The sequence below is a fragment of the Cnephaeus nilssonii genome, assembly GCF_951640355.1.
Source record: "Cnephaeus nilssonii genome assembly, chromosome: 17".
Lineage (NCBI taxonomy): Eukaryota > Metazoa > Chordata > Mammalia > Chiroptera > Vespertilionidae > Cnephaeus > Cnephaeus nilssonii.
This window is the reverse complement of record NC_137088.1, coordinates 17368363-17440451: the sequence shown is the minus strand read 5'-3', so window position 1 is coordinate 17440451 and position 72089 is coordinate 17368363. Positions and strand designations below refer to the sequence as shown.

Here is a 72089-nt window from a genome sequence, read left to right as displayed (position 1 = left end):
ACTCCCTCAGGACAAGCAGGAATGTGAAAATAGAACAGAACTGAAATCTATTAAGATTCATATCCATAGGACTTTTTATGAGGCTAACAAAGGACGTTAGAAGAAACTAAGACCAAATGCAGCACCATCCCCCATCTTTAAATTGCTTAGAGGTTGAATCAAAGTGCTTGAGTTAATTAGAATCTCCTTTTTGGGGAGGAGAGCACAGTTCAACAAACCTATTAGCTGTTTGGATTTTGGGAAAGAAACCCAGCCATATATTATGCTTTGGAGAAAAGTAATAAAAACCAACTCACGATGTGAATCCTGAAAACCTCCAAACCCCAATTTATTTAGTCATGGACTCTGTTATTAAAATGCTGTGAACAATGCAAAAGGAGGGGGGAAAAGTAAAACTATACTTCCTGCTCTTAAAAAAACTAAACCATCTACCCTAGACATTTGTCTGTATTTCAGCCTTGTGCTGGATGGAGCTCCTCAGAACTAAAATGCAATGTCTTTCATGTTTTGTTTTGTTTTTAACTTTTAAAAACACTTTTCAAAAACCTTTTTAAAGAAAATGATAATCATAGAATGTTGCTGAATTTTAGAAAATAAAGTACATTGACTCCTGGTGCTTTGAGAGGTACCCGACCAACAGTTTGTCAGTGGTCAACTATTATGTCATTATTAACCAAAATACCCAAATCTGAGTAATGCAGACTTTCTGAACTTTTCCACCACCACTCTGCTTCAGTGTAATAAGAAATCTCTCTAGTTCTGAGACCTTCCAGAATACATGTGCACTGGTAGGGGGGTGCTGTGGTCTGAATATTTACATCCCCCTCTCTTTCTCCAACTCCCTCCCCCCGCCCCCCCCCCCCCAAATCCATATGTTGAAACTTTAATGCCAGCTGTGGTGGTTTTAGGAGGTGGGGCCTTTGGGAGGTCCTTAACCATGAGGGTGGAGCCCTCGTGATAGGGATTAGTGCTCTTACAAATGGAAAAGTGTTTTGTTTTTAATCCTGTTCACCTTGCGTTTAAATAAGATGGGATTTCCAGGCTGCCCTACAAAAACTCATTTCCATGCGCCTGTATTAATGGTGTCATTTCTAAGTTCTGACAACTGTAGCGACATCTATTTCTAATCTATTACAGTTATTAATTAAATACTTACCTATGTCCCAAACCCTATGCTTTGCATTTTATATATATTCTCTTTAAGCTATCTAGCAACTCAGTAGGGAAGATATTATTCCTTTTCCACACAGGTAAAAAGAGGTCCTGAAGGGTTAAGGGATCCCATCCAGTTAAGAAACAACAGAACCAAGATTTGAACAGGTCTGGCTTACTTAATAGCCCTTAGTCTTTCCACTCTGTCAACAAATATACTTTGAAACTGACATAGAACACAGCCTATCAGTAAACTAGAGCCCGTGTTTATGAATAGCAGAACTGTAATTTGCTAAAAAAAAAAAAAAAAAAAAAAAAAAAGAAAGAAAAGAAAAAAAGAAACTGATAATATATAACTCTTCCAAAAATCTGTCTGCAAAACATGCCTCAAATTATTGCCTTAATGAGCTTGGTTTTCGGTACAAACAGAATCAAATCAATAATATACATTCTTTTGGCATTTTCTAATTCACGTAACAAAACAGCTTTGATAATACTAAAGTAAACTAGAAAAGGTCTCTGAAAAAGGTAATGCTCCCCGTGTAAAAATAATTCTTAAAAGATATTCAACATAATCCCCACTCTGAGGCATAGAAAGGAAGTCCCTGCACCTTTCATGTATCACATCATATGTTCCTGCTGATTTCCACTTCAGCAGGAAATGGCTTGTTCAGAGGTCGCTGTCAGGTGTTTTCAGATTCTGCTACAGGTGTTGTCTTGTACTGAAGGAGTAACTTGTAGTATTATCCCACCGGCTGGAGGCAAGGTTGTCGAGAGACATCTAGTAGCACTTGGCTTGAAGTCCTTTGAACATATAACTACTCTTTAAAGTTCCAATCTACACAATAACAATTTACAGCAGCAACATCATGCCAGCACATTGAGAGAGATGTTAAACTTAGCTTATTGGCAAGAAGAGTCTACCGCAGCTTAAAAGAGCTGTAGACTCGTTTTAAATAACTTTGAAACATAAGCGAATTTCCCACATTTCTCCCCAGTCTGCTCAGAACATGGGCAACTACAATCAGAAAGTTTAGAGCGTTCAAACAGAAGAGCTAAAAGAGCTATGACTAGGAATCAAAGACATACATGTATTCTAGTCAATTATTCAGGAGTTAATGATTCCAAATCATCCAATATTAGATCTGGCTGATCTACTTTATTTCCCTCATTTGCAGTCACTGATCAGCAAGTTATACATTTTTCAGGTCGTACTTCTAGAAATTAAGCTGAGAGAAAAAGAAAACTTTCCTATCAGTGAATATTTAGGGTTCTAAAACCTAAGTGTGGTAAAGACTAGCAATGGCTATCAGTTAGGATTGTGGAGGAGAGAGAATACATCAGAATCAGCTTAAGAACTGTTTCAAACAACTCACAGGCTTTGTTCAATTTGTGCACTTCGATTATATGTGTCATTTTGAGCTGCTCTATACAATTAATCTAAAGATCTTATTAAGCCTTGCAAACATTTAATGTTTCATGTAAAACTTCTCTTCAATATGTGATGATTAAACTCCACAAGCTCAATGTATTCAATTGATTTACAAACATATATGTGGTAGCCAAAAACCCTAACGTTACAATCTTGTTTAGGGATGGTCTTGCTCATGAGCAGCTCACAGACAGATGATTGACAGGTTGGCTGAGTCTAAATATAAAAGAATGGGAAGAAGGGTTGAGCATACACAGGGAGGTAGAAAATAATGAGGCTGTTTTGCAAGTGAGGATTATGGAAATCAGTTTCTTTACCTTAAAGACACACATTGTGAATGATTCAAGTTTTAATGAAGCACAAGCTAGATTGTGACTCCAAATTATTTCATAAGATAGAAGTGTATTTAAAGATGTAATCTCTTTAGTTGATTCCACTGTCAACAATCATTTCCCAGTGCCACCATGCATTTAATAATTGTAAGTGCAAATAACCTGAAAGAATTATAGTGCCACACTTACAAGTTCAACTTTGGTGGGTCACATGTTTAAGCTAAAACAAAAGCAAAATTTCACATTTTGGAAGCCAGTTCATAAATTAGTTCATCAGGCATTCAACATTTTTTTTTAAACCTACTATGTTCAAAGAAGTAAGCTTCTAGGGAATCAAGGGCAAGTTAGAACTGGCAATTGATCTGGGGAAATGAATATTTTAGAAAGATCACCTATCAGGCTAGCAGTGATTTCTGGAATATTTTAGAAAAGGGAGATACCAGAGGCAGAGAAACCAGTGAGGAAGGGTGAAGGCTTGGATCACGTTGTGGGATTAAAAAGGACTAGGTGGAGCCCTAACTGGTTTGGCTCAATGGATAGAGCATCGGCCTATGGGCTGAAAGGTCCCAGGTTTGATTCCAGTGTACCTTGGTTACGGGCACATCCCCAGTGGGAGGTGTGCAGGAGGCAGCTGATCGATGTTTCTGACTCTCTATCCCTCTTCCTTCCTCTCTGTAAAAAAATCAATGAAATATATATATTTTTAAAAAGGACTAGGTGGAAGTTAGAAATATTTTAAAGGAATAATCAGCAAGGACTTGATTGATAATGTTTCATGACATAAGGTGGCAGTATAGATAGAAATAGAAAAGATAGAAAAGGGAGTCACTTGGAGATGAGGAGTTAGATTTTTGGTTGGAGTGATATACCTTCCATTTAAGATGACAATAGCTAATTTAATGGTTGTTGGATCAATTAATTATCAGAATCCAAAGTGTGTGTAATTTCTTCCCGATGGTGCCGCCCATAATCTATGTAGTGATTAGTTTTGAAAGAAGCAATTGATTATAGTTATATTCTTACACATTTACCTTCTACTAATTAATAATAGGTATAACATCTACTGCAGAAAGCTGAGATTTAACTATCTTTGAAACCTTACTTTCTTATACAATAAAAATTGTCTGCATCTTACCAGTCAACAGGTTCAAACTTTGCCTATGTTGACAACTTGTCAGGGGGTTGGGAGCTACACCTGTTTTACTTAATACTGAGTTAATCACAATCTGCCATTATCTTTGAAACAGCCCACAGAGGCCAGTGTATTCAGGTTAATATTTATCTCTGAATTCTAGAATTTGGAATCTCCACATCTCTGCTTTCTGGTAACCAGACTACATGCAGCTCCAGGGCCACAGGCCTATGCTCAGCCACCAGGTTCTATTTTAATCTCATGTCCTCTTTAAAATACTGTCATCCTGATCGATGTTTCTCTGTCTCTGGATCTGTTTTTGTTCATCAGTTTATATTGTTCATTATATTCCATAAATGAGTGAGAGCATGTGATATTTATCTTTCTCTGATCAGACCGTCAAACCTCAGAGGGAAGGTAGGGGAGGGTGGGGGTCAGGGGGAGAGATCAACCAAAGGACTTGTATGCATGCATATAGGCCTAACCAATGGACACAGACAACAGGGGGGTGATGGCATGAGTCGGGGGGATGGAGGGGATAATGGGGGGATAAGGACACATATGTAATAACTTAATCAATAAAGAAATTTTAAAAATAAAATACTGTCATCCTACAATGCCAAACATATTTGCCACAGATGTCAGAAGTCCTTCCCAATTCTTATGATAGTCACTTAATCTTTATTTTACATGGGAATAAGCAATGAGATTGTGTTTTGTTTTTTAGCATATAAGTAGGAAACAAGATGAGGAAAAGATATCTTTGATTTCTATATACTTAGACTAGTTAATAAATTTGAGATTCAAATTTAGAGAATATCTCAGTACTAATTCTATATGTACCACAAAATCTGGCTGATTTTATTTATATTAGACTAAATAAAAAATGTTTTATTAAAATCTTTGCTTAAATATTTACTCCCCCAAAAAGTGTTAGTCCTATGCTGAGTAGTTAGTTCAATAGCTCTTCAAAGGCTGGGCTGGTTCCCCACTTCCCACTGTAGTACTTGGTTGGCATCTAGGAAGTATCCAGCAATGACAGAGGAGGAAGGGAGGAATCAAGTATCTCGGTAATGGTCTTAATGAATTGGTGACATCATTAAGATGTTACTAAGCAAAGTATTGGAAACTAGAATGAATCTATATCATCTCAGGACATGTTATGGGTACTTTGATTTTTTAAAAAATATTTGCTAAGAGCTGCTTTTTCTTGTCATTTACCTCTTTCTCTTAAAAAACTTGGCAAAAACCAAACCAAAATAACAAAACTAGTCAAAACACTAAAAATTCAACAAGAGATTTGTTTGTTAGCAAGAAGGTTGTGCCATTCTGGAGACTGGGCTGTGTTTGAGAATGGCAAGGGAATATTTGCATGGAAACTGACCTCACATGGCTACAGACATGGAACGCAGGCATGTCTGAAATGTCAGCACAAGGTCCAACTATGGGAGTCATCTATGTCTGCATAGGTCAGGGAAACTATGAGATATGTTCAGTTCTATAAGAGAAATTGTGAAACTGTAACCAAAATCCAGGTTTGGCTGCCTACCATGGTGAAAGCCAGTGAGACAGGAACTGGTGAAAAAGAAAAGGGGTTTATTCAAGTGTTGACCACCTGAGAAGATGGGGGACTCTTGTTGCAAAGCCCATCTCCACATTTCAGTGCAGGCAGAAGTTTTTATAAGGAGGGAGAGGGAAAGCAGAATAAAGAGATTAAGGGAAGGGCATTGAAAAGTTCTCTACATGCAGACCCAGTCCATTTCGATAAGGACCTTGAAACTGATCAAGTGATGGTTTGGTGTGCGTCATCCTGTTTTTACTGTTGAAGGTCCGCAATTCTCCTAGAGCTGGGATGACTGAAGGTCAGAGTCTGTATCTTCTGAAGTTAGTTCCTAGGATTCTGATACAAACATGCTCTTTATCTATAAGCTACATATTGGTCAGGTCAGCATTTACAGAAACAATGTCAAAATAATGGTTACAAAATTAGAAAGAAAACTCAACATGGAGCTTCAGAAAAGGAAAACTGACAGATGAGTAATAATTGGCCATGACAAAATAGTTTTATGGAAGATGTGGTATGTGCTACTAGCTGTCCAAGTGTCCCAATGATTATTTCAACCATAGGTTTGCTTTAGATATTATTATTTTTAAATATAAGGACTTATTTAACTCAATAATTAAGGTAAAGGAAAGCCAATTTGGATTATGCTGATAGATACAATCAGAAAAGGAACCAGAATGTGGGTTGAGAGAGCAAGTCCTTGTGCCTAAGGAAGAAAGAAAAGATATCCATTTATCTGAGACTAGAGGCCTGGTGCATGAATTTGTGCACCAGTGGGGTCCCTTGCCCTGGCCTGTGGGACCGGGCTGAAACCAGCTCTCCGACATCCCCGGATTGCGAGAGTGTAGGCAAGGCCGAGGGACCACTGGTGCATGATCGGGACTGGGGAGGGATGCGGGAGGTTGACCAGCCAGAGAGGGACCACGGGAGGGCTCCAGGGCATGTCCGGCCCATCTCACTCAGCCCCGATTGGCCAGACCCCAGCAGCAAGATAACCTACCAGTCAGAGCATCTGCCCCCTGGTGGTCAGTGCACATGATAGCAAGCGGTTGAGCGGCCTTAGCCTATCATTAGCATATTATGCTTTGATTGGTTGAATGGATGACCAGACACTTAGCATATTAGGCTTTTATTATATAGGATTGCTACCTAATGGGAAAGATAAAGAAGAGTTGAGAAGCAGATCTTCAATGACATTTCACAAGTTTATACAAGAATCCATGGCACAGTGGTACAAATTTTTTAAAACGTGTCCTGGAGCAAAACTGCTAAATATAACCCCAAAGAATAGCAGTTCCCTGAAGAGGCAGTGAACCCACTATGGGTTCCTTTTATCCTGCAGTTTATCCCTTTATCCTTTGTTGCCTCTTACTATATTCTTTCTGAGTGCTATGCTAGGTATAAGAGAGGCAACAAAAAGAATAAGACATAGTTCCCAGCTTGAATGGGAAGCCATTAAAATGCCATCCTGTGTCTTCAGGCAAATATATATACATATATATATATATGGTTCAAAGTGAAATAAGATGCAAAGATGGGTGCAGTTCATCTAAAACACCTTCTTTTTTTTCTCTCTCCTTTTCCACCTTCTTCCTCTGGAGGTAACCTTGGTTTGCTCTAGAAGTTGAAAGAAGAAAACCAGGAAAAAGAAGTATAGTCCTTTTGCATTGAATTAAAGAAAAAGAAGCTAGTGCATAATGATGGAAGGGTTAGAACCAAAGAACCCCATGTTAGTCAAAACTTGGTAAAAAAGGAGAATGAGACAGGTTAACAATAGTAGAGGCTTCCAAATATTAGGCACTGGGTAAGGAATTGCTAACTTGTGTGAATTTTAGCCAATGTTTTCTCCCCTCTGACCTTCAATTTCCTCATCATAAAAATGAGAGCATCAGGTTAAAACAGTTCACAAATGTTTGTCCATTTAAGAATCGGGGAACTGTGAATAAACTAAATTCTCTAATCTTAACCTCAGAATTTTGACTTAAAGATCTGCCTGGGGCCCAGGAATCTGCATTTTAGCTGAACCCTAAGATGGTCTAATACAGTCCTCCAGGGAACAATGCCTGAAAGATTCTGTGTGCTGAGGCATCACCATTATAAAAGGGAAATAGCAGCAATATTAAATACACAGCTTGCAATCTCTTCCTGTTTCTCTTTATGTAGTCCCCTTGTAATATGTTTGCAAGTGGGAATTATTTCATAAAGAGAAGTATAATTTCATCTGCATGCAATTCCTTCTGCAGTGAGTGAAATCAAAATTATACATTTACCAAAAATGGGGCTTAGACACAACACGACATTCAAACTCAGAAAAATAATTAACTTGGACTCACAAAGCAAAATGAAAAGTTTCCTCCCAAAAAATCACGATTTATGGAGTGTAGAGTCTGAGAAATCAAATGTAGGATATTTCCATTCTCCCACTGAAAAATGTTTTCGGAGTAGTGATTAGTTAATATGCATGCATATTTGTGAGCAGGCATTCTTGCGGCTCCTGCACGTATCAAGGGCCCGGCACAAAGGATTGTACAGAGACATGGTGAACACCCAGTCCTTGGAACAGGAACCTGTGACACCCCAGGGTAGACAGACATTCCCACACATCTGGAGAAGGAAAAACTGCACTCTATCTTTTGGGCAACTCCTCTGCCATCTGGCATTTTCAGGCTAATCGTATTTAATAAAAATATCATATTTTTCCTTAGTGGCCAAGATGCATGACTTGAGTGCCCGACCACTCAGTGCTTACACTCATTTGTCAGATGAGTTGAATCCAACGGAAATTATAGCTCTCATGTTTTTCAACCATGAGTTTTTTTGAAATGCAACTACTTCCGTGATTCATTTTACAAAGTTCTCCTGCCATCATTCTCCCTGAGCGTGTAATCTGTTTCAAATTTAAGTTTACAAGAAGTACCAGAGCTTTGATGGTTCCATATTTATTAAGTGAAGATCAAAGGCTCTCTTTGCTTTTTTCAGTCTTTTTACATCTGCAAGGGATGACATAACATTTCAGATGACAGTATTTCTTTCCAGCAAAGAATTCAGCATGAGAATGCCTTCATTTTCAAGCACTTATTTCTTCCTAAGTTGAAACATCTCCAAATGATAAATCACACATGGAATTTCATTCAGTTATACTTCCAGAACACCAGGAAGCTAACACACCACTCTTTATTGCCACCAGATACTGCTTTGTCCCTTTTCTTCCCACAAAGCCCTTTACCTAAGAAGACTGGCTTCCGGGATTATAAATCAAAAGTTATCTTCCTCAGTAGATCTTGCATGGGAGTTGGCTTTTTGTTGTTTTGTGTTGTTTCTGTCTGACAAAGAAAGGATCATCAAGACATTAACAAGTAGATCATATATGCAGAGAAAATATATGAAGCAAATTGCTCTTCCAAATATACGAAGACATAAAAATCAGTGAGAAAGGACAAAGAACCCAATAGAAAAGAGGGCAAACTATTGGAATGGACAATCACACAATAGGGATCCCAAATGATTAATAAATGTGAAAGGATACTCAAACTCATCAGTAATCAGGAAAATACAAAGTAAAGCAACAAAATACTATTTAACTCAGATCATAATGGCAACAAATGATAAAGGTTCAATGAAATTTCGTGTAGGCCAGGATATAGAGAAGCAGAAATTGGAGTGAGCTGCCAAATAACACTGTAAGTTGGCACTAAACCTCTTGGAGAACAATTGGCAATACCTTTGAAAAATACATAGCCCCGGACTCAGCAATTCTATTTCTAGGAATCTATCCTAGAGAATCTGCCTTTACCCACAGGGGAATACAGACAGCGTTGATTGTAAAAGTAATAATACCTGCTTGTAACAAACACTGAGAAAAAGCAAATAGCCATCAGGTTGGTAAGGGGGAAATAAATGATGGTACTGTTCAATGATGAAATCTATGCAGGAGTTAAGATAGGTAAGTCTATATTGACATAGATTAGAAAATGACTAAAAAAGCAAATTGTAGAACATTTTGTACTACTTATAATACTAGTTAGGTATATTTAAAATTATACAAGTCAATATTATTTATTATTAAATGTATGTATATACTAAAAGTTCAAAAAAATAAACTCTAAATTCCTGACTGTAGTTGTCCCTGGGGAAGATAAAGAAGGGGTAATGGGACTGAAAGAAGGTCCACAGGGGAGATATCTGTAATACTCTCAACAATAAAAATATATTACACAAATACAAAGCACCCATATCTTATCTATCGTCAAATTACAATGTTTATTTTCCACAAGAGTTTAACTATAGTTAGAAAAATCATTGGTTCTAACATCAATTTCAATACCTCCTCAGAGAGTACCTATCAAAAGACCTATATTCATGAAACACCTATTAAAACAACAACCCATAAATAGGACTATCATTCTATAACCCTGAAGCTTAGCAGAAGGGAAAGCTGAGATGTATAAGTGAATCTTGCCTATGTCACGAATCCATTGAATTGTTTGGATGGATTTGGTCATGAAACTTCTTTGGGTTTGAGTTTTCTCAGTGAAAAGTGAGGAGCCTGGGTGAAATGATCTCCAATAACCCTTCCTATCCCAAAAGTCCATGACAAGGTGTTTTCTCGCCCTCCCTTAATCCAGGGCACTTTCTCTCCTTGTAAACTGATCAAAGCATCAGATATTGTCTCTTGAGAATGTGATTTCCAGCAAAGGACTTATTTAAAAAAAACAACAACAAAAAAAAACATACCACTGTAACAAAAAACAGACTCTGTAAAATTCATCATGACGGGATCGGACCTGAATCCAAAGCATAAATTCTTTTAAAAAAATGAGCAATGGCAGCAGAAGGCTAATCAATCACAACATGTTTCAAGGGCGTGGTGCAGTTATTTCCTCAGTGCTTCACATCCACTCTTCAGTCACAACAGACCGAAAGATTGCTATAAAAAGTGAACCCTCGTATTAGTGCCTGTTTATTGAGTATGTCGGCACCAAGGGCCCTTCTTTACTAAGTTACTGTTGCTGACCAGATTACTGTCCCTTAGCTTGACACATTATTGAGAACTGTTTTGTTCCACACCTTCTGTTCTATTTCCAACCTTTTCTGTATAATAAAATATGTAATAACATGAATTGGGGTTGAAACTCTTAGTTCAACTCTATAACATATAGCACATCCTTTTCCTGCTTAAAGCCACAGTAAGGATGTATCCTTTTCACAGATGAAGTATAACCAGTTGAATACCCACATCTTTATTATTATACTAGCATTCCCGTTGCAGGAAAAATCCTGCAATAGGGTTTCTGCTGCACTCTACCCCGCCCCACCTCCGCTCCTCCCTTGTCCCCTGGCCCGCCTTCTCCGCCAGCCCGCCCTGCTCTCCTTCCTTCTCCCCGGCCCCGCCTCCGCTCCTCCCTTCTCCCACCGGCTTGCTTGCTTCTCCGCAGCTTTGCTCCCTTCAGCATCGCTTGGCTTCTTTCTACGCTGTCTTGATATGCAAATTAGCCGCCATCTTTGTTGGGGTAATTTGCATACTCGTCCTGATTGGTTGGTGTGGCTTGGGTGCAGCGAAGGTGTGGTCAATTTGCATATTTGTCTATTATAAGGTAGGACTAGAGGCTTGGTGCATGGATTCATGCACTCATGGGTCCCTCGGCCTGGCCTGTGGGGATGGAGCCAAAACCAGCTCTCCGACATCCCCCAAAGGAACCCAGATTGCGAGAGGGCAGAGGCCAGGCAGAGGGACCCCACCGGTGCATGAATCTGTGCACCAGGCCTCTAGAATGCATATAAGATCTTGAATTAGTTTCTTCTCACCCTCCTCCCTCCCCTCTGAGATTCATCAGTTTGTTCCATGTTTCCATGCCTGTGGTTTCCGCTCCTGTGTTGAGCGTCTTCCCCCTGGTGGTCAGTGCGTCATAGCTACCAGTCGGCCAGTTGGCCAGTCGCTTAGGCTTTTATATGTATAGATTTATAAAACTGCTTGTTGATCTTCCCGTTTCTCTGAAGGGGTTAAGAGGGTTTATTCACCTGATCATCAACATACTCATGTGCCAATACCAGACACCTTAAGACAGATAAGAATCAAATCTCCAATTCCATGTATTTGGCCACCATACAATGCTATAATTAACTCAGGAGTCCAAGAATTCCTGAAAACTTTCTAATATTAAACCACATTAATAACTCTAGATGCACAAACTACTTTTCTTGAAATGAAACTTTTTATCAAGAAAGTGATCTTCAACTGAGTTTGACTACAATTAAAGAGGAAATAGAAAACCTCTGTTCCAGAATGATAGTATGTATTTTATAATGCATACACAAGCTTACTGAATTGCACGGGATGAGAATCTCCGAGAAGGTACTTTTCTGGTATGAAAAGTTGAGAACTTTGCCGAACATCACAAAGGCATTTAGAGGACGGGGGCTTTTTTACACTGTCTCCTTCACAGTGCAATCACAATGCTTTTGCACACACACGCTAATAAATGTTCACTAAATTTAATTGGAGAGGTTATATGGAACACTTACAAACAACTCTTGATATAGCATATAAATACTGTATAATACAGTTACATAGTTTCAAAGTCAAGATAGTTTATTCAATGAGGTAGATAAAAATAGTCAAAAGAAAAATCAAAAGTAAAACATTTTCTGATGAGTCTACATATTATGGATTTATAATGTATATACATTTATGCAGTCAATGTTCTCATAACTCTTGTCTATTCAAGCAGTTTTCAATGGTTCGCATACTTATTAAAGATTTTATTTAGGCAAAGTAACCACTAAAAAGATATAAAGCAAAATAATTCAATTTATTTCTTAAATGCCTACGTATTTACAATCATAAAAATTTGCATGCATTATAACTTACGAGATACTACACTTTCACTGTTATTAAAAATTAAAAATCTTAGGAAACCTGATTCAATTAACTTATGAAGAAATTAATAGCTGGTCATAAAATATCAAGTTACTATTACTAGCTTAAACTTTTATCATAATCATGAACAGCATTTAATCATGAATACCTTCATTTTACTTTTAAACTATGCTTATACTTTTTAGATTAAAATCTCACATTGGGGCAATGAGACTTTACTCCAAATTACAGTCACATATGGAAGGGAGCTTTTAATTCAAGGTTTAATTATGATCCATAGTACAAAGATATATTTCCATGAGGGTTACATGATGGATAACCAGCAAAGAAATATGCTAGCAGAGTAAATTGCCCACTAAGCATGCACTGAACCAGCAGACTAATCTAAAACATGGTAAGTCCTTGATTATTGCCAGCTTTTCTATAATATTCAGGTTCTCAAAGGTCACTGAATTTTATAATTATCTCCAAACAATTTTCTTCTTGGTCCTTTAAGCTTTGTCTAAATAGTTGAGTATGTTGCCAAGCAACAACACCATCTCCTCTGCTTAATTCTGCTTCCAAAATAACTTCTGTGGCACCAGAAAAATCATGATAGGAGCGAGGAATTTTATCTGTTGGAAGAAAAAAAAATAACACTTTGCTTTGGAAACTTAAATAACATAACTAAGAGTTTTGGGATGCATTTTATACACTTGTAGGTAAAAATCAACCCTTAAAAAATAAATATAAAAACAAATTATTCTTTATGGAGGAAATGTGTCCTTTGAAACAAAGAAATGATAATTATTCTTCCATCTGTTTCAAAATAAAAAACATAAGCCCTTCTATTAGAATGAGGTTATACAGTTTTAATTAATTTTTTTCTGCAATAGTATGAATAACTCTTGGGTATAAAAAACTCAAAACTACATCTCAAGTAAGTACAATTACTCTTTAGAGTGTTAAATACACACTTCATGATTAATTCTCTGGTCAAATGCTTACCGCCGGACAGTTCTACTTGTGCTGTATCAGATCGCAGTTTCCACTGAATTGTTCCAGTCTGAAAGGTTTGACTACTTGTTCTAATGGTAATGCTATCTAGTTTTAGGCCAACTGACCCACACTCAAACTTCCAGGAAATATGAGCATGAGATGATCCTTCCTTTCGAGCTAAATACACCTACAAAGTAGGAGGGGAAAAAAGGAATTGTCAGAAAAAATTAAATAGTGTAGAAAACACATATAGTCAAAGTCTTATTTTCACAGGGTACTATGTACAAATGGTTATTAAAAAACCTAATTTTTCCCACTGAAAACATTTTTACTACTAACATTTAAAATTTTTTATTAGCAGTTTTTCCTATAGTATCTTTGAAAGATATTTGAATACAGGTAGCCCAACAAGTATAGCCCTAAAGGGCTGCATGCTAACCAAATTTTGTAAGTCATTTTTTTTTAAATTAATAAGTTCAGCTATTTAAAATAAATTTTATGATGAAACCTGCTGAAATGAAGAATCATTTTAAATGCAATTATTTCTTAAATTGTCTTCTTTTCAAAGCCTGGATTTTCAGATAAGCTTTCCTAGAGTGAGATGGGCCATATCCTATAAATAAGTAAAAATACCTCAGCCACTGCTATGTTTTTTTGTGTTTTTTTTGTTTTGTTTTGTTTTAATCACCTTTATTTATTTTTGTTTGTTTGTTTTTGTTAATCCCCACCCGAGGATATTTTTCCATTGATTTTTAGAGAGAATGGAAGAGCTAAGTAATGTTTTAACAAAAGGTAATATCCATGCTTGCCTCCTAAATAGTACGCTCCCCATTCCTTCACCATCAATGCCCCTTACCACTTTAAATCTATACTAGTTAAGGCATCCAAGATTATTGGCTGCTTCCAGCTTATCTCCTGCTATAGTTTCTAGTTTCATCCAACTCTTCAAAATGATGACATCAAAACTGACTTCCACAGCCATGGTCTTTAACAGGTAACTGCATTCACCCAGGCTCAAACCCCTAAGGATCTAACTCTTTAATCATTATGACTAAAGAGCCCCCAAAAGGATCTATGCATTTTTTTAAATGAATATTGGGGGGGGGGGGCTTCTCCATTTATACTGCATTTACCACTAGTCATGACTTTACACTCATCTTCGTGCCAGCACCCAGCTCTTGCATTATATCCAAACTCTTAGCTTTCATAGTCCTCCCAAATTTTATCTCACCTTGAGCTACCAATATTCCCTTACTCAAATGTAACTATTTTATTTTTGGTATACTTGTATGACCTAACTTAACCACATCATAGCTCTCTGGGGGCACAGGTTCTGAATTAAAAGGATTTCGTAAATAGTATTAAGTAATAAAAAAATTGTATACACAAACATATTCTTTTAGAAATGTCAAATCTACTTCTCAGGGGCCAATAGTTGAAAGTACCTTATAACACACATCTGCATGAAAATCCTACTCCATGTCTTAAGTCATCAAGTGAAAAATCACTGCTAGCATTCTATTGATATTCTATTCAATTTGGCATCTTATGGATATTTTTCTTCCAGACTAAATATGTCAGTTAATTTAATTTGAAAGTTTTTAAAATCAGTGAGCTGGAGATTATAAAACAACTAAATAATCACCCCCCAAGGAAAATGATTTGAACTCCTCAGACTATCCTATATAATAAAAGGGTAATATGCAAATAGACTGAATGGCAGAATGACCAGTCACTATGATGCACACTGATCACCAGGGGGCAGCTGCTCAATGCAGGAGCTGCCCCCAGCCCGCAGGCCCTGATCACCCGATGGGGGCCTGCAGGCCAACCTCTCAGTCCCTTCCCCTGGCCTGCAGGCTCTGATTGCCCGATGGTGAACAGGGAACCGGGGGTGGGTAGCGGCGGGGGCGGGGCCGGCTGCTGGCAGCCAGGGAAGATGGCCCTGATCGCAGGCCAGGCCTAGGGACCATACCCATGCACGAATTTGGTGCACCAGGCCTATCATATGTGTATAATCAACAATTGTTCTGGATGGCAAACCTAGATGTATATAATTGTCAACTGCTTCACTGAGGTTCAGGGCAGCCTCACTATAGCATCCTCTAATGCTCACGCGTTCCTACAGCATGCTCCTCTCATTTGTAAGGAGAACCTGGGGCTCAGGATTGCACCCATTCTTCCTGGGGGTCATTAATTTCACCTGTTGGAAACTACTGGCTATCCATAGCCTAATTACTCCTTCAAAGAAGTGGCTAGTAATGACATTATCTGGAAAAGATGAGCCAAACAACAGGGTTACAGAAAGAAAGAGGGTTCTAAAGAACTAAAAAACTGGGGGAAAGTAATATTAATATAGAAATACATTCAAATTCATTTATTGGTAAATACTTCCATGTAATAGATTTTCAGGGCTCAGTAGTTTTAAATGTTCCCTCAAAAGTGTGGCTATAAAATATGATAGGCTGAAGTCAGCTTAATTTCAAATTTCTAGCTTACCCCAACAACTGTCTTCATTATACCATGTGGCTCTGGGCCAGAATTGTGGTTTTAACTGTCACAGGAGGTTTACAATAGTTGTTGAACATATGTGAGAGGACTGCCTGTTCTAAGACTTACATTTTTTAACCCTGAGGGCATCAGCTTTTAAGAGTCTCAATAGTTAAAGGATAAAATGGATCATCATTGAATTCTTAAATGCTTAAACTGTCAAACACATTGTGAGCAAATAAAAGTCTCAGGCTAAAGAAACAGTATATGCAGATAAAACACACTATTTATACTGAAAATTCACATTATCTTTTTCACATAATGCAGTCTGTCTGGAGCATTTTAACCAATTTATTTTAACTTAGCATTTTTAGAGGTGCCAGGAAGTTATCGAGAATATGCATACTTAGTTTGGTAATTTGAAATGCACCAAAACAATAGGATTTACATAAACCTCCAAAATGGTCCTATATGTTAATACCAACAGAATGAATAATTTTAATTTATTTAGAACAATATATTATACTTTCAAATATTCTTTTTTTTTTTGGTTGAGACCCCCCAACCCCGCAAAAAAGCTTATTTTTTTTGTAACTGTTGGGTGTTCCTAACTCCTTTCAGTTATTTTAGACAACTTTTGCCTGTTGTCTTTTTAAATTCATAGGCTGTCTTTATTATGTATAGTTCTATATACTTGTTTGTGCAACTTATGGGACTACTAAGAGGTGAGTGCTGCTACCCCTATTTTAGCAGCAGTGGTATTACTGATGTCATGGAGTTTCCCCCTGCAGACTGAAATCTATCTAGCACCCCAAAGTGACCCACCCTTGCCCCTCTTTGGCATCTGTAAGGATATGCAGGCACATCACAACCTGTGGGCAGGAACAAGACTAAGTGTCTGTGACTTAAGGTCTAAGTTATACAATATACACAAATGAAACTTTGCTCTTTGGGCTGTGTCTGTAACCACTAGTTTCAAGACTGAGAGCAATTTGCATGTCAGCTTTTTTAGGTAGTTCACATTCTACAGAAGATCTCCACTTAGAGATTTTCGGATTACTACATGCCAGGCTGGTCTACCGGTTACTATGGATTCCTGGAGGCTCAGTTTGTACTACACTATTTGAAGTTGTTCTCTAGTGTGCTCTTAAAGTCATTCTTCTGCTTAGGCTGCTAGGATTAACTCTAATTAAGTTCACTGTACAGCAGACATTGCTACAGATATCCTGCAGAGCAGTTGTATTTCAAGAGATTTTAATTTAATGCTGGTAAACCTTATTTTGGGTTATTCCATTTCATCACAGAAATCAAACATGAGTCACTGCCAGTCTCCACTGTCATCTCTCTATACTACGCTTCTGATTTTTTTCCATTTGGAGCCTCTGGAATTTCCTCTGGATCACTAGTGTGATCACATCCTTTCCTTGCCTGAACTTCCATGGATTCTTATTACATCATCGCAAGGTAATCAAAGTCCCTGGGACCTGACAACTGTTTACCTCTCTCTTCTCATTTCTCACTGTTCTGCTCCATATTCCCTACTACTTATTCTTCCCTAGATATCAGGTGTTTCTCTCCTCAGCGTTTGTTTTTTAAAAAAATATATTTCTTTATTGATTTCAGAGAGGAAGGGAGGAGAGATAGATAGAAACATCAATGATGAGAGAGAATCATTGATAGGCTGCCTTCTGCACACACCCCCAGGGGGATCGAGCCCACAACCCAGGCATGTGCCCCTGGCCGGAATCGAACCTGGGACCCTTCAGTCCGCAGGCTGACGCTCTATCCACTGAGCCAACCCGACTAGGGCGACTCTCCTCAGTGCTTTTGCACATGCTCTTTCTTGTGTCCCCAACACCCTCCCCTTCCACATCCTGTCCTTACACCGAGAAACTCTCTTTCTGCCCCGGAGCCAGTTAGCGGGGGGAGAGACCACGGGAGGTTGGCTGCAGGAGGTTGGCTGTGGGAGCGCACTGACCACCAGGGGGCAGCTCCTGCGTTGAGTGTCTGCCCCCTGGTGGTCAGTGAGCATCATAGCGACCAGTCGAGTGGTCATTCAGTCGACTGGTTGTAATGGTCACTTAGGCTTTTATATATATATATAGACTGGTTTCAGGTGTACAGCACAGTGATCAGATATTTGTATCACTTACAAAAGTGACCCTCCCAATATATCTATTACCCACCTGGAACCATACTTAGTTAATACAATGTTATTGACTATATTTCCTAGGCTGTACTTTGCATCCCTGTGACTATTTTGTAACTATCAATTTGTATTTAGTACCTTCCCCTTGACTATTTCTCATGCCTATTCCTCACCACACCTTTCCTCCGTAATCTCCATCCTGGAATCTAGACAGATCACATGCAGCCTGCTCTTGTGTATTTAGAACAGATTTTTATTCTCTGAAAGAGGTAGCCTCCCAGGAGCACAGGGACTTACTGCATTGTACTACTTAGCAAGTACGTTTTTCAGTGATGTGTGAATTTGAAAGGAATATAAAAAGCTAAGTCAGGGACACTTTTTAGGATGCAAGTGATAACAAGTGTTATTAAAAGATTCCCAATCTAGTCTCCCTGCATCTGCCCTGGTCCCTTCAAAAATGTTCTCGCCCTAACCTGTTTGGCTCAGTGGATAGAGCATAGGCCTGAGGACTGAAGGGTCCCAGGTTCGATTCCGGTCAAGGGCATGTACCTTGGTTGCGGGCACATCCCCAGTAGGGAGTGTGCAGGAGGCAGCTGAATCAATGTTTTTCTCTCATCGATGTTTCTAACTCTCTATCCCTCTCCCTTCCTCTCTGTAAAAAATCAATAAAATATATTTCTTAAAAATGTTCTTTGTGTGGTTGCCATAAATACTTTTTAAAAACCCTGATCATTACTAAATGCTCTCAGGGCAAGAAACAGCTCAAGTGTCTTTCTCTCTGGCCTCGCCTTGTACTGTGCTGCACCCCTGCTTCTCTGCTTGTAGTTGCCCCGCCCTCTGCCCTCTCCACAGAACTTTCTTTACTATCCTTTCTGTTAGATTAACTTATTCTTGTCCTTAGAACTTGGCTTAAGCCTTACTCCCTCCAGTCCTAGCTAAGTGGACTCATTTCTCCCTTTATTGACTTACTGAACTGTGTACCTCTTCATGAATCTTTTCAACAAATATGTGTGAGAAGAGATTATTTGTCCTCGCCTACTGGATTATAAATTTATTACCTGGGCAGAGACCTTGTCTTTTTCTACTCACTTTTGTACTACTCTTAGTATTCATATATTTATCATAGTATCTTATATATATAAAAAAAATGTTTATAGTAAAGTTTGGTGAATGTAAGAAAGAATGATTGAGTGTATATGGCATACATTTTATATCACCTTAGGGCTGTGCAGACCACCACAATAAACCCTGTCTTCATTCAGACTTAGCTATTTTTAGATACTTTGCATTTTTGAGCAATTTTTCACTCTCTTTGTTGCTAGAGCACTTTTTGATGTACGGCATTATGTCAAGAATTAATTCATTTCATCATTTAGTAAACATGCACATTGTAAGACATTGCACTTGGCACTTGGGATATAATGTTAAGAGGCAAGTGTCAAGGAGAGCATAGACTAGTGTAGGAGAAAGACACATGGGCCGACTGTTTAGATTAGTAAGATTAGTGATACTGGTGGTCAGTGCGCTCCCACAGCCAACCTTCTGCAGCTGGCCCCGATGGGCCCTGATTGCCTACCAGGCCAAGGGACCCCACCCGTGCACGAATTTGTGCACTGGGCCTCTAGTATAAAATAATATTGAATGTCAACTATAATTGGCACATAAAATTAAAAAAAAGAAAAGAAATAGGCTTTTTCCATTTAGTGGAGCTAGAGAATTTCTAACTGGGGACATGCTAGTACAGAACTAAAAATGCTAATTTAGGGGGGAAATTCAAGTTTTAGTGGAAATATATTACTTCTGAGTTATTAGTCTCTACAATATAGTTAAGATTCTAATATTTTTCTTCATTGGGCACTAAATACTGTAACTGAGAACTGACTCATTCAACTTCTAAAAAGATGCCCTTCATAAAAGCATATCAAGGCATAAACTTTACTTGAGTAGGAGCCTGTTTTTCATGTAATGGCCTTTGCATCTCATTTACATTACTTAAATCTTTTTATACAATACAGCCTCTCTAGCCATACGCTCTTCCCTTGCCTTATGAACACCTACTCATCCTTCAGCGTCCAGCTCAAATGCTGCCTGCTCTGTGGAGCTTTGCCCAATTCCCACAGCCAGAGCTAATTACTCCCTCCTCGGTGTCTCCATGGCAATGTGTTGATATCCTTATTATAGTACTCTTCATCATGGTTAAGATGGCAATTTATGCTTCAGTTTCCCGTTAGACTGTGAAAGAAGACATTGTACCTCCCATCTTTTTTTCCCGTGTAGCTAACAATGCCTACCACAACAGGCACTCAGTAAATGTTTGCTGATGAACCAATGAGTAACTAAAGAAGAAATATGCCATACAACAGACCTGTTTCTCAGCATGTCACATCTTCTGCAACACAGCATTGTTTCCTCTACCATTACTTTCTCCATTCACACTACTGGTGAGGAAGAATGGCATGCTAGACTAGTTTAGTCCTTGAATAAAAACATATCTATTCTATCCTGCTTTCTGTTCAGAAAATATTTTTGGCTAAGGATAGTCTCCAAGAAGTTGTTCAGTGCCCTCATCAACTATATAATTGATTACAGATTCATATTCAAATACAGATTCATATCTTGAAATTTAAAATTTTATATTTCATTTTATATGCCCTTCTTTGACTAAAAAGGAAGATCCTAAATCTACAATTTTAATAATGCTACAAGCTATTCTTGGTTTAATACAAAAAGATCACCAAGGTAAGTTTTAAAATATAAACTTATGATTAGAAAAAAAGCAGGGACCTCATTTCTGCATGCCTTTTGTACTCTGATTACTGCCTAGAACAATGATAAACATATAGTAGATGCTGTTAATCTTTAATCTATCCAAGGTCTTACAAGTGAACAATTCCCTTCCCATTCAAACATTTGTCAAGTTAACTTTAAAAACTCCCTATTAAGTTCATTAACTCCTATGAAAATATATCAGCAACATGGTTAGATCTAGTGAGGTCATTTGAATAACTTTAAGTTTATTTTTGGTGCTTGTCTAAGGGGTAGGGCAGACTAAAAGCAAAGCCTCTTACTTGTTACAGATAATGGGACAACAATATACAAGTTAGCATATGGGAACTGCTATAGTCCTAGCAATCCATTTCTTTATTCTTTAAGACAGAGTAGAAATAACTAATATTACTTCTCAACCATTCATATTGTTATGCAATGAAGGTGTATTAAATGGTTAGCTCTTGGGACTTTGAACTACATGCTATATTCCATTATAGTCCACCTTAGTAGGCTATCAATACATACTTGTGAAGAAGTTAAATAACAATATACCTTGTATATTTATGCAAAAATTAGTCACATGGATTGGTCATATACTTGATTACTTTTCCCAATGAAAGCATTAAATTCAACCTCTAATGAAATCACTTCCTTGTTATAAATCCACAAATTTCTTATGATCTCTTGATTAAATGTTGGGAACACAATTTTCTTTTTCAGGTTTAAGGAATACTAAAAGTAATTTTGACATATCAGTTTTCACATCATGCACAACTGAAAAATGAAACCAATCATATGCTTAAACAACGACAAAGGTTTTAAACAGTTTCCTGCATTAAGTTACCATGTTCCAGTCTGTTTCAACTTTTCTGAATATGGATTCCATTTTCCATACACCATTTTCCCATCCAGAAGTGGTTTGATTATTATTTGAAACTCGAACATAATGATCTTTCACAATATTATAACAAAGGTGAAGCTGTTTAGAAATCTTCTCATTTTCAGAGGGGATGAACATGGCTTCCTTTTTCTTAAAAAGGAAAACGGAATTAGTTTTTCAAGGTAAAGAAAGATTATAGATTGTATATGTAAATGAGGAGTGGGAGAGAGAGGAAGGGAAAAGAGGGAGAGAGATTGCTATGTATAGTGGTAAGAGATTCCTTCAACATGAAAATGAAAAATTGGTGCCATTAGAAATTCAGAAAATATCTTATAGGTTAAACATGATCAGTATAATGTTGATATAGCACAACTGCTACAGGACAGAAAACGAGAAGTATAAATAATAGCTCTGACTTATATTTTTGTGATTTTGTAAGTTTACCTAAATTCATTTATTTTTCTTCATTTCCACCATAATCGTTTTCTAACTGGACTAGTATAACTGTCTCTTGAAATTAATTCCCAGCTTTCAAGTTTTATTTCTCCTGTTCAAGCTTCACATAGTAATGAAAGTGGTTTTTGAAAGATGTCAATTGTGATGTTATTTCCTTGCTTAACTCACTCCACTGACTTCCACTGTACTAAAACTCTTAACCTTTACCAAGGGTTACAGGACCTTGCATGATCTGTCCCCTGCCTACTTTTCCAACCAGATCTCATGTCACTCTGCCCTTTGTCTCTATGCTCTCACCATATTACTTTTCCTTTAGTTCCTCAAAAAGATCCAATTCGTTTCTGCCCCAGTGCCTTGACACATGCTGTTTCCACTGTCTGGAAAGCTGTTCTTTCTACTTCCCGTATCTTTGATTCTCTCTCATCCTTCAAGCCTAAACCTAAAGCCATTTCATCAGAGTGTCCTTTCCTGGTAACCCTAAGGTAGGAGAGGGTCTGGGGATTCTGAAACAATTAATGCAGACCACTGCTCTAGTCTGTGTTAATGTCTTGATACAATATTTACTAATCATTCAGGAGAGTAGGGAATGCTTTTTTTGTTCAGCATTGGGTATTAGGTATTAAACAATATAAAAACTTTGAATGTACAAAAATCACTAAAAATATATATCTTAGAGAAGGAAAGAAAAAGTAATTACATATGTGTATTTGTAATCACTGTCAGAATTACAAAACAGTAACATTGGATGTATAAATAAGATAATTCCATAGTAGAACCTATGACTTATTACTGTCAAAAAAGTAAAATAAAAGCAGTTTATTCTTTTTAGATATTGGTATTATAAGTTAGTGTATTTGCTTCAAAACAAGCATGTAACAACAAAGATATTTCAGAATCGACACAGCCAAATGGAAATAAAATTTAAAGTAGCAGTATCTATATTTTACAAGGATAACTAACTGCAAAAGGGAAAAGAAATATGTATGTTACTGAACATACCATGTATGCAACTGAACAATCTGGAGTAAGAATGACATTAATATTTCACGAAATCTTTTAAGTCTAAGATTAAGATGAAACTATTCTTTCCAGAAATCACAGGATATCACCAACTCATTTCGAGGTATAGTTCCATAAATTTTTAGGACTGACATTTTTCAATTTACTTTTAAAATAAACATCTATTTCTAAAGAGGAAAATGACATTTTAAATCCATGGCTCTAATATGGTCTTCAGTAATAAGAGACATTTTTTAAAAATTTCAAAAGGGGAAACAATCTGAGCATATGACCCAATTCATATTTTTAAAGTTTAATCAACTTATATGCCATACAAGAGGAAGCACACCCATCCATAAAAAGAAAAAGAAATGAAGACCTAAATAATATCAATGTTTTAAATTGAGAACAGCTGTGAATTAAATTAGCTTTTTTAAACTGGCTTCATTTACATTTATACTTATAACTTGCACTGCATCAGCAGTGATTTGAATGATTTGTTGAATTTAGATCTTGTAATTTTATGGCTGAACCAACACTTCCAACTGCCTGCTAAAGATTCTGGATAAATTAACAAGCAAACAAAGTTACTGAGGATAATTCACTCCTTTTAGACATATTTCTTTATTGGAGAAATGAGTTGCAAATTTAGAAAAAGTAGATATAAAACTTTAATTAGTTTAGAACTATCGATATTGATATCGTGATGGGTTATTTTCCTTTCAAGCACTTTTCATTACATTATCACCTTAGACCAGTGGTCGGCAAACTCATTAGTCAACAGAGCCAAATATCAACAGTACAACGATTGAAATTTCTTTTGAGAGCCAAATTTTTTTAACTTAAACTTCTTCTAACGCTACTTCTTCAAAATAGACTCACCCAGGCCGTGGTATTTTGTGGAAGAGCCACACTCAAGGGGCTAAAGAGCTGCATGTGGCTCGCGAGCCGCAGTTTGCTGACCACGGCCTTAGACCTTCATTTTAAATACTTTATAAGAATATATTTATTAAAAAGTAAATAAAATACTTTATAGTGAGTCAACTTTAAACTCCCTAAGGGAAAGGGACAGTCTATTGTACTTTATGTTTATTACAGAGCTTTTCACCTGGCCTCTAATTATAGACATTATATTTCCATTGTTCATTATTTAATTTTGGGAGATTAATCAAGAGATACCTTAAAATAAGTCTGACAATATAATAGTAAATAGTAAGCAGCAATAATTTCTAGCCAATACCAGATGTATGCAAGTCTATTTCTTATCTGGTTGATGATTACATGGGTGCTCAATTTGTAAAAATCTGTTCAGCTGTACACTTATAATTTGTGCATTTTTCTGTATATACTTCAGTAAAAGTTATACTATACTCAAAATTTATAAAAAATCCTGTTTTAAAATGTTTTGCTAACTCTCTTGTATGTGACTAGACTCTGACAATCAATCATTGGTTTTACAGTTTTTAATTATTAAGCTGTAAAGTTAATTGAAAGGTCATGGCCAATGCATTTTTTCAGTAAGTAAAGAGCACAGTATAAGAAGCAGGAAAGTAAGATTATTATGCTACAATGAATTAAATACCTCTAGACCCATTTCACCTCGGGCTACTCTCCAAGCCACTGACCCAGATATTCTTCCACCAAGTTCTCCAGGTTTAGGGGTCTTGGGAGAAATAAATTCAACAAGCTCCACAATTATCCTCTGGAGAAGTTCTTTTCTTCTGTTTTCTGACAAAGACATTTGCCTCTGCAATACATGTTTTAAAAAAGTCATTAAGATTAGGAAAATGTGCAAGTCCAACTCTAAGCAAGAATATACTTAAGACATGTATTTTAAGGGAATCTTAAAGGAAGTAACAAACTTTATTTTCATATGTATAATTATTTGGAAAATAAAATGGACACTAGAATATTCAAAGTAATTTTTAAAAACTTAGGCAAAAAGATCATTTTATACCCACATCCAACGCTGCATGACCTTTAATATCCTAGATTTAAAATAAAGATAGCAACCTCTGCTTTTGGCCACAGTAAATTACTTGAATCAGATCAACTGTCCCACTGAGAAAAGCTAGAAAAGGGTGAACACATACACACAGACATATACAAAAATCTGTTTGAATGCAATAGAAAACTACCAACGTAGCCAGACTGAAAAAGTTAAGATCCTAAGAGAAATTGAGGTGAACCAATACTGTGCCACTTGCCCAGCCAGCGTGACTCAGTGGTTGAGCATCGACCTATGAACCAGGAGGTCATGGTTTGATTCCCGGTCAGGGCACATGCCTGGGTTTCGGGCTCAATCCCCAGTGTGGGGTGTGCCAGAGGAAGCCAATCAATTATTCTCTCTCATCATTGATATTTCTATCTCTCTCTCCCTCTCCTTTCCTTTGAAATCAATAAAAAAAAAAATTTAAAAAGACTGTGTTACTTTTCCCTTCCAGGAATTTGCTAATTACTAACTGAAACGAGGAGGAGGGGCCAAGAAACCAAGCATAAAATGAAGGCTAAAGCGCTGAAAAACAAAGAATTTTTAGCAGAAACAAAGTGCTGACGAGTAAATAATTGGAGTTCAGAGCCTTCCAAGGTGAAGGGATCTAGTAAATACTCCAGTTTTTCAGTTTGGCATCTCTGAAGGACTACACATTAAAGGTGAAATTCCACAGAGATTGAAAAGCTCACTTACAACGTCAATCATGACTGCATTAAGATGATCCACTCCTATTTTAATTGCCTTCCAACAGCGCAAAAAAAAAAAAAAATCATACAAATATATGTTAAAAACATTTCAATACTACCAAAAGGGTATAAAGTAAAAACTTAATCTCCCCTCTTGAACCACCAGGTCTTCTCGGAAGTAGTCATTGTTAACAATTTCCTGTGACTTGTTTTAGAAATTTCCATACATGAACAAGTGTGTGTGTATGTAATTATATTCAAGACACAATTACTTAGATAAATAAAACAACATACTTTTGCCAAGTATGATATATACTGAAATTTTGTTTCACTGAACTTTAAGAGACATAACAATTTAATGTAAAAAAGTACAATATTTAAAATAAGTCATCAGAAATTTGAATTAACAAAGACATTTAACATATTAAAATATTGTTGCTTACAAAATAATACTACAACTTTAAAAACCAGCTCTTGATTATATAAAAATTTTCAAATATTCTCTCAAAAATGACAAATGCCCATCACCTACCTGCTTATTAAGTCCATTAATAGTTTCTCGAAGTAATTCTTCTTTAATCTGAGTTCTTCTGGAGATTACCTCTTCATGTTTACAAGAATATCGCCAAGTGACATCAACCACCTCAAATTACAGAATACAAATATATAACAAGATTACAACCATCAACCTTAAATACCTAGAATGTAATTCTTAAACGTAAAATTTTAAATGCTATTCTTTCAAGTTCAAAAACCTGTGGAACAAAATCAGAGAATGTGCTTTTTATTCATTTTGTTCAGGCACACTTCCAAGAAAGATTGTGACAAGAAGAAGTTTTCAGAACATTTAGGTTTTTTAAAACTTATTTCCCAAAATACAACAAATAAAAAACCTTTTCCATTTTTACTGTATGAAATGTATATTATAGAACTGATTTTTGCAAAAACAATTCAATGGAGAAAAGATAACCTTTTCAACAAAAGGTGCTAGAAAGTTCCTTATCCATATGCAAAATAATGAATTTCAATCCACACCCCAGAGTATATACACAATTAACTCAAAATGGATCACACAACCCAAGTGTAAAATTTGAAGTATCCTCTCTAATAAAATGGTAATATGCAAATTAACCATCACTCCGCTACATAAGCCACACCCACCAGCCAAGCCACGCCCACCAGCCAATCAGGGCGAGTATGCAAATAACCCCAATCCAAGATGGCTACAGCCATAGAGAGCAAGGTTTCCCAGGTAACAGAGCAAGCCAAGCTTTCCATAGCCGTTGCAGGCCTAAGCCTCCACTCAAGCTACAAAGTTTCAGTTATAGAAGGTAAACAAATTGAAACAAGTGGCGGCAGAATGGAGCTTGAGAGAGCAGGCCAGGGTTGCCGGCGGCAACAGGGGAAGCAAAGCTTTCCGCACACCCTGGCCGGGCCCACCCGCTTAAGGCTACAAAGTTTCAATTGTAGAAGGTGAATTAACTGCCACAGAAAATGGCTGCCGCCCCGGAGGGAGCAGCAGGCTTGGCTCCGCTCCAGGCTACAAAGTTTCAATTGTAGAAGGAAAATAAATTCCAGATACCAGGGCCTCCGCTTGGGTCGCCAGGGGGCATGGCCGGCCTGCAAAACACCACAGGCCCCTCGCTCAGGCCGCCCCACGCCCCAAGGGAACCCCACCCTGATCCGGGACACCCTTCAGGGCAAACCAGCTGGCCCCCACCTGTGCACCAGGCCTCTATCCTATCTAATAAAAGAGTACTATGCAGATTGATCATCACTGCAACACACAATATAGCTGCCTCCATGTGGTCAAAGATCCTGCCCCCATGTGGACACAAGATGGCCACCACAAGATGGCCAGCAGGAGAGGGCAGTTGGGAGGCACCCGGCCTGCAAGGGAGGGCAGTTGGAGGTGATCAACCCTGCAGGAGAGGGCAGTTAGGGGTGACCAGGCCAGCAGAGGAGAGAAACTGGGGGCAAACAGGCTGGCAGGGGAGCAGTTAAGCATCAACCAGGCTGGCAGCGGAGTGGTTAGGGGGTGATCAGGCTGGCAGGCAGAAGCGGTTAGGCGCAATCAGGAAGGCAGGCAGGCAAGCAGTTGGGAGCCAGCAGTCCTGGATTGTGAGAGGGATGTCCGACTGCCCGTTTAGGCCCGATCCTGTTGGGATCGGGCCTAAACGGGCAGTCGAACGGGATCGGGCCTAAATGGGCAGTCGGACATCCCTCCAGGAGTCCCAGATTGGAGAGGGTACAGGCTGGGCTGAGGGACAACCCCCCGCCGTGCACGAATTTTGTGCACCGGGCTTCTAGTAAAACTTCTAAAAGAAAACAAAGGAGAAAATCATTGTGTCTTGCGTTAGGTAAAATTTTCTTAGATACACTATCGAAGGGCATAATCCATGAAAGAACAAATTGATAAAATGGACTTCATCAATTTATTCTCTTCAAAAAATGAAAAGATAAGCTTCAGATAAGGAGAAATTTTTTTGCAAAGCATATATCTAATAAAGGACTTGCATTCAGAACGTATAAGGAACTCTCAAACTCAATGATAAAAAAAACAATTAAAAAAGTGGGCAAAGTGGACATGTGGATGGCAAATCCTATATAATAAAAGCCTAATATGCTAAGTGTCCGGCCTTCCAGTCGTCCGTTCAACCAATCAAAGCGGAATATGCTAATGATATGCTAAGGCTGCTCAACCGCTTGCTATGATGTGCACTGACCCCCAGGGGACACACAATTGACCTGGTCAACCAGTTCTATGACGTACACTGACCACCAGGGGGCAGACACTCTGACCAGGTTAGCTTGCTGCTGGGGTCCAGCTGATCAGGACTGAGCGAGACGGGCTGGACACCCCCTGGAGCCCTCCTGTGGTCCCTCCCCAGCTGGCTAACCTCCCGTGTCCCTCTCCGGTCCTGATCGTGCACCAGTGGGGTCCCTCAGCCTGGCCTGCACCCTCTTGCAATCTGGGACCCCTCAGGGGATGTCAGAGAGCCGATTTCGGCCCGATCCCACACAATGCAGGAACTGCCCCCTGGTGGTCAGTACGCTCCCACAGCGGGAGTGCCACTCAGCCAGAAGTCAGGCTCACGGCTGGCGAGTGCAGCGGCAGTGGCAGGAGCCTCTCCCGACTCCGTGGCAATGCAAAGGATGTCTGACTGCTAGCTTAGGGGAGCAGGCCTAAGCTGTCAGTCGGACATCCCCTGAGGGCTCCTGGACTGCGCCAAGAGGGCGCAGGTTGGGCTGAGGGACCCCCCCCCACACCCTGAGTGCATGAATTTTGTGCACCAGGCATCTAGTAAGCACATAAAAAGATGCTTAGTACTGTATGGATACATGGAATAGACAGATCTAAGAGGGGAAGCGGGGCGGGGAATTAGATAAAAGAAGGTAAAAAGCCAAAGAATATATATGCATGATCCACAAACATAGACAAGTGTGGTGATGGCCAGAGGATGGAAGCTGGGTGGAGGTACAGGGGAGAAAACAAGGGGCATCTATAATAGTATCAACAGTAAAAAAACCCCACAAATTTTGTTAAACTAAAATATAAATAATGTCCATCAACAGATGAATGAATAAACTATGTTACATCCATACAAAGGAATACTCAGCAATAAAAATAACCATTGATACACATAGATGAATCTCAAAGTAATTATACAGAGTAAAAGAAACTAGACTCTCCCATCCTCACTCCACCAAAAAGAGGATATAGATGCTCCCTGACTTATGATGGATTACATCCCAATAAATCCATCATAAGTTGAGAATACCATAAGTTGAAAATGCTCTTAATAGCAGCACACTACAGAGTATTGGTGATTTACCCTGTGATTGAATGATGTACTGGGAGTTGCAGGTCGCTGCCACTGCCCAGCATCATGAAAGTATGGTATATGAGAGCATATCACTAGCCCAGAAAAAAGATCAAAATTTAGAATTCGAAGTACAGTTTCTAGGGAATTTGAATTGCTTTTGCTTTTTGCACCATCATAAAGCTGAAAAACCATCGACAGTCGTAAGTAGGACCATCTGTACACTACATGATTCCATTTACATAAAACTGTAGATCTGTGGTTACCCTGACAGGGACAAGTAGGGATAACAAAGGGACATGTGGAAACTTCCCGGGATAGTGGATGTGTTCACTATCTTGACTTTGTAAAGGTAATTTCATAAGTGTATATAAATGACAAAATTTATTAAATTGTATACTTTTAAATATATGCCACATTTTGTATGTCAATTATACTTTCAAAATTTGTCGAAACTGTATTGTATTCTTAGGAAAAAAAATGTGTTCCCTTATGCCTACCTCATCTTTAGAAAATGCTAGGACATAAGACAGCTTCTTGCCCCACCCTACTTCATAGAGGAGCGGTTTGTCACAGGCATCTTCACAGGGATCACAGTGCAGCCACCGCTGCTGAGAGGGAGAATAGACTTCTGTCCAGACATGGTCTGCTCAGGTACACCAGAGAGCAACAGGAAGAAAAAGAGTTTACAAAACCAGAATGACTTCCAGTAACTATATACAAACTCCTAAGGTAAGAACCACATAATCAAGTTAGGTGTAACATTCTAAATCTTAGTTAAGACTAAACATTTTGTGGCACACAAGACTCTAGTACACTTGTTTTCTCTGTCCCTTTGAAATCCTTGAAAATGTTTGTGGAATATCTCCTTTAATGCAGTCAGTTTTAGGCTTAATTAAAAATAATGTGAGCTATAACTTTCAAAAGGGTGAACATATTGAACAAGAGCATCGAAAACAGGGATCAGTTTGCTAATGTGAAGAAGTTAATGTCACTTTTGAAAATGCAGTCTCTCTCGATTTTTAAGACCCAGAACCAAAAGGAAGCCTAAAGAGGATTTCTGATTATTGATGTTCTACATTGTAAGAAAATAATAACAAATAAAACACAAGTTAAACACTGAGAAAAAGGAAAACAACTTTTTGACATGTAGATGACATATGTCATTTCTAAATAAGAATAAAATAAATTTCACATAGCTTTTATTACTTTTTTGTATATTAAGATTTAAGATTACTAAATTTTTTATACTAATCCCTACAAAAGTAAAGATTTCTATAGCATATTATTACACATGTCCTTATCCATATAGAAACACCATTACTAAAAATGGCATGGTAAATTATTAATAAAAGAATGTTTATAGTGCAGAGTACTATGCAAAAAATACTAGGTGCACCACAAAAACTTTGTGATCCCCTAAAAAATCCGTGAGGTTGGTATTATTATTTTACAAAAGGCAAATGGAAGCTCAGACTCAGAAGGCCAGAAAGTACAAGACAGAACATAACAAGCCCAGACTGTAAAATTCTTAATTCTGCAAAGCCCTACTACTCTCTGCTCATACCAGTTCTGTACCTGTGTAATCCCAAACGTAGCGAGCTTCAAACCCTAAGGCTCGGCAGCACAGTGTAAAACAATTGGCCCACTCGCCACACCGTCCACATTTCGTTTCCAAAAGTTTCTCAGGGTTATTATACCTGGTTTTAAATAACAATAAAAAAGCTTTGATTCAGTATCAAAACTAAAAATTTTCAAGAATTTATATTATCTCTGTGCTAAACAGCAATATTCCTAATTTTAAATTCGTAATGATTAGAGAGCCTAGAATATATGAGGCAGTGTTAGAATCTTTGGCAAAAATGATTAAACAATGGTACAACCTTCAAGGAGTTTCCAGTCCTAAGAGGGGAGAAGGGATTAACATAACTAACTTGAATACACAGAAGAATGTGATACAGACCTTTACAATAGGTCAGGTTAGGGTTACAGGAGAGTGGTCAGGGAGGAGAGCTAGTATTTGAACTGGCCTTGAAGGACAGACAGGATTTGCATAGGCAGAGATTCTCCAGGAAATCTGCTTTGAGCATTAGCATTACCCTAACAAGTAGTCTAATTAGCTCACTGTATTTAAAAGGTAAACAACTTTAACAGACTACTCAATGAAGCTTTAAGCTTAGGTGAACTCAATTTTACTTAAAATCCGTTTCTTGTCTCTAATGATTATTTTGATTGAAATTTTGTTCTTTTCAACTACTTAATGGTGCTTGCTAATTTGGAAGTTGTTTTTTAAAAGATGTTTGCTATGTCTCCAATTATAAAATTATCACAAAACTGGAGAATAGCAAGATTTGCATTTGGGTTGAGAAGGATTTTGAGCTGATAAAGCTAAGCAGGAAAAGGCCCCAGCTGAGCAGAAATGCTGGCCTTGAATTTGGAAGAGAAAGATGCAGTTGTATGAATAAACTGGCTCTGCAATGACAAGTTTGTTTTAAGCAGATGATCTTGTGTAAGCTAAGTTAAATGAATTTATAATTCAGGTAATTAAGTCATTGAAACGTTATAAATTTACAATAAGAAGTAAAACAATAGAATCAGAGCACCTATACATCCTCCTTCTGTATACCACTGTGCCAAGTTCAACAACCAGCTCAGCCTCTAATAGTGCTCATCATCGGAACCCAATACAGAGAACAGCTAAGAGTACAATGAGCAAATGTTTAGAAAGGAAAAAAAACACTGTATATATAGTTTTGTTAGACTGGGCTCCTCCACACTATATTATTAGTTTACAACAAATCACTAAGAAAGAATTTATGGGGAGAGGGACTTAATTATATGTATCTTTTATCTTCAAATCTTTGTAAAGTGTCTGTGCAAATGTTTGCTAAATGAAGATATACATTTTTATACAAATTTTTTATAATGACTGGATATTGGATTTTGTTTATCCTATATTCTGTATATCACAGGAATGGTTCCCTTAAGAAGAGAATGGAGTCCCCAAGCCCCCAAAATTAGGTATTTCAAACATATATCTTTCTTGCCTAATGATACAACCAAACTTTACAAGTATTGCCAATTAAGAAAAACTGGTAAGAGGCTTATAAATTAATAGAAAAAATTAATTGAAAAGTTCAAATTTCCCTTGTTGAAAATTTAGAGATATGAAGGTAGGTTAGGTTGGGCAGGGGAGGCACCTAATTAAAACAAATGATGGCACTATACTTTTACCTTCCATATTACCATCTGATGATTATTTAAGTACAGTATTATATTTGCTATCACAATTATCAATATTATTAATGTTGTTAGTATTGTTTTCTATCAAGTATTAATATTGTTATCAAAAATGTAAAATTAATGTATATAGAGAACAATATGAGATTAATAGCATTAAATGTGCTAGGTCTATATTCAATTTATATTTAAGAGCAAGAGTCAAAAACCTTTCCTTTAAAAAGACAGACAGTAAATATTTTAGACTTCCCAGGCCATATGATCTTTGTTTCCAGTATTCTACTCTGCCACTAAAATATAAAAATAGTTATAGAACATATATAAATGAATCAGCATGGGTATGTTCCAAAAAAACTTTATTTACAAAAATAGGATGTGGGCTGGATTTAGCCTGCCAGTCATACCTTGTTGTTCCTTGTCCTAATAATTAAAATGAAGATTAAAAATTTCATTTAATAAAAATTCTCTTCTATCCATTCCATTAAGACTTGACCGTCCAGTTGATACCCACCTCGGGAACCGATTGCTGAACTTGCACGCATCACAATAATGATCTTCCACTCTGTTTGCACCCCACTTCAACTCGTCTTCAGTGGGAAATAATCCTTCACCTCTAGACTTCGTCTTGCCACCACATTTGCTGCACAAAATGTCATTCACCCATTGAAAAAACTCTTCCTTAAACCAGTGTAGAAGCTCCAGCAAAAGAAAATCCTCATCATTTAAATTAGTACCTGAGAAATTAAAACAGAACCAAGTAAGAGCTAAAGCTGACAAAAACTAAAAATATCCACATATTTTATTCTCAGATATGAGCTGAAATATATGAAAATATAAGATGATCTAAAAGGTATGCACAAATATTAATGCAAGAAACATCAGTAGATTGTGAATGAGGCTGAAATATGGTAACAGTACACTGCACATTTAGAACAGTAGGACGTCTACCACTTTGTACCCTCTGACAGACATTATACATTAACATGTGAGCTGTGAGCTGAACACAACAATCTCTCGGGGAACTATGGTCAGTTTGGAATTGATCCTGAAACACATGGGAAGTAAGAAAAAAGTCTGATTTGGAAAAAACACTTTAAAATTACTGTATTAAAGTTGTTATCAGGTATATATACAAGGAAACATGAAACAATCACAAAATCACAGACAGAAATCACAAAATTCCAGACACTTTAAAAATCATCCTATTAGCTTTTCTATCAGGGTTTCAACATACAACATAATCCATCCATGGATACTCTCTACAAAACATAAAAACATGAGCATGTCTACACTGTATATAACGACCCGAGCAAGTAAGCATGACACATAATAAATATATTCCCTTTATCAAATAAAAATACCTTTCTTGACCATATTTAAGGCTATGGTATCTCTGGAATGAAGGAAAGGAGAAGGGGAAAAAACCTAGGAGACCTATACAGGGAGCTCTCATCTCTGTATTTAATGTTTTATTATTTAAAAAATGATACATAAAGGAAATGTATAGCATAATGTTAAGATCTAATAAAGTTTGATGCTGGTCATAGGTGTTTGATATATTATACTCTATTCTTATATTTGATATATTTCAAAATTAAGAAACTACAGAGAATATAAAAAGGCCAGAAACATATTATTTTCCTGTGTTAGAAAACTCAATAGTTCTCAACAAATTAATCTGTAATTTAATATAATCCCAATAAAATTATAAAATCTGAAATCTGAAAAGCTAACTGCAAAGTTCATGTCAAAAGAAAAAAAATGCACAAAATAGCCAACATAACTCTGAATAAGAACCATGAGATAAACTTGCCTACTACATATTAAAACACATACAGAATTCTAATGATTAAAATATTGTGATATTGGGAAAGAATACATAACAAATCAATAAAGCAAGAGTCCTGAAAGACAGATTTTTGTTTTCATTTTTTATTTTATTGGGGTGACACTGGCTAACAAAATTTTACAGGTTTCAGGTGTACAATTCCACAACACATCATCTGTATACTTTATTGTCTTCACCACCCCAAGTCTCCTTCCAACACCATTTATTCCCTCTATCCCCTCCTCCACCTCCCTCCATGCCACCTCCGCCCCAGCAATCCCCACACTGTTGTCTGTGTCCATGAGTTTTTTATTTTTTTTCTCAATCCTTCCACTCCCAGCCCCCCGCCCCACTGATAGGTGTCAGCCCACTCTTTCTATGGGTTTGTCTATATTTTGCTTGATAACGTTTTGTTCATTAGATTCCACATATGAGTGCAGTCATGTAGTACCTGTCTCTCTCTGACTGGCTTATTTCTCTTAGCATAATGCTCTTCGGTATATCCATGCTGTCTCAAAGGGTAAGATTTCCTTCTTTTTTAAGGCTGAGTAGTATTCCATTGTGTAAGTGCACCACAGCTTGTTTATCCACTCATGCAATGATAAGCACTTGGGCTGTTTCCAAATCTTGGCTATTGTAAACAAGGCTGTAATGAACATTAGGTTGCATATATTCTTTCAAATTAGTGTTTAGGGTTTCTTTGTATATATTCCCAGAAGTGAAATCACTGAGTCAAAAGGCAGTTCCATTTTTAATTTTTTGAGGTAACTCCATACTGCTTTCCACAGTGGTTGCACTAATCTGCATTCCCACCAACAGTGCAGGACAGTTCCCTTTTCTCCACATCCTTGCCAACACTTGTTTGTTAATTTATTGATGATAGCCATCCTGACAGGTGTGCGGTAATACCTCATTGTGGTTTTAACTTGTATTTCTCCGGTGATTAGTGACGTTGAGTATCTTTCAAATGCCTATTGGTCATCTGTATGTCCTCTTTGTAGATGTGTTTATTCAGGTCCTATGCCCAATTTTTAAATTGGATTGTTTGTTTGTTTTTTATGTTGAATTTTATAAGTTCTTTATAAATTTTGGATATTAATCCATTATCATTGGCAAATATGGTCTCCCATTTAGTGGGTTGTCTTTTCATTTTGTTGATGGTTTCCTTTGCTGTGCAAAAATGTTTTACTTTGATGTAGTCCTATTTGTTCATATTTTCTTTTGTTTCCCTTGCTGAGGAAATATTCCGAAAAAAAAAAATATTGCTATGAGAAATGTCTGAGATTTTACTGCGATAAATCATATTTAATAAAGTTAGTCTTTCAAAGTAGTTCTAAGAGGAAGGACTGTTCAATAAACAATATTGGGACAGGTAGCTATCAAAATAGCAGATTCTTACTGTACTTCATTTATTCTTAAATGTATATTTATAATAATACACACACACACACACAGAAATAATGCTATAAAAGTAATAGAAGTTACAAGAGAATGCTTATGACTTTTGTTCATGAATATGTTTAGGGCCTTAACCAAGACAAAAATTGTAAAATAATGAAAAATAATTAAATTTTCTTATAGTGTACATCAAAATATATACTAAGTGAAATTAAACAAAGAACACTGGGGGAGGGGGAAGTAACATGACTAACAAAGAAAAAATAAGTACCCAAAATATATAAGAAACTTCTACAAATAAGTAATAATACTAACAAACCTATCAGAAAAATTTAAAAAGTTCATAAAAGAAGTTCAATAATTTCATTTGTTTGGCAGGATCTATGATAACAAACATATCACACATGCATGCATGTATACCAGGAGGCATGCTTTACAAGAATCTTCACTGCTGCAGCATTTAGAGATAGATGGTAAAAAATCTCAATTTCCTTGAATAGGAAATGGTACAAATAATAGTATAAGGATACTACAGAACACCATGGAAAGTTAAAAAGGTTTCTAAGACATGATAGTAAATTTAACACACTAAAGAGCTAAAGATATATGAGATAAATTTTGTGTAAACCCACACAACTTAAATATTTATTTTTACAGATAACTGTAAATGAGTGTAAATACCCAGAAAAAGATATGAAAAGGAACACATCACGAGATAACAAGTGGTACCTATAGAAGAGGAATAGGACTGATTGGCAAGGAGAATTTAGCTTTTCCTGTATAATATGAAAGTTTTCTAACCAAAAAGGTATTCATGAATGTTAGATTAAAAATAAACTTTTAGAAATACAGCACTGCCATCATCTCTCTTCTTAGAACCCCTACAACAGCCAGATAAGAAACAATTACACAGAAACTCATAGTAAAATGTTGAAGTTGGAATAGTTTTACAACTAAAACCATAAGACCATTAATGATAACAATGACATATAATTATTGGTAGATGAATGTGGCAGGAATTGTTCAGAGCCATTTACAAATAATATAATTTATTTCTGAAAATTATCATTCCTATTTCAAATAAAGAAATTGAGGCATAGAAATTAAATTACTTGCTCAGTAATGCACAGTAAGTGGCAGAGCTAAAATTATACCCAGGCAGTTGGCTTCAAAATCTACATTTTTAATTAGTAAATAATCTCCCTCTCTCAACCAAAGTGAATCAATGGTCTAATCATATGAATTAATTGTGAATACGGTTTCTGTTAGATTCACATTAAGATTCACTAATAATGCCATCAAATATTCCACGGACTCAAGTTCTACTAAACCCAAAAAAAAAATCCACATACCAATGATTATGATTAAATTGCAAATACATGTTTGGGTAAAAAAGTGGTTTTGTTTTGTTTTAAATATATTTTTATTTATTTCAGAGAGGGAGTGGGAGAGAAAGAAATAGAAACATCAATGATGAGAGAGAATCATTAATTGGCTATCTCCTGCATGCCCCCCACTGGTGATCAAGCCCACAACCTAGGCATGTGCCCTGACCGGGAATTGAACCATGACCCCCTGGTTCAAAGGTTGACACTCAACCACTGAGCCATGCCAGTAGGGGTAAAAAAGTTTGTGTTTTTTTTCCCCAAATATTAACAGATGTGTTCATTAGTTATATGCAATAAAGTTATGCTGTTATTGTATTCTTTAAAAACCCACATAGGAATAGATTAGATATTTACAACGTATACAGCAAAAGGTACCATTTAATGTTTCTATTTATTTAGCAACTAGTGGCTCTGCGCACAAATCTGTATCCGAGTAGCTCGCTGCCACTTGCCTCAGCTGGCTACCCCACTCAGTGTCGCTCGTAGCTCTAGGCCGCACTTAGCTTGCTGCCCCGCCCTCCTGTAGCTCTCCGCCCGCTGCCCCGCCCCTCTGTAGCTCTCTGCCGCAGGTAGCTTGCTGCCCTGCCCTCCTGCTGTTCAGTCGTTATGTGATGGCGTCCTGACCAATTTGCATATTACCCTATTATAAGTATAGATGATGCCTTTTTAGCAATGAATGGTGATGTAAAGCCACTACCTTTATCCAATTTTCTAGCTCTAGATAACTTTTCTTGAGATCTCTTTTTCAGTTCTTGGACGGGAATACAAGCCAATGCTTTCTGCTGGAGAGCAAGATTTTCATAGACCAGCACATGCTGCAGGTTGGCCTGAAGAACTTTCAGAATGATTGAATCAGCAGTAACCTAATAGAAAAAAACACTAAAATTAGTTTTTCTCCATATTCTATAAAAATAACATAAAAAACACTGGTTATATGATTTCATAAAGAGGAACATATTAATTTACTGAAGTAATTATACTCAAAACCTTTACAAAATTAATAGGAGATAGCCATATCTGTGTCACAGTCTAAGATATATATTTTTAACCTCTTAGTATATTATATTACTGAGGATATATTGAAACAGGGGTGCAATGAATTCTTGACCACAAGCTTGGACCATAACAATGCATGTAACAGCCCTTTCCACATCAAATTCCTGTAAGTAATATAATTTTTTAAAACTTTATTCAGCATTAGCAAAGGATAAGTACTCTTAAAGAGGAAAGGGAGATACAAATGAATTACAAGTAAAGGAAGAAACCACAGTAATATGTCCTCTAGAGAGAATGGTTACAAAAACTAAACAAAGTTCTCAAAATAATCCCAAAGGCAGAGGAGCCACAGAATCCACAGAGCAGGAAGAGGCCTTGGAGCAAGCATTAGGGAGACTGCATGGGCCCTGCAGAAGGAACACTTAGACATTTTGCACCTCTCACCCCATCACTTCTTGTCAACAAAGAATGTGCCTCTGAACAGTGCCAGAGGATGCTTAGATTCCTAAAAGGAAAGAGGCGTGTTCAAACTAAGAACAATTACTTTTGGCAGAGCCCACTTAAACAAAACAAAAATAGGAAAAAAGGTATAAAAAAAAAGATTAAAAGAGCCAAGAAAGCAAGAACATAGAAAATATAATATAAAATGTCAGAAATAAGTTCAAACATGTTATTAATTATAGAAAGTGTATTAAAAGGTAAAGACAGATTAATTTAAAGAAATAAAAACAATTGCCAAATACTTTTTAAAAATATATATATTTTTATTGATTTCAGAGAGGGAGAGATAGAAACATCAATGAGAGAGAATCATTGATTGGCTGCCTCCTGCACGCCTCCTACTGGGGATCGAGCCCACAACCCAGGCATGTGCCCCTGAACGGAATTGAACCCGAGACCCTTCAGTCCGCAGGCCAATGCTCCATCCACGGAGCCAAACCAGCCAGGGCTGCCAAATACTTTTATTGTTAGGCACTGTCTTACTAGTAAGCACAGGGAATGGGTACACAAGACAGACATGATCACTTTATGATGTAAGTGGAGAGGCATTAAACAAAAATGATAGAACCACCACGTTACGTTAAAAATAATGGAGACCAGCCCAGCCGGCATAGCTCAGTGGTTGAGCATCGATCTATGAACTAGGAGGTCATGGTTCAATATTCAGTCAGGGCTGAGACAACAGTAGTTTGATGCCCGGGTTGCAGGCTTGATCCCCAGTGTGGGGCCTACAGGAAGCAGCTGAGCTATGATTCTCTCTCATCATTGATGTTTCTCTCTCTCCCTCTCCTTTCCTCTCTGAAATCAATAAAAAATAATGGAGACCAAAATAGACAAGGACATTATCCTCTCAGAATAAGTAGCCTATGGATATAGAAACACTGATAAAAACAATGCTCATTTATTCAAATATTTAACAACCTTTTATTATTTGCTAGGTACTGGGGATATAATGGTAAGTTAGACAATTTATTCATAGATATGGCAAAGAATGAGGATAGTGAGACTTTTCAACAGGGTTCTGACCCTAGAATTCCCTGAATATATGACATTTGTGGTAAAATATGAATAATGAGTAGCAGCTCATAAATAGGGAAAGGAAAAGACCATTCTTGTCAAAGAACAGCATGTAGGTAGGTAGGGAGCATGTGAATTGGGATTATGCTTAGTATAAAGCGAAGAATCAGAGAGAAGAAAATCGTAGAGAAGGCTGAAAATAAAGTTGAGTTGGTAAGTAGCTGGATCTTTCATACCTCGTTCCATTGTAATGGAATATTATAAAAGAGACTTAAGCAAGATAATAAAATCAAATTTGTATTATCAGAATATCAATCTAGCTGTAGTGTAGAAAAAGCAGGTAGGAAAGACCCAATGGGGGACAAATGCAGAATTCTTGAGAGAGCTGGTGGTTTAAACTAAGGTGGTTATAGTAGTGGTAGAAAAGTGAATGAATATGAAAAGAACTTAGGAAGTAGAATCAACAAATCTTGGTGACTGAACTGTGGGGCCAGAGGAGTTAGAAAAGTAGAAAAACACATAGGCATGATCCACAGATTTTCTAATATGAGCAATGGGGTCAATAATTGAACTAGTTACAGAAGGAGAGAAAACCAGAAAATGACTAAACTGAGCTAAAAACTATGTATGGTCAGATAAAAATGAAGTGGAAAATGTCCCTTAAATTTAGCAGCATGAAGATTGTCATCTTAGTAAGAGGTTCACTAATAGTATTAATAAGGAAAACAAGTTGTAAGAGACTTACTTGTGTAAGTGGTGCCCCAAAGCAGCCTAAGCACACCAAGGGAGCTGGACAAAATGGTCCACTGGAGCCCTGCCTGGTGTTGCCCAGTGGTTAGAGCATCGGACCGCGCACTGAAGGGTCACAGGTTTGATTCCCGGTCAAACCTTTAAAGTCCTTTACAGTTCACAAAGCTTTCTTTTCACATATGTTATCTTATCTGATGCCCACAGTCACTTAGCACCATTACTAGTTTATCCAATACTGTCAACTAACAGCTTCCCAGAAGCATTCATAAACACCAGCTGCACTTATTATTGTAAAAAAAAATAGTATTTAAAAAACTTAAAGGTTAATATAAGTCAATTGTGGCACAAGAGTGAACCTCGATGGAAAAAAAAAAAGTGTATATTTTGTCAAATCACATGATATAACCACTCAACAAGAATTATAAAATAGAACTGTAACTGTCTCTTCCTCCAGTTTCTACCACTTTTATTCTTTATTTTTTAAAAACAAGCTTTGGGCCCTGACCGGTTTGGTTCAGTGGATAGAGCATCGGCCTGCAGACTGAAGGGTCCCAGGTTCGATTCCAGTCAAGGGCATGTACCTTGGTTGCGGGCACATACCCACTAGGGAGTGTGCAGGAGGCAGCTGATTGATGTTTCTCTCTCATCGACGTTTCTAACTCTCTATCCCTCTCCCTTCCTCTCTGTAAAAAAATCAATAAAATATATTAAAAAACAAACAAACAAAAAAAAAAAAAACAAGCTTTGGGCCCTGGCTGGTTTGGCTCAGTGGATAGAGTGTCGGCCTGAGGACTGAAGGGTCCCGGGTTCGATTCCAGTCAAGGGCACAAGCCTAGGTTGCAGGCTCGATCCCCAGTAGGGGACGTGCAGGAGGCAGCTGGTCAATGATTCTCTCTTCCTCTCTCTTCCTCTCTGTAATCAATAAAAATATATTTTTAAAAAATTAAAATAAGAGAATATGAGTTTAAATTGGCTATTGATAAGTTACTATAGTGAAAATACTTAAGGACCTATATCAAAGGGACTTTTGTAAACAGGACAATTTCCTATTAAATAAGACAACAGTAGTTTGATTTCAGTTCTTCACAACTGTATATCTGTATATGCTAATAACTAAACATCACTAATTTGCTAGTACCACTACCAGTAAATTAAAGTATTTACCTTAAACCTAAAAAAGCTGAATTTTTTATTGAACTGAGGCAATGATAATGGTTAGGTTGCTGGAATTAATAATTTCTATGGTGAATGGCAGCAGGTAAAATTTAGATCAGAAGTATCAATGCAGTAGAGGAAATATTTGACAGCCATACCACCATCTAGCAAGTTCAATACTTTGTTTTAGGTTATATGCTAATTTGTGTAACTGATTTAAGTACCAAGGCATTTCTGTACAGGTACATTTATATTAATAAACAAAACTTACCCTAAGAAGCAGTAAACCACAAGTTAAGATTTAAAAGTATAAATAAAAGACAGCCATTTTCCCCACTTTTGTTACAAATTTGAGAATATTTTAGAGCTGGGAAAATTTGGATGTATTAGAATAGCTGAGGCATAAATTCAGGAATAAGTCATAAAATATTTCAGAGCTTTTGCTGTTTCAACTTTATAAACAACAGTTAGGAAAGTTTTAATTCTAACATTACCATTGGAGCAAATGGTGGATTTGATGACTGCCCTTCACTGCCCCCTACGTGCTGGGTTAACCCATTAGGATCTGAAGACTGTGCTGTAGGAAGCTGGATACTGGTTGCAGGTTGCTGAGATAATTCTAATTTGTGGCTCTTATATGCTTCATCCAATCTGCTACTTCTCTCTGTGGCAATGAGGTCACGAATTTTTTGCAGCTGCTCCACTGAAGCTTTTTTAGGAAAGATAAGATGTGTTTCTCCCTGGAATTTATAAAATTAGGAAAAATTTTAATCTTTGTTCAATACTAATAGTCATTCTTTTACATATATGTATAAATGAAGCCAATACTATAGAAAATATCATATTTTAATAATCATTGTTTTCTTATTATATGGCACTTTTTAAATATACAAAGGTAATGCCTAACATAAACAAGAAAATTTGTCTTCTAGTTAGCATGTAATGCTAAGCCTATTTTATTAGTTCAAAGAACCTTTAGAAAGTGTTTATCTTTTAGGAATACTAAGTCAGAAAGCCTCATAAGAGTTGCAAATATGCATATTCCTATCTTCCCTGCAATAGTATATGATAACTACTGTTCTCTATGACATTCCCCATGAAATAATGATACTAGAGATACAGCCATACCAAATGATCAGTGGTCACATAAGACCAACAAGAAGTTATATAACTTTTTAATCTTCTAAGACCAAGTCTTTAGAGAATAGCTACATGATCAGAAGTCTGTATATAGACTTCATTAATTCCACCAAAATAACACAAAGTACACCCTAATGGTCAATTCAAAATCATGGATTGTTAACAATAATACTCATCCAAAGGATTAGAAAAATAAAAGTTGATATACACTAGCCTACTAAGAGCATGTCTGGTCCAAATAAAACAAAATATCAAAAAATAAAAATCCAATTATTTATGTAGTGATTCATTTAATAAATATCCATAATATTATCAGAATGCTTGAGATATAATAAACATTATAACAAAGCTCACAATGTAAAATAGCAAATTACAAAACAAGAAAAAAGATGAAATGAAAATAGATTCAATTTTCAAGGTGTTGAGAAGCAGCAAGCAGTGTTACAACAGTAATTCTACCAACTGCAAATGAGATAAAACAGTTGTTACAAAGTGCAGTAGACAGACTTGTAAACTGTAAGCATTTAAATTAAACTCCACAATTGAGAATAACCTTATTTTCCTGGTGATGGCAGACCTGGAGGAATTAACTGTCAAAAACATTACTCAATGACATGAAAATCAATTTAAAAAAAACTGAAAGAGGCCAGCAAGCTCCATACATTGCTCATAATAGCTGTAAAAAGAGACTATTCCCACTTATTGTGTTTACTAGAGGTCCTGGGCCTGGCATGGCCCGAGGGGCCCCGGATTGCGAGAGGGCACGATTGGGGCCAGGAGGGACATGGGAGGTTGGCCAGCTGGGGAGGCCAGCGGGAGGGCTCCAGGGTATGTCGGGCCCATCTGGCTCAGTCCCAATCGGCCGGACCCCAGCAGCAAGCTAACCTACCAGTCAGAGCGTCTGCCCCCTGGTGGTCAGTGCACGTCATAGCAACTGGTCAACCGGTCGACTGTCTGCCCCCTAGTGGTCAGTGCACGTTATAGCAAGCGGTTGAGCAGCCTTAGCATATCATGAGCATATTACGCTTTAATTGGTTGAACAGACGACCGGACACTTAGCATATTAGGCTTTTATTATATAGAATGTGTTCTAGCCTTGTGCTAAGCACTTTACACACATTCAAGTAATTCTCACAACTAGCCTGAGATAGGCATTAGGTTAATCTCCACTTTTATATGAAAACTAGTAGCCCTGCACACGAATTCGTGTGCCAGTAGGTCACTGCCACCCTCCTGTAGCTCTCCACCCGCTGCCCCGCCCTCCTGTAGCTCCTCCCCCCTCATAGCTTGCTGCCCTGCCCACTCCTGTAGCTCTCTGCTGCCCATTTGTAGTTTGCTGCCCCACCCTCCTGCAGATCCATGATCCGGTCATTACGCGGTCCGTTGTTATGCCTCACAGCATAACGGATAATTAGCATATTCCTCTCTTATTATATAGGCTTAGAGAAGTTAAATATCCTGCCTGATGCTACAGAACTGTCAGAACAAGGATTCAAACTGCATGATCTTAATCGTTAGGCTATTACTGACTCTGAATTAGACTGAACAGAGACCAAAAACCACGTTTGTACAGTTGGAAGGGATGAGCAAAAAGAGAATATTTCTACAGTTGTAATGAATATCTACATGATAAATGGCACAAATTGGAACACAATGATTTTTCCAACATTAGAAGGAACTACCTCACATCTATGATGAGGTTTGGGAAGAGAAACCAGACGTCTGGCTTAAATCCAAATATGGAGGCTTCGGATCTCCTACTGTTGTTAGTGGAGGAGCACTGAGAAAAATAGCTGACCTATGGACAGCGATGGAAAATAGCAGGAAAAGTATCTGGGACTATGTCTCAGTCCACAGGTCAGAGAGGCCCTCATAAGACAGAACCTGATAAGACAGAGATTTTGCTCATGCCTTGTCTCCCTTCCCTTCATTCTTTTTAGGACCAATTCCAACAGAACATGATTATGGCCAGAGTGTCTGAATCAAACAAGTTTAATCAACAGCACTACATTTTCATTAAAGGAAAACATTACAGGTTTAATGTCCTAGGTCCAATAACATTTTAAGGTATCAATGAGAATTCTAGTATTTAACAAACCTGTTCCTCAATGCATTTTTGCTGAAATAATTCTCATTGTCAGATGTTAAGCAAACCTGGTCCCTGGCCACTAAATGTTGGTAATTAATATCTTTCAGTCACCAAGAAAACCCAAAATGTACCCTCTAACTCCTCATGTCTACTATCTGTCTAACCCAATGGTCGGCAAATCGCGGCGCGCGAGCCACATGCGGCTCTTTGGCCCCTTGAGTGTTCTAATGCCACTTCTTCAAAATAGACTCGCCCAGGCTGAAAACCGACTTCTGTGCATGGGCCAAGAAGTTTCAATCGCATTGTACGTGCGCGCCCGCACGTGGTATTTTGTGGAAGAGCCACACTCAAGGGGCCAAAGAGCCGCATGTGGCTCGCGAGCCGTGGTTTGCCAACCACTGGTCTAACCTACTAGAATGCAAGCTTCATGTAAGAAAAGATGTATATCTACCTAGTTCACCAATACATCCCTAAGGTCTGAAACAGAATCTGGGGAGGCAAGCAGTGAGGCAGAAAGGAAAGTATATCTTATAGCAACTTAGCACCTTAACAATTTCTTCAGCCTGGTCAATTCTGACTGCTACTAACAACTGAGTCTCCATAACCTGGTTCAACTTTTTTCAGTATTCCACAAACTATAAATAGTTAAGCATATACACATAAAGAAAATTCACAATCTTGATTACTACTTTCACTGTGTCGTAAAATTAAACTATGCCACAGATGACAGAAGATAGAAACACCATACATTCTCTTGACCTAAAAACAAACAACAAAAAAACAACAGACTGAGATTCTTTTCTCCTGTCACAGAACTTATGTGTGGCAACTAAACTCAGCTTTTCTGTTTTAATCTTTTCTTTTTTAAAAAAAATATATTTTATTGATTTTTTACAGAGAGGAAGAGATAGGGATAGAGTTAGAAACATCGATGAGAGAGACACATCGATCAGCTGCTTCCTGCACTGCACACCTCCTACTGGGGATGTGCCCACAACCAAGGTACATGCCTTTGACCGGAATTGAACCTGGGACCTTTCAGTCCGCAGGCTGACGCTCTATCCACTGAGCCAAACCGGGTAGAGCTGTTTTAATCTTTTCACTTCTTATTGAGACAGGTGGTTGCACCCTATTTGTATTCATGTGTGCTCACAAATCAGGTTTTTGCTAAAAGTCAAAAGTGCGCTAGAATTTGGTCCTTCCTTGAGTTGCATGTCTGACCTCACAATTCAGACTGAGACTTTTCCCTGTGGGAGATTTGTTATATTTTACTGTGATTTTACAATATACTTATTGTGACTTTTAATTATCTAATAGGTGAAGAAATAACTAGTCCCACAGATTTCCCCAATGATCAATTAATTTTAAAAATATTAATCTAATTTAGGTAATTATCCATCAACACAATAATGCATGCTTCATACATGAACTGAGAAGAAACCCTTGAACAGACTTACCTCCTCAAAGCCCATTTCAAATAAACATTCAACGGCTCCTCTGACGGGCAAGAGTCTAGTAGAAAAAGTTGTGTTTCCAATCCGGATAGATCTATATTTTTCATCATTAGGGTTTCTGGTTAAAAAAAAAAGTCTGATTACATGTTATATGTAATAGTTAATATTTTTCATGGTTTTTTGCATTCCTTTTCACATTTCATACTAGCTATATTCCTACAAGGTAGGATAAATCCCAACTTTAAAAGAAAGGGGGAGCACAGTCTGGAAAAGTGCCTGATTTTGTGATTCTTTCCTCACCATACATTTCTACAACCTGTGTTTAATTTCACAGCTGAAAATATTAATGCTGCCATAGGAAATCCATGTGATATTTTAATCCTGTGCTATTAAAGCTAGAAACCTTTATGAGTTTTTAGGTTGCTAGGAAAAAAATCCTTGTCAGCTAGCTCCAGAGAGGCAGCAGAAGGCTTTGACTCAGAGCCTATTTTGTTCTGATGAATCTCAATCATTAAGAATGGTGTGTGATGGCCCATGAATCAGGAGGTCATGGTTCGCTTCTCCGTCGGGACATATGCCTAGGTTGCGGGCTCGATCCCCAGTAGGGGGCGTGCAGGAGGCAGACAGATTCTCTCTCATCATTGATGTTTCTTTCTCCCTTCCTCTCTGAAATAAATAAAAATATATTAAAAAAAAAAAAAAAGAAAGAAAGAATGGCCGAAATCGGTTTGGCTCAGTGGATAGAGCGTCAGCCTCGGACTGAAAGGTCCAAGGTTCGATTCCGGTCAAGGGCATGTACCTTGGTTGTGGGCACATCCCCAGTCGGGGGTGTGCAGGAGGCAATTGATGGATGTTTCTCTCTCATCGATGTTTCTAACTCTCTATCTCTCTCCCTTCCTCTCTGTAAAAAAAAAATCAATAAAATATATAAAAAAATAAAAAATAAAAATAAAAAAAAGAATGGTGTGTGACACATAGATGGTGGCTAATAAACATTTATGAAATAAATGAATAAAAGAAACTAAGAAGCTATAAAATGGATCACAGTTCCCCAAGACTTTACTTCTGACAAACATGAACCTAGGTATACCTTTAGTTACTTGATTTTCTTTCTTTCCTAAACAATGACTGGCTGTATTTACTGTAAGTTCTGCTTCAGCTTAAGATATATTTTTGTCACAGAAAAAATTCATAAAATGAAGACATGAATTTCTTTTACCATAAATAAGATTTTGAATAGTATACATGTGATGAGACCGACATATGAAAAGCTTTGATTTGAGGCTGTTAAGAACCTTGATAAATCAGAAAGGCTATTTAAAAAAAAATACAAAATTAAGGTAATCACACTATTATATTCTAAATATCTTCAGAACATAGTTTAGGATGATAAGTAGGTTTTACATCTGATACCAACTCTTTTTAAATGGTGGTGACTTCCATTAGGATTATATTAAGGATTCTGGTGCTATGTCAGGGATCCATAGGAAAAAGTTTTGAGGCCATCTGCATGGGGTATGAAACTGGTGGTGGTGGGGGATGCTAGCAACTGATTGACTATCTTTGCCCTAACTAAACATGCTCTCTGAATATTATGATATAAAAACACCCCCCAAAAGAATTTCTAATTGTGGAAGACTTGACAAACTTCACGTTTCTTTTCCATCAAGCAATTCCCTACTGCCCAATTGTTGTAAATACTATATGAATCGTTTTTAAACCTCTTTTCCTTAATTTCAAAAATTATACAAATTTATTACAGAATATTCAGACAAAATCTCTAAAATTCTCAAAACGTCCACACAGATTGGTGCTAACCTACAAACACTTTGCAACCCATTCACAAGAAGTAAAGTAATTGAGAATATTCTGTAATTTTTATAACAATTTGATGTTGCCATGAAATTTTCATTGTATTTTATAAAAATGTTAGCTTCACACGATTGGAAATTAAAAAAACAACAAACGATGGTTATTCACTCCAGTTCATTTGAGAATCATAGTTGAGAACCTCAAAGAAAAAGCTATATTCTATTCTTTCATTCTGTGTTTTAGTGCAAGGTTTCTTAATCTTGGCATTACTGACATTTGAGGCCTTTTATTTTGAGAGGCTGTCTTGGGCACAGCACATGATTAGCATCCTTGGCATCTATGCCACACTGTATCACAAGTGTGCCTCTCTTTCTTACCCTGTAAACAAAAATCATTAAACTGAAAAATAATCCTACATTATCAAAGCTAGTTACAGATAAATTATGCATCTTTCCATGATTTTCAACACTTTCAACAGGATGTAATAAACACATCAATACCTCCAGGATGATATATTCCACCGCTGCAAAACTGCTTGAGCTATTTCAATCTACCTTTTCTCAATAGCTTCCAGATTTCACATGATCAAAGTCTTTCACTGGACTTCATTTTCTAATTTTTCTTTCCACTTTCACCACTGTTCTGATATAGCTTATTTTTATACATGTTTCAAACTAACTGTTGATAGAAAGCTTCTCTGCTACAGGCTTCGTATAGTTTAGATTTTTCCTCTTTAGTTTCTAGTGAGCAATTTTCTATCTTTATAACATGGATGGAATTATCATATAATTTATCTGTTTTTCCTACTAAAAGCAAATTGCAAACAACAACAACAAAAATTACAGTATAATGTCCAGTTACCCAAATCCTATCTTCCTCTTTTTAAATATGTTGAGCAGACCAGTCATGGTCTTGAGCCTAGACTGATGCCAAAAGTCTGCCCCGGAAGCACTCAAAGGCTGAGAGAAATTGGTTATATGGACATCACCAGACCTCATATCCATCAAATTCCATTTCCTCCCTTAGAAAAGTGTCATACAAACACTTCCAGAATCTCTAGCTTTATAGTATCACCCCAGGTTGTCTATTCATATATATATATATATATATATATATATATATATATATATATATATATATATACATACATACATATACACATATACACACACACACACACACACACACACACACACACATATTTTTATTGAGTTCAGAGAGGGAGAGGGAGAGAGAGACACAAACATCAATGATGAGAGAGAATCACTGATCAGCTGCCTCCTGCATGCCCCGTACTGGGGATCAAGCCAGCAACCCAGGCATGTGCCCTTTAACAGAATCGAACCTGGGACCTTTCAGTCCGCAGGCTTACACTCTATCCACTGAGCCAAACCAGCTAGGGCTTTTCTACTATTCTTGACCTCATTACTAGTCTCCTAATCCTGCAGTGTCTAAAGTATCCCTAAGAATCATCTTTATTTTTGCTTGATCTTCTTCCATTAACTTAATTTTCTCTGCAGACTTTTCTCAGATTTCTTTCTTTTTTTAAAATCTCTATTGATCATTGACTATCTCTGCAAGCTGTAATATTTATTTTGTTTGTTATCAACTATTTTGCATCTTTACATGAGTTTTTTTAGGGGTGGGTGTTGTAGGATGATGACGGTGAATGAATGGGGTCCTGAAAGGGAGCAAAATTTCTGGTACCTCACTCAACCACAACTTTGAACGTAATCTGGTGTCTTCCAAGTTGTCTCACCCCCAATATCTACCAAATTGTTTAATTTACGGGGAAAAAAGGTCTTTGTTTTTACTATTGCAATGGCAGGGAAGTCATGCTTTTCTCCTTACATATAAAAGGCTAATATGCTAAGTGTCCAACCATCTGGATAATGATGTCACATAGCAACGTCTGGCTTCCTCTCCCTAGCGACTAGCCTTCTTGGAGTTTCTTCAGCCCAGGAACACGACTTGCTTTATAGCCAGGTGGAAACATTTCACACTTTAACCAAACGTCTGTGAAGCATTTTCCTGTGCCTCATCTCATTTGATCCTCACAGAAGTCCTGGAGTAGGTAGATAGGAGATTCGGTGGAATCCTATTTTCATTAGCCAGAAAACAGAGATTTAGAAAGCTTAGAAATGTGACCCGACTGAAAAAAAGAAATGGTGGACCTTAAAAATGACTTCAGGTTTTCTCACTGCGCAGAATATAGTCAAACACTGCTGCAGTTAAATATTTTACCCTTTGTTCTCCCTGCGTGATCTACAATAATAATCTGCTTTGTGTTGATATTTACTGCTGTGTTGCTGACAATTACCTAAAAGATAAGTTGGGGTGCTTTACTGGGCTGGAAAAAGCTTAGCTAAATCAGAAAGCAGGTCTAATTAAGCAAGTTTATTCTATATCTATAAAAGGCTAAGTTGACTCATGCATGTGCGGTACATATAAAGCTCTTGCTGGCACCAATCACACGCGTGTTTCCATCTGTCATTGTCAATCGTGAATTTGGTTGACACTTCTATTATAGAGAAAGTGCAAATAGCGATATTAAAATATTTCTTCTAATTAATTTCCTTTCAATGTGCATGAATTCGTGCACTGGGCCACTAGTCTACTATATTTTAATATTTTAAGATGTCAACAATAGGCTTCACACTGAAGAGCAGCTAAGAAAAAAGAAAAAATGTTTTTCTCTATTTCAGAAACACTGAGAATTAAATATATCTGGTCATTTACGAGCCCTCTTCCTCTTTGGAATGCAAAATACCAGAAAGGGTTCACATAAATGGAAACTTAGTCATTACTAATCACAAAAGTTGTTTTGTAGGTCACTTAAAAAATTATTTCTAGTCCTTCTGAAAATTTGTTATTCTGAGATACATGTACATTTTCAAAAACCTTTATCTGCCTTAGAACCATGTGGGAACCATATCTGGCTTTAACTCTACAATTCTCTAGCTGACCACAAGGGAAACATACACGTAACCTAGCTTGTTTAACATGAAAAACTGACAGATAACATGAGCCAAGTCATTTATGTCTACCTTTTGCAAAATTCCAAAAAGTAGGTGAGAGTTTACATAAATTGCCTATAATCACTTTTACAAAATGGTTGACTGGGGATTTAAACGCACCAGCCCAGTGGCAAACTGCGGCTCGCGAGCCACATGTGGCTCTTTGGCCCCTTGAGTTTTTAGCAAAGGCCAGCTTAGGAGTACCCTAATTAAGTTAATAACAATGAACCTACCTATATAGTTTAAGTTTAAAAAATCTGGCTCTCAAAAGAAACTTCAATCGTCGTACTGTTGATATTTGGCTCTGTTGCCTAATGAGTTTGCCGACCAATGCACCAGCCTGATCACAAACCTTACATATTCTCCACCACGCAAGATGCCAACAAACTTTCCAATCCTCATTTAACTACTTTCTCTCAAGGTGTTGAGAGTAACCTAGATTAGAAATCTGAAGTTATTTTGATGTCTCCTCACATTACCAGTTCTTGCATTCAGTCATCCAAAATTGGCCATCCTTGCTTATAATACTTCTCTCTCCATTCTACCCACGTTTATGCTTATGATTACTGCAATAGCTTCTACAAAGCTCCTTCATATGCTTCTCTTTCAGTCTAGAAACTAATCACTTTGTCTTGCCTATCATGTCAAATACAAGTTCTCTGCTACTCCATCAACTGGACTCATCAAACTTCTGTTCTCAAAACTGTTCTGTGTTAGGTCCCTCTGCTGGCTCCTCACATAAACATGTAAGTGAGAAGCACTGTCATGGAAATTGTTCTCTAGATTTTATGCTGTGGCTGTTTTCCATACCTGTGTCTTTCTCCCAAACATATTTATTTTATTTGAAAGAAAAAAACCACTTTCCATTCTTGTTTCCCAATCATTAGGTGCTTTCATAAGCAATAACTACGTAAAGTTTGATAAGGAAATTAGTGGAAAATCTAAATTTTTAAAAACAACAAATTATCTTAGAAAACCATGAGGAATGCCAGTGAACCTATTACAGATTTTTGAAAAAGTAGGTATCACTGAACACAGATTATCGTTATCTAGAAGTCAGTGAACTGAAAAAAGGTAAAAGGTTCAAATCCATGGCCTATTGTGCATGGAAATTAGCATGATTCTATTCTGCAATTTCATTAGCTTTATGACTCAGTTGGGAAATAGGAAAACACCATCCAAAACAGAAATTTAAAACTTAACCAAAAGTATTATTTTCACTTGTATATAGTGACAAGTTATCATTGTGAAAACAAAAAAAAATTCTGCTAATGAAATTTTCATTTCAGCTCTCATTCTATAAAATACTATGTCAGACCCTGGGGTAGGAGCAAGGGATATCAAGACACCGCTTACACAGTGCCTTATCCCTAACATTAATAGGTTCCCCCAAACAGCAACAAGAACAGAAAACCTTGGTGTTCTCAACCCTCAAATAAGTTAGATAAGCAAATCTGTAATGTACTGTGGCTAGAAATATAGAATAAATCTGAAGCTTTCTAAAGAGGTTAGCAGGAAATAATTTGCATACAGCTTGGCTGGTGTTGCTCAGTGGCTGAGCATTGACCTTTGGACCAGGAGGTCATGGTTCGGTTCTTGGTCAGGTCACATTCCTGGGTTGTAGGGCTCAGACCCCAGTAGGGGGTTGCAGGAGGTAGTTGGGGAATGATTCTCATCATTGATGTTTCTGTCTCTCCCTCTCCTTTCCTCTCCGAAATCAATAAAACCATATGTTAAAAAAAAAAAAAAAAGAAAAGAAAGAGGTTAGCAGGTCATTGAACTTGAAAGATAAAAGGATGGTCCCCACCCCTCCACACCCATACCTGAAATAGTTTAAATTCTAAGAATATGAGGGCAGAGACTAATACTATTACTTACGACAAACTAAAATGGGTAGTTTTTCATACCATCTCCTGTTATATTAGTTCCAAACTCCTAATTCCCTTTTCAGATAAACACTTTTTAAGTTCAGAAACACAAGCCAGTGAAAGGCTGTAACATGAACTGACAGCATGCCAGTTTCTTCTGTGAGTCCGGTAAACATTCATAATGATGATTATGATGCCAAGACATTTGCATGCAAAGGATTTCCCTCCTCAAAACACCTTAATCTTAGAATTTGGGGGTTTCATTGCATTGAAAGCAGAAGTAAATCCTCATTACAGGGCCACTTCTCTTTTCTGAATAGAGGGGTTTAAATAGTTTGGCGGCTTTCCACATGGGAGGTCCCAGCTGATGGGCCCTGGAGAAGTCAACCTATGAGTTCATTCGTGCAGAGTCCACTGGCATCCTGGCGCTCTGAAGAGCTGTTAGGCCCCTTAGGGGGAAGATGAGTTGAGAAAGGGGTCACAGAGGAGGAAGGTGGTCCCCACATAGGTCGCGATTGTGTAGCTGTGTACAGTGCACAGGCTGCAGCCCATGTCCCATCTGGCACATAATAAGGGCTCACTATGTTTTCCCTTTAATTTACCTTTAAGTCATTAATGTTACCTATATGACCACTCTTGTTAACTGCCACGGGTTAAAACACTGCACTTGCGGCTAATGTCACATAACATCTATAACCTGAAATTAACAGGGATTTCCTTTTAGACTTCATGCCAATCTACCCACCGCTTAGAAGATCAAGTGCTCCAGGGGCCGAGGGGGCACAGAGAACCTAGATAACCATCCTGACCTCATAAATGAGGCAACACGCTAAGGCCCCTGGTACCTGGAGCTCCTCTAAGCTGGTTCCACTTCCCTCCCCTGCCCACCAGGTCCCTGCTGAGGACACAGCATCTGGTCCAAGAGCTGAGGTGCTCATGATTCCAAATGAGGAATCAAACTTGCCTCCCAATCCCCCAAATCTGCAAGGTCCCTTGGAGATCGAGAACTGTGTGCTTTCGCTCACAGGAGAATGAAACATGTTACTCTTATCCAGGGTGGTTATCTTCACCAATTGGTATTTAAAGTCATTGTGAAAGTGGAATCCAGATGTTAACATGAAAATGGTAACTTTAGAATAATGTGGCTAATAAGGGTTCACTCAACAAAACTGGGCAGAAAAAAAAAACACACACCATAGAAGGGTTTAAAAAAAAACCACTAATTCAGTATTGTGCTTAATATAATCACAAAATGTTAGGAGGAAAACATTTTGTCAGCGGACTAACGTGCGATAAGCATTTGGAAATGGAAGGAATCCGGCTCGGTCAGAATCCAGGCAGTGGGAAGGCAAGGCTGTTGGGTTTCTGTCCCGTCATGTGAAACCGCTCCAGCAGCGGATCCCAGGCAGGTGTCTGGGGGCCCGCCTTCCCCGACTCGCTCGCCCTGCCCTAGCCGCGGGCCCTCCAGCTCACCCCGAGCACCCCGACATCTCGTGCCGAGTTACCAGTGCAAAGAAACTTCCTCTTCCCGGGCGGGGGTGGGGCCTGGCCGGATCTCCAGGCCCCTGCTCCCCGGGCTGCGACACGGAGCCGCCGGAGCCAGACCCCCGGCCCGCCTTGGCCTCGCCGCCCTCCGGGGCCGGGGCGGGCGCCCCCAAACCCAGGCCGAGCAGGCGCCGCGCCCCTCCCGTCCCCGCAGCCCTGTCAGACCCCGCCGCCGCCGCCGGCAACCTGAGGATGTTGTCCGCGTAGGTGAGCAACAGCTTGGAGGCCTCCAGAAAGGTCTCCGGGGTGTTCTGGCAGAGCTCGGCCACGGCCGGGGACGCGGAGGCCGAGGAGCTGCCCAGCGCCGCCGCCGCCATGCTTGAGCGCCCGGCGTCACCGCCCCCTGCGCGCCGCGTCCCGCACTGAGCACGCGCCTAGCGGAGCGCGCGGCCGCCCCTGCGGCGGGGAGGGCGGGGGGCTGCAGGCGGGAGGTGGGGGCGCGAGGGCTGATGGGAGGGGCGGAGGACTCGCCTGGATGGGGAGGGCGAGGGCCTGATGGGAGGGACAGGGGGGTCGCCTGGAAGGGGAGGGGGAGGGCGAGGGCCTGATGGGAGGGACAGGGGGGGTCGCCTGGAAGGGGAGGGGGAGGGCGAGGGCCTGATGGGAGGGGTGGGGGGTCGTCTGGAGGGGGAGGGGAAGGCCGAGGGCCTGATGGGAGGGACAGGGGGGTCGCCTGGATGGGGGAGGGCGAGGGCCTGATGGGAGGGACGGGGGGGGGGGGTCGCCTGGAAGGGGAGGGGGAGGGCGAGGGCCTGATGGGAGGGGTGGGGGGTCGTCTGGAGGGGGAGGGGAAGGCCGAGGGCCTGATGGGAGGGACAGGGGGGTCGCCTGGAAGGGGAGGGGGAGGGCGAGGGCCTGATGGGAGGGACAGGGGGGTCGCCTGGAAGGGGAGGGGGAGGGCGAGGGCCTGATGGGAGGGGTGGGGGGTCGCCTGGATGGGGAGGGCGAGGGCCTGATGGGAGGGGTGGGGGGTCGTCTGGAGGGGGAGGGGAAGGCCGAGGGCCTGATGGGAGGGACAGGGGCGTCGCCTGGAGGGGGAGGGCGAGGGCCTGATGGGAGGGGAGGGGGGTCGCCTGGAGGGGGAGGAGGAGGGTTTGATGGGAGGGGCGGGGGGGTCGCCTGGAAGGGGAGGGCGAGGGCTTGATGGGAGGGGTGGGGGGGTCGCCTGGAAGGGGAGGGGGAGGGCGAGGGCCTGATGGGAGGGGCGAGTCTTGGTCGGGAACGGGCCAGGGGTTTGACCTGTGATGGGGAAGCCAAGGCCAGATGGGAGGGTGGCGGGATCGGTGGGCAAGGAGGGGGCTCTTCTGTAGAGACTGGGGGTTCCGCCTAGAGGGGCGGGTCTTGGTCGGGAGGGGCAGGGGACCGGGGCTTGACTGGGAGGGAGACTAGGGGATCTCGGGCGCCTGATGGGAGGGGCAGGGTGCTTGGCTTGGTGGGATGGGGGATGTTCCCAGGGGGTCCGGGGTTTTGACCAGGAGGGCAGGGGCCTGGTTGTCGACCAGAAAGGGTGGGGGACGGGGACTTTGGAGGACCGACAAGGGTGCCTGGTGGTGCTCAACTTAAATCGATCCAACCAGGAAGTGGGGAAACGCCCTATACCTCCAGCCACCGCTTTCCCCAAAATAAAAGTCTTACAGCTTCCTTCTCAAAGATTGTCCGGCCTTCCTGGACAGATGCGGTGAGACACCAGGGGAAGGAGCAACAAAGGTTCAAAAACAACCCAGTAGCTTTAAAACTCGGCTGGGTTTCTGGTATAGCAGTTATTTCTAGAATTAGATGAATGACTGAAAATGTCATACCTAAGTCCCAGCGCAAATAATATGATGGCTTTTTAAAGATGTGCTTTTCAGACCTCAGGTTGCAATATAGTGTTTTGTAGGCTCAATTTACCTTCTGGTGTGACCAGCATAAAACACACACAATAAGGACACAATAGAATAGAAACGGGGAGAGGAAAGACAATAAAAATATACATCTCATATAGTAAGGGTATTATTTTGTGACTTTGTTTTGCAGGTTGGTCATGTGATCTAGATCCATTATTCCTTTTAGAAGATGAATCCTAACTTCTATAATCCATTCTCTCTCTGCCTTACTAATGCTCTTAAAAATGTTTTTCCTTCTTTGCAGAAATTCCTTTCCTAACCTCAACAAATATTTGTCTTGACCTTATGTTTTTAAGAGCAGCTACTTGCCTAAGTAACTTCTTTAAATGTTTTAAATACTTATCTTTTGTTTGCTTTTAAAATTTTAAAATTTCTTCCAGTATCTATGAGCAAGGCCCAGGCTATGCCATCTACTTCAATTACCCTTCATCTGCCAGATATTTGTGAGAAGTTTTTAATACGTGTTTTGGACCAGCTTCCAACAATAGTGTGTTTAACTGGTAGTATCTTGCTAGCTGCTATAACTAAAATTTTCAGTGATTTAACACAAGAGAAATGTCTTGCTCACATAACTGTTTAATAATACAGGTGTCATTAGCCGGGGGTAGGCGGGGGGGGTCCATATAATGATTCAGGGACCCAGGCTCCTTCCATCCCATAGAATGGATGTCAACAAATATATTTTGTAAAGGGCCAGATAGTCAGTCAATGTTTAAGGCTTTGTGGCCATAGTCTCTGTTTCAACTATTTCACTCTGTCCTTGCAGTTGTAGTTCCATAGACGTTACTTTAAAATGTATGGGCTTGGCTGTTTCCAATGAAACTCTATTTACACAAACAGGTAGCTTGCCGGATTTGACCTGTCGTTTGCTAACTTCTGCCATAGATTTACAGAGACTTCTGCATTTAGTTAATGGTTGGGCAGAAAAAAGGCCTACCTGCTTAACCACATGGGCTCAGAAATGACACACAGCTTTTGTCTAGCATGTTGTTGGCAAAAATGAAGCCCCATCTAGATAAAAGGAGGGCAGGCTGGGAAATGTAGTCCCTGTCTGGACAGGTACTGCCCAGCACTCTATAATAAAGATGGAAGTTTGAGAGACTGGGTTATAACTAGCTGTTTCTACCACAAATTATATTCCTCTTAATTTTTCTTAAGAAAAGTTGTATAATAATTGTATAAGGTTATTAAATACTATATAGTATTTGATTTTTTTTTTTTAAAAAAGGACAACACTTTTTAACAAATCTTAGGAGGAAACCCAGTATATACAAAACACCAAAGTGGTGTGCTCTGGAATTGAAGGAGTGTGGTGTGTGTGTGTTGTATGTGAGGGACAGAATGCCATCACTTTAGCAATCCCTTTGACAGAGATAATGGCTGTACAGTACTTTTGTGGGGAACATACAACCACAGTGTGAAAACCAATGCCATAGACTTAATACAGTGATAACAACATACAGTCCACAAAATCATAGAAATGATCATTTCAAGGATAATTAAGTAATTTATTGTTTATTTTAAATCACCTGAAATTTGAATCCTTTAAATTACTCTTTACCAATACTTCTGTTAAAATTCTTGAGTAATTACAGTTTCTCTTGGACACCACCATTTAGAAAGGTATTAAGGTAATTTATTACAAGGTTCTTTGACTCATTCTTTTTCCCTGTCTGCTTCTTCCACTTAAGTCAAGTGGAAAATATCTTGATTTTTTTAGTTTCCTTTAGAACTAAAATTGAAAATTTGAAGCTACCCTTAATCTCTTTATACCCACCATTGCTTCAAACAACTAAAGGATGTTCTCATATTAATTCAGCTTTGATCTTCCATTCTTTTACTTGGCTTTCTTTTCCTCAGAAATAATGAATTTTTTTCCGGATTCTAGCTTTAAAGCACCATCTTTAGAATTGACACATGGTGGCACTATTCTTAAATGGAATAGAAAAAAAAAAAAAAAAAAAGAAAACACCCCAAAACCCACACTATTACATTTTCCCCATGATTGGTTTTGTCATAAAAAAGAAAATGCTGAACTCAATAAAGACCATCAGCAAGAGAGGAGTTGAAGGCTTTCAGGAATTGGCATGTATGAAGTGGCTTTGTTCAAGACAAAAAGGAGTAACAGAGACCCTGGTGAAGGGAGTAAGTTCACTGCATCTTTCCTAGAGAAATTTAGATTCAGTAACGGATTGCAGTACAAATTAGACCAGAACTGCCAGTCTATCATCTCTGACCTACAGGCTGTAATCCAGAATCTTCAGCAAGACACCTGAGACTTTTTGATTGGCCCCTCCTTTACTTCTCCTTTACTGTACGGTTGTTTTGTCCATATCTCAAATCCAGTATTGGCCAAATTGAACTACAGATAACCATGGCAGATAACCATGTCTCCAGGCCTTAGTTCTACTCCACCTATCAGGATGCTATTTCCCACACAATTTACTAGTCAAACATTTACTCGTCTTCAAGATGCAGCTCAAGGATGACTTTTTTGAAGCCTTTCCTGAACTTGGGAGGTAGCATTGATGCACTTGTCCCCTTTGTGTTATTATAATAATTCCATTCTTCTATGATAGCACCTGTTTCAGTAGTTTGCACATCTGCTTCTATGACTGTCTCCTTCTTGACTATAAACTTCTCGAAAGTAAGAACATGTCCTGCTCATTTTTGTATGCCAGTTTCTAGCACAAGTAGGAGGAAAATGAACATTGAAGATAAAGTACAAAGATGAAAAAAGAAAAGCTAAAGTAAACCCAAAAATAGTGAGATCAGTTTTGCTGGATGGAAATCTATTTAATAGATAATGGGACCTATATGGAAAGATAGTTTGAATTACGATTACAAAATGTTTAAGTAAACCTAAGAAGTCTGAACCCGGGGACGATGGCAAGTGGAGCACTTTTGAAGATTTTGATGTAAGAAAACACCATGGTGTTATATAGTGAGGAATATAGTACTAAATCCTATGTAGCTATTAAAATATCATAAACTTTCCCCCCCCTATCCAAACGAAAGGAGATCAGAGGTAGAATTAAAAATGAAATGACTTTTTGTGTTTTTTTCTTTTTTGTGTGTATGTGGGTTTTACTCTCCCCCCCCCCAAAGGATATTAATTGATTTGTCACTTCTTATCCAAGATAATTTTGTGATATTATAAAAATAAATAAGAGCACATTAAAACTATGTTTCATATGACTTTGGCTTTAAAGAAAATATTGAAGGTCTTTTCACAATGACTTTAAAATATACTACAATGAAAAGAGAGGAAGTTTGGATACTTATTATCATCAAGTTTTAAGTTATTTTATAACTACTCTTACAGTAACTGCATTGTCATTGAATAGAGTGACTAAGAAGTGACTGAAGGGGCATTGGATCAAGTATGACTTAAGGCCATGCTGGGTTTCAGTGAACAATACTCTAGTTGGAAGCAATCACTTCAAGAGACATTGCCCAACCCTGGCTGGGTGGCTCAGTTAGTTGGAGCATGGTCCCATTCACTAAATGGTTTTGGGTTTGATTCCAGGTCAGGGCATATACCTAGGTTTTGGGTTCAATCCCTGGTCTGGGCACGTACGTGGGGCAACCAATCGATATTTCTCTCTGTCTTCTCTCTAAAATCAATAAAACCATATCCTTAGGTGAACATTATAAAAAGAAACTGCCCAGAAGAAAGCAAAATTGTTGGGAGGTTCAGATGTGGATTATATAGTTCAATCCTTTATCTAAAGAGGATTAAAGCTCACACCTGTGAGGGCATGTGAGCAATAGAGATGGTTATCTAAATGCTACTTTGATGATTTCTTCCCTTTTAAAATATTTTCAAATTATATTTTCTTTTTTTTCTTTTTTTTTTAAATATATTTTATTGATTTTCCACAGAGAGGAAGGGAGAGGGATAGAGAGCTAGAAACATTGATGAAAGAGAAACATTGATCAGCTGCCTCCTGCACACCTCCCACTGGGGATGTGCCCTCAACCAATGTACATGCCCTTGACCGGAATCGAACCTGGGACCTTTCAGTCCACAGGCCGACGCTCTATCCACTGAGCCAAACCGGTTTCGGCTCAAATTATATTTTCTATTCACAGATTCATAGCCAGCTCTGAGCAAATAAAGATATTGCATTTTCCAGACACTTAGAAATAAACTTATACATTCTTCTGTTGTCTCTGTTGTTTTTTTTTTGTCAGATATTGGGTGTTATATTTTGAGCACTGCTCTAGATCCAGCAACAGTTTTTCCCCAAACATAAAAATAACTGCATTATAGCAACAGCATGATTTATTGTGGAAAACATAGTAAAAAAGGCTAAACAAAAATAAAAGGAGGGGGAATAATATCACAATCATTGTACATCCTTGCATATCTTTAAAAAACTTGAAAAAAAAGGGTATACACTTTTTTGTAACTTGTATCTCCTAACATAGTTTTAGTGTCTTTCCGTGTTAATATTCATTTATAAAATTATTTCAAATAGCGGCACAGCACTTAGATGTACCTACAAAATACACAACCAATTTCCTAGTACTGGGCATTTTGGTTAGTTTTACTTTACTGTTATAAGTAACTCTGGGAGGCACATTAATACCTTTAAGGCTACAGTAATTTCCTTCTTCTCTAGGATTCCAGTAGAGTATGAGGGTGTTTCATCTCCAACAGGGGATTATGTGAGCATTATCATTACAAAGATAACAGAGAAAATCCCGTTGTGACGGCCAGAATCAAGTTAGAGGCGCGTTCTAGATTTACTTCCAATCCCTGAGCTTGTAGGAGAGGAGATTCTGCAAGGGCCCCAGACACCGGCGCCTCCCACAGTCTGACCTCCGCCAAGGTGACGCGGGGGAAGGACGCCCGCAGGAGCGGGACTTGGACAAAGGCATGCATCTTCTCGCGCATGCGCGGGTTTACGTGAACGCGCGTGCGCCGGCTTACGTGAACGCGCGTGCGCCGGTTTACGTGAACGCGCGTGCGCGGATTTACGTGAACGCGCGTGCGCACGCGCGCATTGTCGCCCAGGACGTCGGCTGCGCGAGTCGCCAGAAGACTAGTGGAAGGTATTGGCTGCTGGGTTGTCCTGTTATTTCTTCCGTCCCCCACCAAATCGGGTCGGGATTTGCTCGTGAGAGGGGAGTCTAGTTACTTCTTTTCCTCTCTCCTGCTTTCTTCGGGTGTGTGCGGTGCTTGGGACGCGGTGTGGAGGATTGGCTACACCCCTTTACTCCCCGCCCATGGCCTTCGCAGTCCCAGAAACTCTGGTTATCTCCACGTTTTGAAGATCAATAAAGTCCACTTACTCCCACCTCAAAGAATAGGTCCTGAAATGTGTTTAGTGCCACTGACACCAGAAATGCTATTTAGAATAAGGCTAGGTAATCCTGAAAAATGTATGCTTCCTGCAGCCCATATCAGGCTCAGAGTACCTTCATATTTTTCAGTGTGTGACTCTACTTAGGAGGATTGAATGAATCATCACTTTACCTCTTTGTCTTGTAATCTCTGGGGATACTTACCAAAAAGAAAGTTAAGTAAAAACAGGTGGTCTGGTGATCGGTATAAATTAAAATGATGTAGCCCTAGCCGGCTTGGCTCTGGATAGAGCGTCCACCAGCGGATTGAAGGGTCCCAGGGTCCCAGGTTCATTCCCGCCAAGGGCACATGCCTGGGCTGTGGGCTCGATCCCCAGTAGGGGGCGTGCAGGAGGCAGCCCATCAATGATTCTCATCATTGATGTTTCTCTCCTCCCTTCCTCTCTGAAATTTTAAAGAAATATATTCAAAAATTTTTTAAAAATTAAAATGATGTAATATTATTTTCCCTGTGCTCATTAACAGCTCACACTAAGCACCTGAAGGAACACCTTGGATATTGTTTCTTTGGCCTTTAAGCTATTGAAACAATAGTGCCTTCTGGGCCTGTTCTGCTCTGTTACTGGAGAGTGTTTCTGATCATCTGAATCTCAACCATGTTTTCAAACTGCTTGCAGAATATCATAAAAATCACAGACGCTCACCTTCTACATTCAGGATTATGCCACCGATTAATAAGAAATAAAAGGAGGTTTTTTGGAACTGTGCCAACATCCAGATTGCACAGGCGGGTTGTCATTACAGGTATTGGTTTAGTGACTCCTCTTGGTGTTGGAACTCAACTGGTATGGGACCGTCTGATCCGAGGAGAGAGTGGGATTATTTCACTGGTTGGTGAAGAATATAAGAGTATCCCTTGCAGTGTTGCTGCTTTTGTGCCAAGAGGTTGTGATGAAGGTCAGTTCAATGAACAAAACTTTGTGTCCAAATCAGATATCAAGTCCATGTCTTCCCCCACTATTATGGCCATTGGGGCTGCGGAGTTAGCCATGAAAGACTCTGGCTGGCATCCTCAGTCAGAAGCTGATCAAGTGGCTACGGGTGTTGCAATTGGCATGGGAATGGTTCCTCTTGAAGTTGTTTCTGAAACGGCTTTGATGTTTCAGACCAAAGGTTACAATAAAGTCAGCCCATTCTTTGTCCCTAAGATTCTGGTCAACATGGCAGCAGGCCAGGTCAGCATTCGCTATAAACTCAGGGGCCCCAATCATGCAGTATCTACAGCCTGTACCACAGGAGCTCATGCTGTGGGAGACTCTTTCAGATTTATAGCCCATGGTGATGCTGATGTGATGGTGGCTGGAGGTACAGATTCCTGCATTAGCCCTTTATCTCTTGCTGGCTTTGCCAGAGCCCGTGCTCTGAGCACAAACCCTGATCCTAAGTTGGCATGTCGACCATTTCATCCGAAGAGAGATGGTTTTGTAATGGGAGAAGGTGCAGCTGTGCTGGTGCTGGAAGAACATGAACATGCTGTTCAAAGAGGAGCCCGAATCTATGCAGAAATTTTGGGCTATGGACTCTCAGGAGATGCTGGTCACATTACTGCGCCCGACTCTGAAGGAGAAGGTGCTTTAAGGTAAAGACTGTTTTTCTTTTCATTCAAAATATTTATTCAAGTAAGACATTTTATTGGAGTGTTAAGTGAGGGGAAATTGTACTGTCTGGCCTTAGTGTATGGTCTCTCTGTTGTTTCATTTAGACTAAACAAAGTGTTTTTTGCTTTAACATGTTTCAAGTATTTGAAAATATTTGAAAATCCTTACAAAAATTGGAATCAATGTGTTGTTTTTTTCCTCAAGGGAAAAAGTAATTTCAGATAAATGAAAATATATTTTGTTAGAGATTATATAATTGATAGGCTTATATGTTTATTTCTTGGTGATGAATCAGTCCTAGGTACTGGGGGTGACTCATTATTCCCAAGCAGATGGCATGCTAACTCACATGTTAATCTAACATGGGGTTCTGTTATTAGACAAGGAATTATTTTCATTCAGTGTACTTGGATATTTCTTTCATTTAAGCCATATAGATAATGAATCGCATGTTAAAATTAAACTTAGTTCTGATAAATTTCTTGTGTTATTTTACTAGATGTATGGTTGCTGCTGTAAAGGATGCAAATGTACAGCCCGAAGAGATATCCTATGTCAATGCACATGCTACTTCCACACCCCTAGGAGATGCTGCTGAAAACAAAGCTATCAAACATCTTTTCAAAGACCATGCACATGCCCTCGCCGTTTCCTCAACTAAAGGAGCCACGGGACATCTGCTGGGAGCTGCAGGGGCGGTTGAGGCAGCATTTACTGCTTTGGCTTGTTATTATCAACAACTACCACCTACTTTAAACCTGGATTATACAGAACCAGAATTTGATCTCAATTATGTTCCATTGAAGGCACAGGAATGGAAAACTGAGAAAAGACGTATTGGACTCACCAATTCCTTTGGTTTTGGTGGTACTAATGCAACACTTTGCATTGCTGGCATGTAGGACAGACAAATCATTTGTGATTAAACATTGATTTTTAATGTTATAAACAAACTTTATGAAGTGGAGAAATACTATGTTTCTATAAATGCATATACTTTTATAACTGTGTCAGGGTTTCTCAGTTTTGCCACTACTGATATTTGAGGCTGGATAATTCTTTGTTGGGGAGAGGGGAGTTGTCCTTTACATTGTAGGATGCTATTACAATCTACCCACTAGATTGTAATAGCAGCCCCTTCCCCAGTTGTGACAACCAAAGATGTCTCTAGACATTGCCAAATGTGTCCTGAGGGGCAAAACAATCCCCATGTGCAAAGGACTGATCTAAGTTTTTCTAATACTTTAGATCAAACAACTCTTCATGATATTTCACTTGCTCTTGTCTCTTTCCAAAACATTTGGTGAGTAGCTGCTCTATGCTAGGTAAGGTTGCTGCACGCTACAACTCCAGACACACCATTTCCATGTAATATATAGGAAAGGAATCTATACTAATAAAAGGGTAATATGCTAATTAGACTGGGTGACTGGACATCCTCTGGACGCCTGACTTCTTTCGAGATGGGACGACCAGGCCAGCAGGGGGGCAGATGGGGGGTGACCAGGCAGGCCAGCAGGGGGGCAGTTGTGGGGTGGCCAGGTCGGCAGGGGGGCAGTTGTCGGGGGACCAGGCTGGCAGGGGGGCAGTTAGGGGGCGATCAGGCAAGCAGGCAGGCGAGCTGTTAGGAGCCAGTGGTCCCGGATTATGAGAGGGATGTCCGACTGCTGGCTATCCCCGCAGGGGTCCCTGATTGGAGAGGTTGCAGGCCAGGCTAAGGGACCCCTCCCCCCCATGCACAAATTTCACACACTGGGCCTCTAGTACATATATAATGAAATTTGTATGATTGATCAACATTCTTTGAATATAGCAGTCAGCTAGCAATGATCTATTTACTCTTTACCTATCTAGCTCCCTTCATATTATCTATACTGAAATTCTGAAAGAAGGAAGTGAAATTGGTTTGGCATTTCTTATTCCTTTTGTATTGAGGGCGGTTGTGGGAGCCCCTTTCACATCCCGTGTGTTTCAGGGTTCCCGTTCAGGTCCGGTTTCTGGAGAAGGCCGCAATCAAAATGAAAAGAGACTGGAAAAGAGTTAATTTGGGTAAATGGGGGGCCAGGCGGGAGTCCACCTCTAGGGGGAGGACTACCGATAGGCTCTGGCCTTGCTATCCCTTTTATTGAGACTTTGGGATACACCCATTACCCTTAAGCAGGTTTGAGATACACCCATAGCCCTTAGGCAGGTAATAAGCTGATTATCATATCAGTAAGGATTTACATGATGGGGAAGTTGCCTCAGTTACCATTGTCTCAATTAGATAGGGAGTGGTTGGCTCTGACCTTTCAGAGCTTCAAGGTTGACCAGCCTTTTATATCTTTTCTATTAGTGAGACAATGGTCAGTTTCCGGCAGGTGGTACCTAGTGATTCATGGACATAAGGGTTCTTAGGAAGTAGAACAGAACTTGGTGATATAAGCCACGCCACCTTATTCCACCTGCAGCTATAATAGAAAATTTTTGTGTTTACTTCCAACATTTCACCCCAAGTGCTGGTGGTACTTCTACTTTTCCACCTTGAGGCTTTCTCTAAAGCCAGCAGATCTCATTCATCTCCATTGGCTGGAAGTGTTGGGATGGGAAAGGGTGCAAATTCCCTAGAGGCTCAACCAGCTTCTGAAGAATGAGAGTTGGTGGATAAATGTCTCAATTCTCAGCTGCAACTTCTCAGCTCTGCCCTGGTAGTGCAAAGGCAGCCACAGGCCCTATGCAAAAGAATGGGCGTGGCAGGATTTTGCTTGCAGGGAGGGGAGGAGCACATTTGGCCAATGGGCTGTAGTTTGAAAACTGTTCTAACCAAGGAAGCACATTGAAAGGTTTAGCTAGCTAATTTTCTGTGTCAGTGGGGTATCCAGAAATTTTGCCATATAAGATTGGAAAACTGGATTTCAGTACTGGAATAATAATCTATATAATAAAGAGCTAATATGCTAATTAGACCGAACAGCAGAACAACCGTCTGGATGACCTTCCAGAAGAAGCCGGGCCTGCGAGGGCTGGCTGAGGTAGCCAGGGCTGCGAGGGCTGAGCCCCTTGCACGAATTTTGTGCACTGGCTTATAGTAATTATAATAACAATCCTTAATGTTTGTAGTGTACCTACATTCCAGGCATTGTTGCAATTACATTTCTTATTATCTTTTATTTCTCACAACAACTGTAATTTAGTAATAATGGTATCCAATTTTATGGATAGGGTATTTGAAATTTAATGAAATTAAAAAGCTAGTCCAAAGTTACACAGTCAAACAGTGGCAGACAAAGACTCAAGAGTGTCCTGTGATTCCAGAGAGCAGGCTCTTAACCTCCTAAACATGCCAGCTACTCAAGAGTAAGGATTGAGGCTCCCTACCAAGGGAGATCCTCTGGGGAGGAGCAGAGCTAACTCATTTCTGAGTTGGGAGAAGGAATGCATCTCCTTGCACCTCTCCTTTTGTTTGAAAAAGAATAAAGATGTAACTTGTTTTGTTTATTCAGGTACTGACATATTATATTAGAATGTATAAAGTCTGATAACCAAACCCCAACTTGAAAATCAAAATGATCCTTCTCTAAGTATAAATAATGTACTCTTTCCAGGCTTACTATCCGTACCTTTATGTAATTTAAAAAATTCATCATACTGTCTTAAAGAAAGGACCTATTAATTTATAGGTAAAAACACTGATGGTATATTTTTCATTTACCATCAGATGGTATGTGATACATGCTCATTTTAAACAATTAAGGCAGTGCAGAAGAATAGAAGTCACCTATTCTCCACTCCCCTTACACTGGCTAATAACATTTTATAACCTCAAAGTAACTGAAATGTGTATTGCCATTTTGATCTGGCCTAACTTTAGCAACTAACACATGAGACTTTCCTTTATTGTTTCACTGGTTAATTACACCCAGACAAACCCTATTCAAGATGGCCTGGTGGCAAATAACCCACCTGAAGATCTCCTGGTTTTCCAGAGTGATTTGGTGGAAAGAATGGGAAATTTGGACTCAATAGACCTCGATTTAAGTCACACTCACCGGGCCTCAGTTTTCTCACCTGTAAATGGAGTCAGTAGCACTACGTATGCAAAAAACAGTTTTGAGCCTCAAGGTTGATCAATACACTAAGTGTAATTCTCTGTATAGAGTGGCTATTATGTTAAGAGATGAGTGTGGTCTTTTCTATATTAATAAGTTATCTAGGAGCTTGGTTGCTAAATCTGGAAAAACTTGATCAGTTTAGGATTTTATTGTTTTTATATCTCTATATTGATGTATTATGACTATTATTAATATTAATATTATGTCATCCTTGTAACCTGTTATTAAATGGTAAAAAGATTTGCCAAGGTAGAAGCATTAGACTTTAGAAATTTCCCCTAAAATAAGTGGTGTGAAGCATAGAAACGTTAACAAAGAAGCTTATGAAATGAAAGAGATGAAAGGTTAGAAAGCTGCCTCTCTTGGCTGACTCAGGCCCACCCCTTCCCAGCAGCAGGGACTGGGGGGTGGAAGGGATTAGATGACCTCTCAAGGTTCCTTGTAGTCTGTGGTATTTTTTTTTTTAAGTCTATTTAAAGATTGCAATAATACTGCTGATGTGAAATCCTTTGTACACAGTGATGGTTGAAAATACCGGCTCCTGACCCGAATCTCTGCCTGCCTGGTTATAATTATATGCTTGAGATTAACAGGACTCAAATGCTCATGTTTTATACAAGCCATTGGGTCTTTTTTCTCCTCAAGAATTTTTTTAAAACTGTATTTTAGACTGAAGCAAGAGGGAGAAGGTTGATTTAAAAATGCATTCAGATACAGAAGGATTTAGATTATTTTAATAACTAAGCTTAGTTATCATATTGCAGTTCAGAAAGATGAATGAATAATAAGGTAGAATGCTAAGATCCAGGAGGTAATCCCTGAGACAGGACATCACTGGAGCAGCATATTAACTAGAAAAGAGTCATTCTTAGCAGAGAACAGATAATTCCCCAAATCCATAAGCATCTGGTATATAATAAGTAGCTTGTATAGTATTTTTTCTTTTTTTTCCCCAATCTTTATTGTTGAGATTATTACAGATGCCCCTCTTTTTCCTCCCATAACTCCCCTCCACCCAGTTTCCACCCCACCCCAGGCCCTCATCACCCTGTTGTCTGTGTCCATAGGTAATGCATACATGCATGTAAGATCTTTGTCTGTTCTCTTCCTGCACCCCCCTACACCGCCTTCCCTCTGAGAATCGTCAGTCTGTTCCATTTCCATGTCCCTGATTCTATTCCATTAACCAGTTTATTCTGTTCATCAAATTTTTTTATTCATTTGATTTTTAGATTTACTTGTTGATAGATATTTTTTCGTTGTCACTTTGTTGTTGATAATTTTTTATCTTTACCTTTTTCTTCTTCTTCCTCTTTTTAAAGAATACCCTTCAGCATTTCATATAATACTGGTTTGGTAGTGATGAACTCCTTTAGCTTTTTCTTGTCTGTGAAGCTCTTTATCTGACCTTCAATTCTAAATGATAGCTTTGCTGGGTAATCTTGGTTGTAGGTTCTTGCTATTCATCACTTTGAATATTTCTTGCCACTCCCTTCTGGCCTGCATAGTTTTTGTTGAGAAATCAGCTGACAGTCGTATGGACACTCCCTTGTAGGTAATTAACTGTTTTTCTCTTGCTTCTTTTAAGATTCTCTCTTTGTCTTTTGCCTTTGGCATTTTAGTTATGATGTATTTTGGTGTGGTCCTCTTTGGATTCCTCTTGTTTGGGGTTCTCTGTGCTTCTTGGACTTGTAAGTCTATTTCTTTCACCAGGTAGGGGAAGTTTTCTGTCATTATTTCTTCAAATAGGTTTTCAATTTATTGCTCTCTCTCTTCTTCTGGCACCCCCATAATTTGGATGTTGGTACACTTGAAGTTGTCCCAGAGGCTCCTTACACTATCCTCATATTTTTGGATTCTTTTTTTCTTTTTGCTCTTTTTGTTGGGTGTTTTTTGCTTCCTCATATTTCAAATCATTGACTTGATTCTTGGGATCACCTAGTCTACTGTTGAATCCCTGTATATTATTCTTTATTTCAGTCAGTGTGTGCTTAATTTCTGACGGGTCCTTTTCCTTTTTTTTTTTTTTACATTCTCACTAAGATTCTTAAAGGTCTCACTAAGTTCCTTGGAGGTTTCTAGAAGATTCTTGAGTAACCTTATAACTGTGGTGTTGAACTCTATATCCAATAGTTTGCTTTCTTCCATTTCTTTCATTTGTGACTTGTTTCTTTGTCTCTGCATTTTGGCTGCTTCCCTGTGTTTGTTTCTATGTATTAGGTAGCTGCTAAGTCTCCTTGAGTTGATGGAGTAGCCTTGTATAGTAAGTGTCCTATAGGGCCCAGTGGCTCAGCCTCCCCAATCACCTGAGGTTATCTTTTTCTGTGAACTCTCATGTATGTACATGAATAGAAATCTGTCCTTTTTCTTCCTTATCTGTTTTTAGTTTAATTCACAGGCCCCAAATAACTGAATCCCTGCCCTAGTTGGTTGGGTCGCATTTGGGAGGCAACTGATCATGTGTCTCACATCAATGTTTCTCTCTCTCTCCTTTCCCTCTCTCCCTCCCTTCCACTCTCTCTAAAAAAATTAAAGGAAAAATATCATCCACTGAGGATTGACGACACAATTTATAAAAACAAAACAAAACCAAAATCAATCTTCACACCAAAAAAATGTGTTAATATCATCAAATATCCAATTGGTGTTTAAATTTTCCCAAATATCTCAGACATTTAAAAAAGTGGATTTATTTAAAACAGGATCCAAATGAGGTAAATACATTTGGCAGGTCTAGCTCTGAAGTGGTTTTTAATCTGAAGCAATCAGTCCTCTTTCCTTTCTTTACCTCTTGCAATTTATCTGTTAAAGAAACAAGTCATTTGTCCCATACAATTTTCCACACCTGTATTTTGCTGGCTACAAACCTATGGTGTCATTTAACATGTTCATCTAACCTTTGTGTTGCCTAGAAATTGGTGATTAAAACTGGGGACTTGACTTGATCCAAGTTCACAAGAACATGTACTCTTCAAAGGCAGTATGTACCTCCATGAGTAACACATAATAACTATTGTGTTTAATGTTAGCAGATAAGCTGAGTATTATAATTTGCTAATTTTGAATAAAAATCAGCAGTGGAAGTGATACCTCTTTGTATAGGAGAAAAGTATACACAGAACAATATTGTGGAATTATTTAAATTTATCCTTATTGATTGGGCATCACAGCAACTATAAATAGATGGTGATTAGCAGACCTTCACTGGTGCAAACCCTGGACTGCTCCTCCTTTGAATCACCTTATATATCTAGGATCTACTCACTTAACCATCTCTCAGGTTCCTGCTACTTTGGTCCATGTCACTGTCATCTCCTGCCTACATCACTACACTAACCACTTAACAGGTCTCTGTGCCTTTGTACTTGCTTCTCTACACCTGTTCTCAACTCAGTAGCCAGAATAACCTTTTTAAATTCTGGCTTTTTCATCTACTACCCAAGTTATTTAAACTCTCTGAGTCCCATTATTCTTAACTGTAAGAAGTTAACAATACTTACCTTATAAGTTTTTATTCATTAAGCCTTTATTGGCAGCTAAAATGTATAAAGAACTGTATCTAATAGGTATTGGGGATAAGACCCTATATGATAAAAGGCTAATATGCAAATAGACTGAATGGTAGAACAACTGAACAACCAGTTGCTATGATGTGTGCTGACCACCGGGGGGGGGGGGCGGTTTGGAACATGGCAGGTGTTGGTTGTGGTGGGATGGTGGAGCAGGTGAGCGGGGGCGGCAGACCAAGGTGGGGTGCCGGTCCCTGTCATCGGGGTGAGCCTCTGGTGATTACTGAAAATTCTTTGCTCCTGCGTGCCGGTACTCGCACCTGCTGCCAGCGCCAAAGCTGCTGCTCACACCCACTGCAGGTGCCGGTCCTGATCACTCGGCGCCATCAGTGGGTGTGAGCGGTGGCTGCTGGCACTGATCGCCCCTGAGGGCTTTTCCACCTCCCCCTGCTCCTGAGGGGCAATTGGGGCAGTAGCCGCTGTTTGTACCTGCTGCTGGTGCCAGCCCAATCGCTCAGTGCAGTCAGCGGGTGTGAGCGGGGCCAGCACCATCGAGTGGGAGTGGCGGTGGTGGGAGTGGGACTGCCAGCAGACAGGGGGCCAGGGTCCATGGTGGGAGGGGCTAGGCAGAGGAGCAGAGGATGGGCTGGATCCGCCCCCGTGCCCACCACAGCCTCACAGCCCACAGTTCCTTTCAAGGTGCACGAATTTGTGCACTGGG

At 39.0% G+C, this 72089-nt stretch overlaps 2 protein-coding genes across 3 annotated transcripts; one reads left to right on the top strand and one right to left on the bottom strand.

Annotated features, from left to right (window-relative positions):
* Nucleotides 1-12029: 12029 nt before the first annotated feature.
* NGLY1 (N-glycanase 1) lies at nt 12030-55266 on the bottom strand. 2 transcript variants are annotated; one of them, XM_079794445.1, is made up of 12 exons: nt 55098-55265; nt 46673-46787; nt 42481-42726; nt 38265-38430; nt 33465-33687; nt 31292-31413; nt 30214-30359; nt 26422-26532; nt 24793-24957; nt 21720-21905; nt 13477-13654; nt 12038-13103 (listed from the first exon to the last, which is right to left on the bottom strand). In XM_079794445.1, exons 1-12 carry the CDS (start codon nt 55226-55228, stop codon nt 12928-12930), a joined length of 1965 nt encoding a protein of 654 aa, XP_079650571.1. In that variant the 5' UTR covers nt 55229-55265; the 3' UTR covers nt 12038-12927. The 2 variants fall into 2 exon arrangements, with proteins under 2 accessions (XP_079650572.1, XP_079650571.1); XM_079794446.1 differs by lacking the exon at nt 13477-13654 and having other exon boundaries at nt 12030-13103; nt 55098-55266.
* Nucleotides 55267-61014: 5748 nt separating this feature from the next.
* On the top strand, nt 61015-65115 carry OXSM (3-oxoacyl-ACP synthase, mitochondrial). The gene is made up of 3 exons (XM_079794614.1): nt 61015-61858; nt 62636-63749; nt 64268-65115. The coding sequence occupies exons 2-3, from the start codon at nt 62767-62769 to the stop codon at nt 64668-64670; spliced, it is 1386 nt and encodes a 461-aa protein (XP_079650740.1). The 5' UTR covers nt 61015-61858; nt 62636-62766; the 3' UTR covers nt 64671-65115.
* The last annotated feature ends 6974 nt before the right edge of the window (nt 65116-72089 follow it).

Bases quoted from the DNA above. Each gene is read 5' to 3' on its own strand.
- OXSM (XM_079794614.1), top strand. From the start codon at position 62,767: ATGTTTTCAAACTGCTTGCAGAATATCATAAAAATCACAGACGCTCAC. The intron at 63,750-64,267 runs GTAAAGACTGTT...TTATTTTACTAG, and splicing joins GAAGGAGAAGGTGCTTTAAG to ATGTATGGTTGCTGCTGTAA.
- NGLY1 (XM_079794445.1), bottom strand. From the start codon at position 55,228: ATGGCGGCGGCGGCGCTGGGCAGCTCCTCGGCCTCCGCGTCCCCGGCC. The intron at 46,788-55,097 runs GTTGCCGGCGGC...TTTTTTAACCAG, and splicing joins TACGCGGACAACATCCTCAG to AAACCCTAATGATGAAAAAT. The intron at 30,360-31,291 runs GTACAGAACTGG...GTACCTGAGCAG, and splicing joins CTACGTTTGGGATTACACAG to ACCATGTCTGGACAGAAGTC.